Source organism: Photinus pyralis, unplaced genomic scaffold, assembly GCF_008802855.1.
Source record: "Photinus pyralis isolate 1611_PpyrPB1 unplaced genomic scaffold, Ppyr1.3 Ppyr1.4_LG1, whole genome shotgun sequence".
In the NCBI taxonomy this organism is placed as follows: Eukaryota; Metazoa; Arthropoda; class Insecta; order Coleoptera; family Lampyridae; genus Photinus; species Photinus pyralis.
Window position 1 is genome coordinate 52,569,161 of NW_022170249.1, and position 72,089 is coordinate 52,641,249.

The 72,089-nt window shown below is 35.3% G+C and overlaps 3 protein-coding genes and 3 long non-coding RNA genes across 7 annotated transcripts; 2 read left to right on the forward strand and 4 right to left on the reverse strand.

The window, feature by feature from the left end:
• Positions 1–18,161: 18,161 nt before the first annotated feature.
• LOC116165351 lies at positions 18,162–19,906 on the forward strand. The gene is made up of 6 exons (XR_004144134.1): positions 18,162–18,745; positions 18,798–18,884; positions 18,938–19,121; positions 19,175–19,349; positions 19,403–19,586; positions 19,640–19,906. It is a non-coding gene; the product is annotated as an uncharacterized LOC116165351 (long non-coding RNA).
• Positions 19,907–27,833: 7,927 nt separating this feature from the next.
• Positions 27,834–38,416, reverse strand: LOC116165289. Its single transcript, XM_031479626.1, has 3 exons — positions 38,228–38,416; positions 38,096–38,178; positions 27,834–36,631 (listed from the first exon to the last, which is right to left on the reverse strand). The coding sequence occupies exons 1-3, from the start codon at positions 38,283–38,285 to the stop codon at positions 30,029–30,031; spliced, it is 6,744 nt and encodes a 2,247-aa protein (XP_031335486.1). The 5' UTR covers positions 38,286–38,416; the 3' UTR covers positions 27,834–30,028.
• A 434-nt stretch (positions 38,417–38,850) lies between these two features.
• Positions 38,851–39,891, reverse strand: LOC116165432. The gene is made up of 2 exons (XR_004144153.1): positions 39,628–39,891; positions 38,851–39,585 (listed from the first exon to the last, which is right to left on the reverse strand). It is a non-coding gene; the product is annotated as an uncharacterized LOC116165432 (long non-coding RNA).
• Positions 39,892–41,015: 1,124 nt separating this feature from the next.
• LOC116165388 lies at positions 41,016–43,217 on the reverse strand. Its single transcript, XR_004144143.1, has 4 exons — positions 42,827–43,217; positions 42,696–42,776; positions 42,535–42,634; positions 41,016–42,484 (listed from the first exon to the last, which is right to left on the reverse strand). It is a non-coding gene; the product is annotated as an uncharacterized LOC116165388 (long non-coding RNA).
• A 3,614-nt stretch (positions 43,218–46,831) lies between these two features.
• Positions 46,832–48,946, forward strand: LOC116181703 (nucleoside diphosphate kinase 7-like). The gene is made up of 2 exons (XM_031502114.1): positions 46,832–47,162; positions 47,713–48,946. Exon 2 carries the CDS (start codon positions 47,717–47,719, stop codon positions 48,887–48,889), a length of 1,173 nt encoding a protein of 390 aa, XP_031357974.1. The 5' UTR covers positions 46,832–47,162; positions 47,713–47,716; the 3' UTR covers positions 48,890–48,946.
• Positions 48,947–50,060: 1,114 nt separating this feature from the next.
• On the reverse strand, positions 50,061–58,266 carry LOC116182237 (protein EFR3 homolog cmp44E-like). 2 transcript variants are annotated; one of them, XM_031502760.1, is made up of 12 exons: positions 58,008–58,266; positions 57,517–57,721; positions 52,855–53,005; positions 52,559–52,807; positions 52,357–52,508; positions 52,192–52,270; positions 51,749–52,144; positions 51,527–51,699; positions 51,008–51,479; positions 50,757–50,960; positions 50,376–50,534; positions 50,061–50,329 (listed from the first exon to the last, which is right to left on the reverse strand). In XM_031502760.1, exons 1-12 carry the CDS (start codon positions 58,090–58,092, stop codon positions 50,189–50,191), a joined length of 2,466 nt encoding a protein of 821 aa, XP_031358620.1. In that variant the 5' UTR covers positions 58,093–58,266; the 3' UTR covers positions 50,061–50,188. The 2 variants fall into 2 exon arrangements, with proteins under 2 accessions (XP_031358620.1, XP_031358626.1); XM_031502766.1 differs by lacking the exon at positions 58,008–58,266 and adding an exon at positions 57,774–57,865.
• Positions 58,267–72,089: the final 13,823 nt, after the last annotated feature.

A 72,089-nucleotide genomic window follows, 5' to 3' on the forward strand; every position in this document is an offset into this window, starting at 1 on the left:
GGGAGGTGGAAGGTGTCGTAGAATAGCCTCGTCCTTCCTCTTTCGATCGCGCCTTAACCTCTCGAATTACCATCGAATATGACGAAATTACGAATTTTTTGAAAGGGCGCAAAAATTCGAAAAACCAAAAAGCAGCCCTCTAGCGTCGAAACCGTAATCTTTTATTAGATTTTTTCTCGTTTTTTGCAATCTCCGCGTCAAAACGCATAAGATGACGTCGAAAAAACGACGATTTTGACAATTTTTTTTTTTCGATTTTTTCGAAGGAAGGGGATAGTATGGAATTTTTTCGTTTTTATATTTTTGGGATAACTTTCGAAGTAGACTCGTATTTCGACAAAACCTTTTGTAAACGTGTCCTTTGAGGGTTAAAATGCAACGTTCCGATTCTCGTGTCGATTGCTCGATTCGGGGACGCAACGGCGTTTTTGGAATTTTCGAGTTCCCTCGGGAAATTCGATACGCGAAAATTTTGAAAATTTCGATCGAAGTTCGTCTCGTACCGTGGCACTCACGAAACTCGATTATTTTACGTCGGTGGGCACGTCGACGCGTCTGCGAGTTTCGTTTGCACATCGAGACACGAAAAAAAATTCCGGTCTTTCGGTCTCGCGCTGCGCCGCCCGCCTCGCTTTCTTTGGGTCGATCACGGAACGCACACCGATCGATACGGAAAGCGAGAGGACGTTAGAAAACCGCATCGTTCTGGTCCTCGGAGTTTCCGAATAACCCTTAAAATAACGGAAATTTACCAAAGGAGCGGGTGGGCGGGGAGGGTGAGGGGGGAAGGGAGGAACGTAAAGTCGTAGTATACCGATACGGAGATCGACTTAAAAAACAGCATCATTTTAACCCTTCGCGGTTCGAACAGAGTACGTTTAAAGTGTTTGGGGGGGGGGGAGGGATGGGAGGGTTAACGGAGTGGTTGCCGGGGTACGTTAAACGGACTTCGAAAACTACTCCGATCGAAGATTGCCAAAAAACTTTACCGCCTTCCGAACGAAATTGACACTTCGCTCGGCTTCGGCGGCTGCGCCGCCTCGCCTCGCGGCTTTTCGCGATTCGCCGTCGATTCCGAACGCACTGCCGTCGATACGGAGATCGACGTGGACGACCGTCGCGTTTAAGAGTCGGCTCCATAACCTTTTAAATTTTGAATTACGACGATATGGAGGGGGGAGGGGAAATGTCGACCGTAAGTCGGACGAGCCGAACAGAGATCGACTCAACTAACCGCGTCGTTCTAACCCTCGCGGTTCCCAAACAAACGTCGAAAAAGGCGAAGTGACTTTGAAGGTCCGGGGGGGGTCAAGCGGAGCGGTCGGGGTGGCGAAAGGCGCGTCGAAAGAAAAGACTGATCCGACTTTCCCAAATTCGCCCTCTCCTATGCCGCTCGACCGCCGTAATTTATTTTTTATCGACATCATTCCGAATGCACGCGATCGGGTCCGAGTGCGTTCGAAATTCCTTCCTCCCGAACCCACCGGGAGAATTGGTCGTATATGACGCGTCGTTAATCCGTCCGACTTCGTCGCTGAGCGATCGTAAGTGTTGTCTTAGTCGTCTCGTTTCCGCGGGCGAGGGATAAAGCGGAAAGCGGACGATGATAAGGGCCAAACCTTCGCGCCCCCTCCCCCCAAACGGCCCATAGTTTTTTAATGGGACCCCGTACGTCTCACGCGGACGGCGGACTACGATCGATCGCGTTTTCAGAGGGAGGAAGTAGGCTACTTTTCGAGCAATTTCGCTCTCTTTTCGCGCTCCCGTTTCTCGTGCGCCGTTCCTCCCCCGCGGGTTGTTCGCGACTTTCGCGATCGAGTACCTCGAAAGCCTCGACCCTGCCTACCCCCCCTATCCCGCGGAGCTCGATTTCCAGTTCGACGGGCGACCCTCGGCGAATTTTCTTCGGAGGTGCATTTTTTGGGCGTGGACGGGAGGGGTGAAACGAATTTTTCCCGGCATGAGTAGCGGCCCATCGTAAAATCGCGTCTTCGGATTCGAGAGTCGTTGTAAAATTCTTGAAAATCGTCAAGGCCGATTAAAATATTTACGAAAGTCGGAACCACGTGTAAGTATTGATATAATAACCAATTGCCTAGAAACGTACACATACACTCGGGCTCATAATTACATTATACTAATATAAAAAGAATTTTTAGCATCTGAGTACCTACCTTTTGTTGAACCTCGATCTCGCTTAGCTTAGATGGAGATTCTTATTCGCGCAAACCCGTTTATCGTCCACGACGTAAGGGTGAGATTTCGACGACGACGACGCCGCGGGGCGGCGCCGCCGCAGCCGGCGCCCGTCGGGCGCGCGTCGTTCGGTCGGTCGCCAAAATAGAATCTCGGTAACCGAAAAGTGCGTAGGAAGGCGTGCGAGGTTATCGTCGGAAAGGTCTCGCGGCGCGGTTAGGATGGGCCGTGTCAAGTGGGCGCCGACGACGCCGACGCCGGCGTGCGTCGCGGGCGTCGCCGAATGAGAAATCTCGGTACGAAAAGTCGCAGGAAGGCCGTACAGGTATCGTCGGAAAGCTCTCGGACGGCGCGGTTAGGATGGCGCGTTAACTTTCCAACTAAACTGCAATCTAACCTAAAACTGCGCGCGTCGACCTAACCTAACCGAGCATTTCGACCTAACCTAACGTGTCTATCTAACCTAACCTAACTGGCGCGCGTGAACCCTAACCTAACTTAACCGCGATCTAACCTAACTGAGCATTTTCGATCTAACCTAAAACACGTCATCTAACTAACCTAACCGCGCACGTCGACCTAACCTACCTAACCTAACTACACATCGCGACCTTAGCTAACCGCGTCTATCTAACCTAATCCAATTGCAATCTGACCTATATTGTGGAAGGGTGGGGTGGCGGGAGGAGGGAGGGTGATTATTTGCGTAAAACCACTTCGATTCACCGATAAATAAGAAATATACGCGATTTTTACAAATATCGACGTTCGAGTGCCCAAAAAAGTCACTCGGGGACCGCGTATTCTCGCCAAACTTTACCTATACACCTAATCTCGTGTGTAAATCGATTTCGGCAAAAAAAAAGAAAATTTAATTTTCGTCAAAATTTTTTCGAAAAATCGCCGTTTCATATATCGATTACGATTTTTTAACCGCACTCGATCCTATCGTGGGGACTCCGGGGCAAATTTATAGAAGGTCGCATCCAAAGTTGATCGTTTAGTATCGAAAAGTCCCCGGAATTCCACAGGCAAGTTGCCCAGTTTTGCGCCCATTTTTCGTGTACAACATTTTCCACGATCCTCTCCGGAGGACGCCTCCCGTAGGTAAAGGTGTCAGAAATCCTCGTCTCCCCCACCCGCCTTAACCTCATTACCTCGAATAGATTCGTGAAATTACGAATTTTTAAGGTGCGCAGAAATCGTAATAGAAGTCGTAATATTATCTCCCACACTAACCGTAAATCTTTATTAGAATTTTCTCTTGCAATTCCGTCCAAATGACTCTATAAGAATCGTTCTGTATATATACTGACGATACAGATTTTTTCGATTTTTTCGGAAGGTATGGAAGTATGGAATTTTTCGTATTTTTAATTTTGGGATTAAAACTTTCGAAGTAGGACTCGTTATTTCGACCAAAACTTTATGTAACGTGTCCTTTGAGGTAAAATGCAAACGTCCGACGGTGTCGATCGCTCGATTCGGGGACGTTTTTTGAATTTTTCGAGTTGCCCCTGGGAATATCGATTTACGCGATAAATTTTTTGGAAAATTCGATTCGAAAGTCGTCTCCGCTTACGTGGGCACTCCGAAACTCGATATTTTTACGTCGTCTGGGGGCCGTCGACGCGTACTGCAGTTTCGTTGCACATCGAGACACGGAAAAAAATCCGTCTTTCGCGTGCTCGGCGGGCATGCGCCACGCCTCCGCCTCGCTTCTTTTGTTCATTCCGGAACGCCACACCGATCGATACGTGGAAAGAGACGTGACGTTAGAAACCGCATCGTTCTGGTCCTCGGAGTTTCCGAATTAACCCTTAAAATACGAAAATTTACCAAAGAGCAACGGGTGGGGGGGAGGGTGAGGGGGGGGAGTGTCGGACGTAAAGTCGTAGAATTAGAATAACCGATACGAGATCGACTTTAAAAACAGCATTATTTTAACCCACTCGCGGTTTTTCGAACAGATACGTTTAAAAGGTTTGGGTGGGGGCGGGGGGGGAGGGATGGGAGGTTAACGGAGTGGTTGCGGGGTACGTAAACGGACTTTCGAAGAGACTACTCCGATCTAAGACTTGCCAAAAACTTACCTCCGAACGAAATTGACACTTCGCTCGGGCTTTCGGCGCTGCGCCGCCTCGCCTCGCTGGCTTTCGGATTCGCCGTCGATTCCCGAACGCACTCGATCGATACGGGAGATCACGTGGACGACCGTTCTCGTTTTTAAGAAGTCGGCGTTCCCTTAATAACCTTTAAAATTTTGAAATTTACCGGACATATGGAGGGGAGGAGGGGGGAAATGCGGACGTAGGTCGGACGGATGCCGATACGAGATCGACTCAACTAACCGCGTCGTGCTAACCCTCGCGGTTCCCGAACAAACGTCTCGAAAAAAGGCCGAAGTGGTTTACGTTTGAAGGTCCGGGGGGGGTCACGGAGGGGCGGTCGGGGTGCGAAAGGCGCGTCGAAGAAAAGGACTCAGATCGGACTTTCCCAAAATTCGCCCTCTTCCTATGCCGCTCGACCGCCGTAAATATTTTTTATCGACGATCATTCCGAATCACGCTGATCGGGTCCGAGTGTCCGTTCGAAAATTCCCCCTCCGAAACCCACCGGGAGAATGCGTTCGCTATGACGCGTCGAATCCGTCCGACGTTCGCGTCCGCATTTGAGCGATCGTAAGTGTTTCTTAGTCGTCTCGTTTTCCGCGGCGCGAGGATAAAGCGGAGCGACGTCGATAAGGGGCCAAAACTTCGCGCCCCCCTCCCCCCAAACGGCCCATAGTTTTTTAATGGACCCCCGTACGGTATCTCACGCGGGACGCGTCGGGACTATCGATCGATCGCGTTTGAGGGGAGGAGTAGGGCTACTTTTTCGAGCAATTTCGCTCTCTTTTCCGCTCCCGTTTTCTCGTGCCGCGTCCTCCCCCGCGGGGGGTGTTCGCGACTTTCGCGATCGAGTACCTCGAAAGCTCGACCCTCCTACCCCCCTAATCCGCGAGCTCGATAATTTTCCAGTTCGACGGGCGACCCGCGGCGAATTTTCTTCGGAGGTGCCCGATTTTGGGGGGTGGCAGCGGAGGGGTGTGAAGACGAAATTTTCCCGGGTGCTGGCGGGTAGGCGGCCCAATCGTAAAAATCCGCGTCTTCGGAATTTGAGAGTCGTGTAAAATTTTCTTGAAATTCGTCAAGGCCGATTTTAAAATGATTTACGAAAACGTCGGAACACGTTTGTACGTATTGTATAATAACAATGCCTAGAAACGTACACATACACTGGGCTCTATAATTACATATACATATATATAAAAATGAATTTTTAGATTTGAGGTACCTACCATTTTTGTTGAACCTCGATACTCGTTTAGCTTAGATGTAGATTCTTAATTCGCTGCAACCGTTTATCGCCACACGTAAGGGTGAGATATTCGACGACGACGGACGCCGCGGGGCCGGCAGCGCCGCCGCAGGCCGGCGCCGTCGGCGCGCGTCGTCGTCTCGCCAAAATTGAGAATCTTCGTAACGAAAAGTCGTAGGAAGGCGTGCCGAGGTATGTCGGAAAGGTCTCGGGCGGCGCGGTTAGGATGGGCCGTGGTTTAAGTTGGCGCCGGCGCGCCGACGCCGGCGCGCGCGGTCGGGCGTCGCCCGAAATGAGAATTTTCTGGGTAAACGAAAAGTCGCAGAAGGCTTTGCGAGGTATTGTCGGAAAGCTCTCGCGGCGGGGTTAGGATGAGCGCCGCGCTTAACTTTCCAACAACTGCAATCTAACCTAACTTCGCGCGTCGACCTAACCTAACTTAACCGCGATCTTAACCTAACTGAGCATCGATCTAACCTAACACGTCGATCTAAACCTAACCTAACCGCGCACGTCGACCTAACCTTAACCTAACCTAACCTAAACCGCTACCTAACCTAACTACACATCGCGACTATCTAACCTAACCAATTGCATCTGACCTAATTGTGGGAGGGGGGGGGGAGGAGGGGGAGGGGTTGATTATTTGCGTAAAAACCACCTTTCGATTTTCCCGATAAATAAGAAAATATAACGCGATTTTTTACAAATATCGCGTTCGAGTGCCCAAAAAAGTCACTGCGGGGACCGCGATTCTCGCCAAACTTTACCTCTCACCATCTCGTAGTGTAGAGTCGATTTTGGCAAAAACAAAAAAAAAAAAATTGAATTTTTTCGGTCAAAATTTTTTTCGAAAATCGCCGTTTTTCATATCGATTACGATTTAAACGCACTTTGCGATCTTCGTGGGACTCCGGGGCAAATTTATGAAGGGTCGCATCCACAAAGTGATCGTTTAGATCGAAAAGTTCCCCGGAAGTATCCACCGGCAAGTGCCCGTTTTCGCCCATTTTCGTGAGCAATTTCATTTTTTTTTTCCACGACCTCTCCCCCGGAACGGCCTTCCGATTTTTGGGAGGTGAAGGTGTTCGTAAAATAGCCTCATCCTTTCCTCTTTCGATCGCCGTCTTTAACCTCTCGAATACCTCGAATATTGGACGAAATTACGAATTTTTTTGGTAAAGGGGCGCAAAATTCGAAAACCAAAAAGCGCCTCTAGCGTCGAAACCGTAAATCTTTTATTAGATTTTTTCTCGTTTTTTGCAATCTCCGCGTCAAAACGCATAAGCATGACTCGAAAAAGCGACGATTTTTTGACAATTTTTTTTTTCGATTTTTTCGAAGAGGGGATAGTATGGAAATTTTTCGTTTTTTTAATTTTTGGGATTAACTTTCAAGTAGGACTCGTATTTCGACGAAACCTTTGTAACGTGTCCGTTGAAGGTTTAAAATGCAAACGTCCGAACGTTGTCGGATCGATCGATCGAGACGTTTTGATTTTTCGGAGTTTGCCCCCTCGGGAAATATTCGATTACGCGATAAAGTTTTGGAAAATTTCGATTCGAAAGTCGTCTCCGTACGTGGGCATCGGAACTCGATTTTTATTTTTGAAAACGTCGTCGGGGCCGTCGACGCGTCTTCCGAGTTTTCGTTTGGCACATCGAGACACGAAAAAAAAAGTCCGTCTTCGGCTCTCGGCGGGCTGCCCCCTCGGCCTCGCTTCTTTTTTCGATATCGAATCCGGAACGCACACCGATCGATACGGAAGAGACCGACGTAAAAACCGGCATCGTTTTGGTCCTCGGGTTTCCGAATAACCTTTAAAACACGAAATTTACCGAAGAGAAGAGGGTGGGGTGGGGGGGAGGGGGGGAAGTGTCGGACTTAAAGTCGGAGAATACCGATACGAGATCGACTTTAAAAACCGCATCGTTCTACCCTCCCGCGTTTTCGAACAGAGACGGTTTAAAAGGTTTTAGGGGAGGGGGGGATGGGAGGTTAACGGATGGTGCCGGGGTACGTAACGGACTCGAAGAATACTCCGATCGAAGACTTGCCAAAAACTCCTCCTCCCGAACGGAAAATTACACCTTCGCTCGGCTTCGGCGGCTGCGCGCCTCGCCTCGCGGCTTTTCGCGATTCGCCGTCGATTCCCCGAAAGCACTTCCGATCGATATGGGAGATCGACTGGACGGACCGTTCGTTTTAAGAGTCGGCGTCCCTAAGAACCTTAAATTTGAAATTTACCGGACGATATGGGGGGGGGAGGGGGAAAATGTCGCGACGTAAGTTCGGACGATCGATACGAGATCGACGCAACAAAAACCGGCGATTGTTCTTAACCCTCGCGGTTCCCGAACAAACGTCGAAAAGGCGAAGTGGTACGTTTGAGTCCGGGGGGGGTCAACGGAGGGCGGCGGGGTGCGAAGGCGCGTCGAAGAAAAGACTCGATCGACTTTTCCAAAATCGCCCTCTTCCTATGCGCTCGACCGCCCAGTAAATATTTTTTATCGACGATTCATTTCCGAATCACGCGATCGGGTCCGAGTGTCGTCGAAAATTCCTCCCTCCCTAAACCCACCGGTGAGAATTGGTCGTATGACGCGTCGTAAATTCCGTCCGACTTCGGTGTCCGCATTTGAGCGATCGTAAGTTTTCTTAGAGTCGTCTCGTTTCCGCGCGCGAGGATAAAGCGAGCGACGTCGATAAGGGGCAAACTTCTTCGCCCCCCTCCCCCCCAAACGACCCATTAAGGGGTTTTTTTTTTAATGGGACCTCGTACGTCTCACGCGGGACGGTCGGGACTTTATCGAATCGATCGCGTTCGAGGGAGGGAGTAGGGCTACTTTTCGCAGCAATTTCGCTCTCTTTCCGCTCCCGTTTTCTCTGTGCCGTCCTCCCCCGCGGGGGGGTGATCGCGACTTTCGCGAGTCGAGTACCTCGAAAGCCTCGACCCTCCTACCCCCCCTATCCGCGAGCTCGATTTTTCCAGTTGCGGACGGGCGACCCTCGCGAATTTTTCTTCGAGGTTGGCGATTTTTGGAGGTGACAGCCGGGGGGGTGAAGGACGAATTTTCCCGAGTAGCGGCCCATCGTTAAAAATCGCGGTTTCGGAATTCGAGGCTCGTTTGTAAAATTTCGTGAAAAAAGCTTGGGCCAATTTAATTATTTTCGAAAACGTCGGGGAAAACGTGTTATCTTCTTTTTAATTATAACTAGAATCGGATTGGAGCTCGCGTCGCTCGCTCCTACCGATCACGGCGTTTTGTTATCTTATCACACGCCGTTTTTTGTGGTTTTCCGTTTGTAAATTTTTTTTTTAGTTCGACCGTTGTGCGATTTGGAGTTTGGGTTGTTTTTAAGTGAAGTTGGAATTTTATATAATGCGAAAAACAAAAGAATTTTGATTCGGCTCAAAAAAGCACCAATATATCGATGTTTTTTTTAAGTCAAAATCTGCGTACCTATGTGTTTGTAAAAATGCTACGCATTTTAAGACTTCGCTAGAGTGAGTATATTTTGCAGAGATATCGCCAAAAAGGGGGATAAGTTTTTTGGAACATCACCTATACAAAGTAATTTTTTAAAAATTTCGATTCAACTTGTTAAATCCAGATCCGCACATAAGATTCTTTAATTTTGATAACATTTTTTGGTTGTAATGAGACATACGCTCGGCTCCGGCGGTAAAGTCGCCTCGCTTCACTGTGATTTGTATCGGTGCACAGCTCGGCTTCGCCTTGTACTGGTTACTGTTCAACAAAGACAATTTCTCAGTTTCAGTTTTGTTGCGGTAAGAAAATGATATTGAGCAGATTGAATTGACATTTTTTTGTATTTGTGAAGAATTTATTTTTTGGAAACATGCAGTTTTTTGAAAATTTCAATTCAACTTGTTTCCAGTTCCTAACATAATTGCACATAAGATTTTTTAAAATTTTGGTTAACACTTTTTGGTTTTGAGGAAAGGCTTCACTATAATTCGTAACGGTGCATAGCTTGGCTTCGCCTTGCATTGTTCATCAAAGACAATTTCTCAGTTTCAATTTTGGTGCGGTAAAAAAATGCTATTGAGCAGACTGAATAGATATTTTTTTTTAATTTTTGAGGAATATTTTGGTTTATTGAACAATAATTAGCTTCATTTATAATTTTTGTTTGAATTTGTCTTTTAAAAAAGTTAAAAAAAATTGTCTTAAATCTACAAATAACCTAATGTCCCAAGCGAAGGGATGGTCTGTGATGCCGAACTCGTCCTCGGCTCGTTTGGAATTGATGTGAAAAAGTGTAATGTGCGATTGGCCATCGGTAAATGTAGTTTGCCACCCTGGACGTAGAGAGTCTAAGGGAGGGCCATTGGTATGAGACGTGTGTGTTAAGAATCGAAAGTCTTTGATTATGTTACTTGGTTGGGAAAATGGTTATTAAAAATTTTTGTTTGAATTTTTAGTTCAAAGTTAAAAAAAATTTCATAAATCTACAAATAACCTAATGTCCAACGCTGCTTGTTGTCATATTCAATTTAGTTTCATTTTTTGTTTGAATTTGTATTTCAAAAAAGTATATATATAAAAGATTTGCACTGTTCAACAATGATAATTTCTCAGTTTCAGTTTGGTAAGAAAATGCTATTGAGCAGATTGAATTAATATTGAATTTGTGAGAAATATTGTTTATGAAAACATCACTTACACAGTGATTTTTTAATGAAAATTTCTTATTCAAATTGTTGAATCCAGATCTGCACATAAGATTTTAAATATTATTATTGTACTATTGGGTTATCACAATTAGGATTTTTTTTTAAATAACAAACGCATTAGGTAATATTATCTTCCGTAAGATCAATATTGAATTCCATGTGTGAATCGTACTGTAGTCTTCTGTTTGCTGTTCATTATAATTTGTAGTAGCCTCATAGCGTTTTCGACTTACTGCAACTTTTTTACATGTTCGACTATAATAGCTAGCAACGAATGCAATTTTACATCTTAAGTCGAACAGGTATAAGAAAGTTGCACTGTGGTAAGTCGAAAATAATGCAGACGTAGTGCGCACTAATGCAGTAAGTCGAAAACGCCATCAGATGATATTGTATAAATAGTAGGTAAAATAAAAAACAATAAAATAAATATTTCATTATATATTCTATAAATATTAATTCGTCGGTCTATCGCACAAAGGTGTTAAGTGAAAAATAGGTAATCTACTTACAAAAATAAATAAAATTTAACATTTCAACATTTATTATCCCTCTCTTGTTCTGGGCCCTCAACAGGCTTGCACCCAATTACAGAGTGACTCGCATAATGCTTGTTAGAGGTGTATTAATTGCTGTATCATTTAAAATAAGTTTTGTTTTTTAACGAATTATTTTTTTTTAACTACACAACTGTTTGATAATACAATTGAAAAAATTTGAATAAACTGTTTGATAATACAATTGAAAAAATTTGAATAAACTGTTTGATAATGCAATTGAAAAAATTTGAATAAACTGTTTGATAATGCAATTGAAAAAATATTACTTAACACCTGTGTACGATAGACCGACGTATTAAATTTATAGAACTTATAACTTTTATTAGGTAGGTAATTATTATTTACCTAATAAAAGTTATAAGTTCTATTATCATAGTAGTTTGTGTAACCCCGCCCACCTCTAAAATTATTAAATCGTCCTCCTCTTCCTCTTCCTCTTCTTCCATTGAAATTTCCTCTTCTCCCCCTTACTTGCCCCCTGTAATTGTTCCCTCCTCCTCTCTTGCTCACCTCCCAATCTCTTTGCTTTCTTTTCTGTAAAATTTATATGTATAGTAATTTTTAAATTAAAAAAAATATAATTTTTAATATAAGTAATTATTTTTTTTACTTAATTTAATTTTGTTAATAATTAGACTATAATTTATTTATTAAACACATGCAGTCAAGTCCCTATCAATAAATTTTGGTTAATGTAATAAGACATTCGTTTTGCACTCATCAAATTATAGAAATTGGGAAATTTAAAAATTGCATGTCACATTGACACGATTAAGTTATACTTAAGGCTACCTACATGTTTTGAATATTAGCCTTTTAACATATAACAGTAGTTTTGCATTATTTATTCAGGTAGGTACTTATAAAAATCATATGTGAATTTATAATGTACACATGTTATAGTACAGGGTGTTTTTTTAAAAAAGAGCCATACGACAATGTCAAGGCGTAGAGTTATTTAAAATGGGCCATAGGGAAATTTACATTATATCATTATTTACGGTAATCCTTTCTTGTTTCCTCGCAAATTATATGTCACAGTACTGTAGAAATTGTTTCTGAATCAACAAATTTATTCAGATCAGATATAAACGTATAAGATTGCAGTCGGTGTTCGAATTATTTTTCATCGGCAATCAAACAATACCCGATACTCGGCACTGAACAGCTTGCATACCACTCAGCTATTGGGCCCACTTTTGTAGGAATTGTATAACATGAATACTTTTTCGAACAGCAAATACATTTTTCTGCTTTGTTGATGCAGGGTTGAGATAGAGAACTGTTTGTGAAATGACTAAGCGTAAGGTCAAAATTTGAGAACAATTGGCGCAATTTAAATTTCTCTATGGCCCATCTTTAAAAAAACATCGTGTATAAGGTACAAAAGAAATGAAAATTATTACAATGAAGAGATATTGGTCTTAAAAGTTTTCAAATTTGATTCCAAATATTACAATCTACGTTATAGTTACCAACCTTTTGAATAGCGTAAATCCTTCAAAAAAACTATTTTGTTTGTTTTAATAAAATTAATAGGAAATTGAGGTAAGTGAGATAAATACAAAACGCAAGGATAGATTTGATATTATGGATGTTAATTCAGATACAGTAATTATATGAATGCAAATGGTCGTTTGTTATAGGTTTAGAAAATTTGGTCAATAAAAAATGTTCGAATTTTTTGGGAGGAGCTTAACTGCATCTGTAGTGTGATGTGAACAAATAATATATATTAATTACCTGACCCCGCGACTCCACCGCATCGGATTCCGTCTAAAAATAAGATGAAAACGGTATAATTTTATAAATATATAGCTACAGTAGACCTTCGCCAATTCGAACAGGATGAAAGTGTATTATAGGTACGTTATTTTTGTAAGTAAAGAATAATTCGAACAACAGTGTCAGTATTGTACAATTTTTTCATCAAAATGTGATTACATGATGGGCATTTTGATATTGATGATATGCATTGTTTAGATTTAGAACAATTGTTGTGTTTTGTTTATTCTATTTTGTATCATTTGTAATTACAATTATTTATTTCTTAATAAGTAATTCAGAATAAAATTTTATTGTTATTTTTGTTAATTCGAAAAATTCATTCACTCAAATAATCTCAGATCCGGATTAGGTCGGATCGGCAAGTTTCTATTGTAGGTACCTATTGGTGTATGATAAAATGTTTTGCGTGTAAAAATGAAATCATGAAAGATATACTATACAAGTTTTATGTTGAAATTTGATGTCGTATTCTTTATGATTGTCAATAAATATTTATACTTAAGAAATACAATATACAACTTGTTGAAAAGATCAAAATGAAATGAAATTAAAAAAATTGTAGAATTTTAAATTTGTATTGTATTGTAAATTTGTTGAATCTTGTAAATTAAAAAAAGTGTATGTAAAAAGTTTAAAAATATGTCTATTTTTTTAATTTACTTAATTCAATTAATAATGAAATTAGATTTTTTTTATATAGATTTGGCTTCGACTGTTTAGTCTTTTTGCTATTCGTAGGTTCCAGTTAGATATTATTTACTTACTCGTTCGGATTCGTTTGACTTGAGGTTCTATAAAAAATTAAAGTATTAATTTTATTGAATTTTAGAAATGAATCAATTATGCTTACCGTTAACTTGTTCTTCTTCCACCTAAAAATTAAATGGAAATAGTATATTATTATAAATATATAACATTGTGTTTATGTGTAAAATAAAAGTTGCATGACAAAGAATTAAAATTGAAAAAATGAAAGCATCGAAAATTTTTTGTTTCTAATTTCTCATGTTGAGAGTTGAAGTTTTATAAATTAAGTGAAATACTAATACTGGGTATGAAGATCTTAGAATATGTATAACTTTAAATTTGTATTGTTTTATAGAATTAATTGGCAATGTGGCATTTTCTGAATATTGTCACATATTTTATATTTATATAAACAATGTGGTTGAAGTGAAATTGGTATTATTGTTAATTGTGTCATTGCAGTTCAATTAAAAAATATAAAAGTTGTGTATTGCGATATTAAGATATATGATAAAAGTAACTTTTTTATGGAACATCCTGTGTATGCGTATGTATTTTATAAAAAACAAATTAAATAATGGTCAACACTAATTACCAATATTATGAAATTAAGGACATTACAATCAATTAAAGTTTTCTATTTGTATAAAATGGTGACAGTTGATATTTTAATGATAAGAAGAAATATGTTAAAAAGTTTAAAATATTTGACATAAATTACTGTGGTTGTAATGATAAAGGAGTTACAAGTTGTAAAAATTTTTTTTTTAAATTTTATGATTCTCAATTTGTAAAGATTAAGTCTAGTTTTATACTTTTTGGTATATTTGACGTGTTTAAGTATTACCAGTTTGTCTTTGGAATAAATTTAAAATTTTAAATATCATTTATTGGTAGTTAGGTGTTGATTTCACTATATAAATATTTATAATTATTGATGATACGTTACCTCCGTTGGTGGTCCCGTCTCGTTTTCTGTTACAATTACAGATGAGTTTGCTTCGGTTTCTTCAATTTTTAGATTATCATTAATATTTATGTATCATTATTTTATTAATCAATTTCTTACCGTTTGGCATCTAAAATTTAAAATAAATATATCAATAGAATACTTAAACAAAAGATAGATATATGTATGTACCTAAGTAGATTTAATTTAATTTTTTTAATGAAAATAAACACACATTGCCTAAATAATCTTTGATGTACGTATATCAAATGGCATCATTGTGATTTTTGTTTGTTTATATACTTTTTCATGACGCATATTAAGGAAAGCTGCAATTTTTCAAAATAAAGTACTTTCTTTGTGATGGATGATGTTTCTTAAATATTACCTTCATTTAAAATGGAGTAAATTTTACTAACCTATTAGATACCTATTTATAAAGTTTAGTGTTTTTTTTCTATATAACACGAACATCTTTACAAATATTGTATATACATACTTCTATCATTAGCATGTATTATGTTTTATTAACTCTATTTAATATGTCCTACTTTACATTGATTATAACGTTTATTTTTAAATTTTTTTGTTACATCTATTTTGGTTGCAATGTTTAGTGATACCTATTTTTTATAAAGTATAATAATATTATTCTTTTTTTTGTTTGTTAAAATTTTTAATGACAATCTACATTAATATAACAAATTTTCATAATAAAACATTTAACAAAATAGTTTAAATTTATAAATAATTTTGTATGAAACATATGGTTGTATTATACCGATTGAATATTTTAAAACCGAATATAGGTAATTACTATGGAAAAAGGGTTTTTTGGTGATCGTCACTATCCACATTAACTTAGAGGGTTCATAATTAGGAATGGGCGATAACTGTTTTCACCTATCAATAAGTATCGGGTAGTTACCTATTGATATATTTTACTTATCGATATGCCGATAATTATCGAAATATCGATGGTTATCGATATATTGCTACCTATCGATAACTATCGAAATATCGATAGTTATCGATATTTCGACAGTTATCGATATGTTGATAGTTGTCGCTAGAGATGGGCAATAGCTGTTTTCATCTATCGATATAAGTATCGGGTACTTACCTATCCATATATTTTACATGCCGATGATTATGAATAGGTATGGGAATTTTTTTCGATATATCGATAGGTATCGATAGATCGATTTTTTTAGCTCTACCTATTGTTTTTCGATATATCGATATCTATTGATATATCGAAAAAAATTCCCATGCCTATTCATAATGATACGTATCCAAAGATGATTTTTTTCTTATCTAATGATATACAAATTAGTTCATTTTCAGTTGTAGTTATCATTATTTTATTAATAATTCAGCAATTGATCCAATTAATAAAATTATGTTAACCATGGAAATTTTCTAAAGAATTGAAATAGGTTTTGACACAGACGGAATGGGCGTTTATTAAAGTGAACGGAAAACAAATATCGCGTAAATATTTTGAACAGTTGTCATAAACTGATATTGATTTCGACTTGATTAACGTTTGAATCTGATTTTTGTTTTACTAGTCATGGCTATATGATTTTGAAAAACAATTATGAAATTTTGCGAAATATAACCTCACTTTCGACGAAATGAATTGAACTTTTAATTAAGATTGTGGAGGGCCCCTTCCGCAGATTTTTTTATTGAAGACGCTTCGTTAAGTTGCCTTTTATCCATTTCTATCAATTTAATGATCGTACATGGGGGGGCTTATTAGCGTTACGTAATCTTATTTTGTTCGTATAAACGAAATTAATGTACCTACTGTATAGAAAAATTTGCAATTGGGGGGAAAATTTTACTTTAGTGATGAGGTTTGGCCGTTTTTTTCGACTAATTGCATCGTATTAGTGTTGAAAATTTAAGCTTTTTTAGAATAATAGAAATAAATTTTTACCTTGCAGAGCTGATGGACACTTCAACACTCAACAGGGTGTGGCTTCAGGTTCGAAATGAAGTTTGTGCTTTTATAGTTAAAGATGTCAAATGATTGATATTTACCTAACTTTACTCTTTTGAATTTTTTACGAGTAAACCATAGAATAATTCTGCAATAATTAAAATAGTTGTATTTAATAAAATCATAACCTCTTGAGTACGTGATGTTAATAAGTCCCCCAGGTATGATCATCAAATTGATAGAAATAGATAGAGATCACCTTAGTGATACGTTTTCAATTAAAAAATTTGTGGCAGAGGTTTTAAATTTTCCACAATTTTAATTAAAAGTTTAGTTTATTTTCTGGAAATCTGGTATTATTTTATGTCTATTTCGTCATACTTAAGTTGGCGAAATTGAAAAATTTTATGTGACAGTTATTAATTTATAAACAAATGTGAGTTTTATTGGAGGTTATGTTAACTTCTTCGTCTACAAAATTGAAATATCCTGGGTTTAACGTGTATATTAACAGTTTTTAATGTAATGAAAGTAGTATAATAGATATAATATACAATACAATTTAAGGTTTTGTTCGACAAATGAGCGATACTTCCATGTCACTTGTGGATACACTCTAATAACACCACTTTAAGAAGTGTATACAGTTTAATCTCTTGAATGCGTTAGGGAAGAAAAATATCGTAGAAAAGGTTACATATTGCGAGTGATAAAGATCGATTTCTTTGTATCGATCACCGAGGGGGGAAATCCGGACGTATTTTTCATGGATCGCCTGTATAGTGATCACCGATTAATTTGAAACGTTTTTTTTGTATAAATCGCTGCTTAGTATACACAGCCTTATACGGTCGAGAGGGAGAGGAATATCTTTCGCAGTTTCCTTAAAAAAAACGGGTCACCCCTAATCTTACGACTCATTCGGTATATGTGTTTTTATAAATATGCATAAATGTATATAATCTATGGTTTACGATTTTTTGTCTGTCATTTCGATTATTGGTAAACATCATCGAATACAGTAAACGTCAATAACTTTATAAATAGGTAAGTACTATTTATTTATATTTTACATTATGTACACAAAGTAGTTATTTATGGTAAAAAGTGATGATGGCATTGTTTATGTCGAATACAAAACTTTTCGTAGGTATATTATTATAAACTTTTCCTGTATCAGCTTACGATAGCATTGTGGTTGATTCTAACACATTAATTAGGTGAAGTATACTCCAAGGTTGGTTACATACGTGCGGGTTAAATGGATCTATTACTAGGTCGGTGTTGTTTTATAACTTTTCATACACTTTATCGATTTTTTTTTATCTAGTCAAGTGTTGCTATTTGCACATTAATATGATATCGTTTTTGTACCGGTGGCATCGTTGAGTTTAGCAAATAAGGTGAAGGGGATATTTGGAGTAATCTGGTTTAGAACAAACCCCTTTTGAGGACGTTTTACATTTGATTTATTAAAACGTGAGCAACAATTTGTAATACCATTTGATCACAGTATATTGTCGACACGGTATTTGTGTATGTATTAATACAATTCCGTAATGTATTATGTATGGTCGTCTTTGACACCAGATGATCCAGCGTACGTGATTGGAAAATATTTATTTGCTAAGAGTTAATTCTTTGGTGGGCAACTTACCCGAGTTGAAATATATTGTTAAAATAGTTTATTGAAATGTTTAAAGTAGATAAGAGATTTTTGGAACAAAGGGAGAAATCATAAATACTTTTAGATCCACTTTGTTCGAGACTTAATTATTTGAATCTTATGAGAGTGTACGAAACGCAAGTACAGCTTAAAACTGTGGTGCATGATTAGAATACAACTTTGTGTATTTTTAAAATTGGAGTTTCACCTAAATACATTTCATGAAGTTTTGGTCTTGAAATGTGTCACTTGAGTTCAAAGGTTTTTTTTCATAATAAATTTGTTTGTAATAGTTATATATCCAATTTGGTTAATTGTTTGTTTTGTGTTAGATAAAAATGGCTACATTTTTTGGATTGGGAGACAGTGTTTTGAGAAGAGTGCTGGTAGAGGGACAAGGTGTCTCTACTAGTCGAATTTATGGCAAGCTCGTCGTGGACTTGTGCATCGGCGGGCAAACGATTTCGCAATTGAGAAAAAGAGTCGAACGCTCACGAAGTGACGAATCGGAATGGTTTGTGCCTAGAAATACGCCTCTGGTCGTTTTGATAGGAACCAACGATATTTTAAGAAGTGGCAGAGCTTCTGTTGTCTTTAATAATCTTAAACGGTTATTAATTACATTGGAAAAGTGGTCGAGGATAACTCCCATCACCTTGTGTACTCTTCCTCCAATAAAGCATGCAAGTCCCGATGTTCGACATCAGTTGCATAAATACAACACGTCGATTAGAACGTTGTGTTCTAATCGATGTGATGTATTTAGGCTATTGGACTTGTATGCCTTATTGGACGCGGAGAATTATGAGGGCCACTTTTTCGAACGGTAAGTTTCATTATAGTACATATATTGTTATATTTTAATTTGTTATTTTTAGTGACGGTATTCATCCAAATAGAGAGGGGCTTTTGAGAATTTATGATTCCATAAGTTCCCTCTTTAATTAATGGGTCTCGCATGTTCGGTAAGTGAATTACTTTAATTGAAAAAATATAATAATTGTTTTATTAATTGTAGAGTACATGATAATCGTTTAGGATTATTTTTGGCGATGGAAGACTACCCTTTTTGAAAATCGTTTGGTAAACAAAGTAGTTCCGATTCATTTGAATGATCGTTTTATTTTTTTGATTAATTAATTGTTTGAATTGTCATAAATTTGCTTCTCAAAATTCTGAAGATTATTTTTCTCCTATTTAAGGTAAATAGTGAAATTGGTTTGCAATTATAGTTACTAAATAAAAATTTTTTTAGGTTTTCCAATAATGAAGTTTATTATCATGAAGTGGCTTATTAAAGATTATTATTCTCTTGAGTAGTACCTATATGAAGAATGTTTTTTTGTTTTCTTTTATACTTTCATCAATTAAAGGAACACTTTTATTTACGAATACGGTAGCAATACATTTGAATACTTCTTGCACATTCGGTAAGTGAATTACTTTAATTGAAAAAATATAATAATTGTTTTATTAATTGTAGAGTATATGGTAACCATTTAGGATTATTTTTGGCGATGGAAGACTACCTTTTTTGAAAATCGTTTGGTAAACAAAGTAGTTCCGATTCATTTGAATGATCGTTTTATTTTTTTGATTAATTAATCGTTTGAATTGTCATCAATTTACTTCTCAAAATTCTGAAGATTATTTTTCTCCTATTTAAGGTAAATAGTGAAATTGGTTTGCAATTATAGTTACTAAATAAATATTTTTTTAGGTTTTCAAATAATGAAGTTTATTATCATGAGATGGCTTATTAAATTTAATATTTATTTAAACGGTATGTGAAGAATGTTCGTTGGTACTTATTTAAGAAAAAAAGAAAAAAACATCATTGAAGAAAACCGCTACGTTTTTTTTAAAGTCATTTTATTTCGAACAATTGCCAATTATTATAGTGTACTTGTGTAGGAAATTACGTATGTAACAATTATTGGTACATATCTCTCATAATAATCTATTTCTTTACGTTATTTAAGATAAATATTACACTTTAATTTTATCATTGAAATTATTCAATATTTTTTTAGATTTTTAAGTAATTCGTATTCATATTAAATATTGGATGTGTCTTATCAAAAATTTGCATAACATGAATATTAATATTTGGTGAGTGAAACTTGTAGTGTACGTATAATCTAATTGAACTGTAGGTTAGTTATTAATTTATTTTGAAAATAATATGTTTAATTTGTAGTGACTTAATGTTACAAAGTATATTTTTATGATTAATTTCTTTGTTAAGGAAATATTTTTGAAGATCTATGATTCTAAAAGATATCTACATGATTAAGAGATTTTACACGGTGATTTATTTCATTAATTCATTGTATAGTTTATGTAGAATCATGAAGATAATGGGGTCTGTTGAATAACATAAATTATGAAATTATTTGATCATTCTAAATAAGTAATTAATTAACGGCAGTATATTTAAATACAATAAGTATGTCATTTTATTTGTCATTTGATGAACGCTATATTTTATAGTAAATTAATTCTTTAGACTATGAGGATATTATAAGCATTTTATCAGAATGTGTAATAGTTTTCAAGAATATAGGTATATTGCAAAAATTGATAAGTACGTTTTGATTGTTTTATGATACATATTTTTTTGTATAGATTAAATTGTTTAATATACAAGATTATCTAATTCACGAATTGTATATGATAACTGTAAGTTCGGCTGTAACGTTTAAATTATGTGCAAGTAGTTATAAAAATTTTTTTGAAAGATATGTATTTTATGTGTGTCTACTAAAAAGTGTGTTTTCGTTTTGATAATCCAATTTGATTTACGATATTTAAGTATTTTTTTAAAAGAATGTTCAAATTATTTATACATCGTAATCCTTTTGAAATTTTGGATTAAAAGTCGCCTTTTTTGCCTTTGTTTCAAAAGAAATGGGGTGCAGGGTGTTAAGTTGATTTTATTCTTCGTGATATTCTTAATGAAAGGTTTCAATGAAAAGAATTAATTTCTATCAACCGTAGATCGCTTCCTGTATATATTCCCTTATATTTCCATTTATTATTATTATTATTATCTATTAATGAAGTCAAAGCTTTCAGTGCAATTATCAGCAGAATAATGTCTGAGAATTTTGAATGTATGTCAAGCAGGTTTTAAATGTGTATGTGTAAAGAATTCCCTCCCCATTAATCATCTACGACGGAAGTATTTATATTTAAAAAATGTGCTTTTGTCTGCACCAAGGGTTGTGCATAATTCTTGATGATTTTAAGAATTACATTAAATTGAAAACAGTGTAATTGGAGTATCAAACAGTTTTTTTTTTAAATTAATTGTTTTGCGTTCCTCGAACATTCAAAAAGATAGATTATAAGTATTACAATGGCACAAACTTATAGTTTAACTTTTTGGCAACGTTACAAATTTATAGTGTAGATACCTTTTTGAAATCTTTCATGAATGTAAAAAATTAAAGGATTAGAACCATTAACGCCATTAATTGTCTTGTTAAATTAAAGGTATTTTGTTGTGTTAGTCATTGAAATTTAATTATTATTTTACAAGAAATTATAATTTAAGTTTTCACCTTTTCCTTCAAAAAACAAATATAAGATGATGGAAAATAAATTTGTGATAATTTTAGTAAAACGCCTAATCTTACGACTCGCTAGGTATAATGTGTTTTTGTGTATGTAAATGTATATGATCTATGGTTTTTATCGTTTGCAAGACTGGTTATCGTTTGTTTTGGAACATTTTTAAAATTTTCTAATTTTTTATAAGTAAGTAGTATTTTATTTTATACCTATTATGTAAACAAAATAATTGCCCGTGGTAAAAGATAATAAAAGTAATGTTTCCATTATTATAAGATTAATACAAACATTTCAGTGTATGTATTATTCCAAGCTTTGGATGTGAACCAACTGATATTATTGCACAGAACATTGTAAAAACAGTGATGGTTTGTAACAAATGAATTAGGTGAAGCATATTCTAACGATGGTTAGATGTGTATTTGATAAATGTATCTAATGCCCGTTTGCATCGACAAATTTAAGTGGAGCTTAGCTTAAGTGTTGCTTAAAATTCATGTCAACAATTATTGAGACAATGGTTGTCGTGGATTTTAAGCTAAGTTCCGCTTAAATTTGTCAGTGCAAATGGGCATAAGAAGTATTAAATCGCTGATTAACAATTTTTTGTATCTGGTTAGTTTTTTCTTGTTCTCAATATTCTCACTTTTCGTTGTCTAGTAATTTCTATAGCAACACAGAAAATTTATGATTCGCCAGGGAAACTACGTTATTGTGGTATGACGTGTGTTGGTGATGTCCTCAATTTTAGAAACAGTGGGTAAAGGGTAAAGTTGGGTGCAATCTTCTATAGTTTAAACAATGTTTCTTTGTGAGGATATTTTATACTTTGTTTCCAGTTTTTTTGAGGTGAGCAAAATTTTGTAACCGTATAATCACAACTAACGGGTGATCCAAAATGAGTGGTGGTCGAGTCGCCTTTGGAAGTTAAATTTAAGTACGATTACCTATACAAATAAAAATTCCAAAGGTAACTCGACAGCAATTCATTTTTGATGGCATAGTACATGTGCGTATATTATAATATGAATCAACAACCCGCTACATATCATTTACTTACTACCCGACATCCAGTGATCCATTGAATGTGACCTAGTGAATATCCATTTTTTAGTAGTTAATCCGAAGTGGAATAGTTTCAGTAAATAGCATGTTTAAAATGATGGGTACTAGATATTATAACACAATCTCCATTATTTAGTATTGGAAGCATTTATCTAGATCCTGCATTTAAACTAAGAAAAATTCCTTAATAGTTTTGTATTTTAGTTTTAAATATTCTTCTTCTGAAAAAGTTATGATATTTTAAACGTAATATTTTAATGTATAGGGTGGTTCAAATTTATTTCATTGGAATCTTTTTAACTATACAGAATACAGGATAGGTTAAATGGGGACAAAGTTGAATTTTTTCGTAATTAATAAAAACTGTGACTGAAAAATTAAAAATTTTAATTTTGTATTTTTTGGAACTTTTTTCGCAGAATTTTTTATTAAGATTGACACTAATATACTACGAATGGTCCAGTTTCTTTGGTATATCATACATTCTTTGTGTCGTTATTAATTCGTAGTGTTATTACGTTTTTGGAGTTGTGTACTTGTAAAAAGAAATCCAATATATATGATATACTTAATTAAAGGTTTTTTGGTATATGGTCTTCGTTTGGCATACTGAGATTGTAGTATTAACTCAGTAAGTAATGGAACACATATTGAGTGATAGACTTTTTTTTCAATTTTTTTTATACTAAATCAAAATTTAGTTTGTAATATGTACCTATATGCAATGTTTCTAATTTTTTTTTTTATTAGATATGACTACATTTTTTGGTTTGGGTGCGAGTATTTTGAGAAGAGTGTTAGTAGAAGGTCAGGGAGACTCTGCTAACCGAATTCATGGTAAGCTCGTCGTTGACTTGTGCATTGGCGGGCAAACGGTTTCCCAATTAAGAAAAAGAGTCGAACGCTCACGAAGTGATGAATCGGAATGGTTTGTGCCTAGAAATACGCCCCTGGTCGTTTTGATAGGAACCAAAGATATTTTAAGAGGTGGCAGAGCTTCTATTGCCTTTAATAATTTTAAACGGTTATTAAGTACATTGGAAAAGTGGTCGAGGATAACTCCCATCATATTGTGTACTCTTCCTCCAATAAAGCATGCAAGTCCTGATGTTCGACATCAGTTGCATAAATACAACACGTCGATTAGAACATTGTGTTCTAATCGATGTGATGTATTTAGGCTATTGGACGTGTATGCCTTATTGGATGCGGAGGATTACGAGGGCCACTTTTTTGAACGGTAAGTTTCATTATAATATATTGTTATATTTTAATTTGTTATTTTTAGTGACGGTGTTCATCCAAATAGAGAGGGGCTTTTGAGAATTTATGATTCCATAAGTTCCCTCTTTAATTAATCGGTCTTGCATGTTCGGTAAGTGAATTATTTTAATTGAAAAAATATAATAATTGTTTTATTAATTGTAGAGTACATGATAACCGTTTAGGATTATTTTTGGCGATGGAAGACTACCCTTTTTGAAAATCGTTTGGTAAACAAAGCAGCTTTGATTCATTTGAATGATCGTTTTATTTTTTTGATTAATTGATTGTTTGAATTGTCATGAATTTGCTTCTCAAAATTATGAAGATTATTTTTTCCTTATTTAAGGTAAATAGTGCAATTGGTTTGCAATTATAGTTGCTCAATAAATATTTTTTTAGGTTTTCAAATAATGAAATTTATTCTCATGAAGTGGCTTATTATTATTCTTTTAAGTAGTATATGCAGAATGTTCTTTGGTTTACATTTATACTTTCATCAATTAAAGGAACACTTTTACCTAAGAATATGGTAGCAATACATTTAAATGTATCCTTGCACATTCGGTAAGTGAATTACTTTAATTGAAATAATATAATAATTGTGTTATTAATTGTAGAGTACATGGTAACCATTTAGGATTATTTTTGGCGATGGAAGACTACCCTTTTTGAAAATCGTTTGGTAAAAAAAGGAGTTCTAATTCATTTGAATGATCGTTTTATTTTTTTGATTAATTGATTGTTTGAATTGTCATGAATTTGTTTTTCAAAATTATTAAGATTATTTTTTTCTTATTTAAAGTAAATAGTGTAATTGTTGATTTCCTTTTAGTTGTATCACTTTCATCTAAGGTTATAGTAGTAATACATTTGAATACATCGATAATGAAATTGCTATGCATACTTAAAATCATTTTATTATTAGACCAATACTTAACATACCGACATAAAATATAAAGCCATTAACAATTACAGTAACAAAGTATGTTTTAAATGTAAGTAATATAATAATGTTTGTTTGTGATTGATAATTATTCTTGTAAATTTATCATTTTTAAACGATGTTGATTCTTCTTGGTAATTTAATGGTAATTTAATATTGAAAAGTTGGATGTTGATCATATATGATATGATTATCGATGCTATTTGATATTTTGATTATAAATTAGTACTATTGAAGTAACATTTAAACTATTCCTTTTACGTGCTGAAAAGTTATATTTTATAAGATTGATTAAGTAATAAATTGTAATTTAATAGTTATTTTGAATTTGTTTTGTTTGTTAAGTTTATTTGTATAATAGATTTTTGAAAAAAAATTGTCTAACATTTAAATATGAATTTAAAATAAGGTAGAACATAGTATATTATAACAAATTATAATTTGCATTGATTATATTTTGTAGATTTTAAAAATAATTGCAATTGTAGATTTGGAAAAATTTACATTTTTGTGAATCTTTATATTGACAAATATACGATGTTGTTTTCTCCTCAACTATAAATATACATACTAATTTCTGAGAAAGTCTAATTTTTTAGATTTTATCTAGAAAAATACCGATCACCTATGCTACTTTATTTTGGTTAAGAATCTGTATGAATTGGTATATTATTTATGGAATGTCATTAAAATGTAGTTATTTTAGATGAAAAATGTACATTTCCTTTTATAATGAAATATATGCTATGTATGGAAAAATAGATGTAAATGATATTCATCATCTAGAAAATGATTTCTAATGTAAATGTTTTTTAATTGAATAGTATTTTGAAAATTAATTCTTGGATTATAATATTTCACCACTTCTTTGGGAGTGGCTACCAAACGAAATACGTTGGACCCTCGGTTTATTTGCATGCGGTTATGTAACACCATGTATGTGATTTCTGAAAAAAGAAATAGTAGATAGGTATGTAAATTAAAACTTATTCTCTGCAATTTTTTTTTTTTTTTTTTTAATGAGGGGAAAAACCTTCAGGAAGGCCTAGCTCTGAAATGGAATTTGAGCCGTGTGTGGGATTAACATTGTACAAAGTTAGTACTCTGTCGACCGCACTAAAAAACCCCTCGAAAAATAATAATGCCAGTTACGGATTAAAATTGGAAGTTTATACATAGAAACAATTAAGCATTTTTTAATCTTGTGAAAGAATTATTAAGAAAGGGAATATGCCTAGGTAATTTGGCAGTCATGCATGACATTACCATTTATTCTTTAAAATATGAAAATATTATCCTTTTTTGAAGGCTTAAAATAGCGTGTATTTTTTTAATTTGTTAAGATGTTCGCCCTAGTATCATGTCTCAATTTTATAAAAAAACTTAATTGTGGAATTTTTTACTTCAAACACTACTACCCTCTTTCGAAGGCTTAAAATAGCGTGTATATTTTTTATTTGTTGTTAAGATGTTCGCCCTAGTATCATGTCTCAATTTTATAAAAAAACTTAATTGTGGAATTTTCTTCTTCAAACACTATTACCCTCTTTCGAAGGCTTAAAATAGCGTGTATCTTCTTTATTTGTTGTTAATATGTTCGCCCTAGTATCATGTCTCAAATTTATTTAAAAAAACTTAATTGTGGAATTTTCTTCGTCAAACACTATTACCCTCTTTCGAAGGCTTAAAATAGCGTGTATCTTCTTTATTTGTTGTTAAGATGTTCGCCCTAGTATCATCATGTCTCAAATTTATTTAAAAAAACTTAATTGTGGAATTTTCTTCGTCAAACACTATTACCCTCTTTCGAAGGCTTAAAATAGCGTGTATCTTCTTTATTTGTTGTTAATATGTTCGCCCTAGTATCATGTCTCAAATTTATTTAAAAAAACTTAATTGTGGAATTTTCTTCGTCAAACACTATTACCCTCTTTCGAAGGCTTAAAATAGCGTGTATCTTCTTTATTTGTTGTTAATATGTTCGCCCTAGTATTATCATGTCTCAAATTTATTTAAAAAAACTTAATTGTGGAATTTTCTTCGTCAAACACTATTACCCTCTTTCGAAGGCTTAAAATAGCGTGTATTTTCTATATTTGTTGTTAATATGTTCGCCCTAGTATCATGTCTCAAATTTATTTAAAAAAACTTAATTGTGGAATTTTCTTCGTCAAACACTATTACCCTCTTTCGAAGGCTTAAAATAGCGTGTATTTTTTATTTGTTGTTAATATGTTCGCCCTAGTATCATGTCTCAAATTTATTTAAAAAAACTTAATTGTGGAATTTTCTTCGTCAAACACTATTACCCTCTTTCGAAGGCTTAAAATAGCGTGTATCTTCTTTATTTGTTGTTAATATGTTCGCCCTAGTATCATCATGTCTCAAATTTATTTAAAAAAACTTAATTGTGGAATTTTCTTCGTCAAACACTATTACCCTCTTTCGAAGGCTTAAAATAGCGTGTATCTTCTTTATTTGTTGTTAATATGTTCGCCCTAGTATCATGTCTCAAATTTATTTAAAAAAACTTAATTGTGGAATTTTCTTACTTCAAACACTATTACCCTCTTTCGAAGGCTTAAAATAGCGTGTATCTTCTTTATTTGTTGTTAATATGTTCGCCCTAGTATCATGTCTCAAATTTATTTAAAAAAACTTAATTATGGAATTTTCTTCATCAAACACTATTACCCTCTTTCGAAGGCTTAAAATAGTGTGTATCTTCTTTATTTGTTGTTAAGATGTTCGCCCTAGTATCATCATGTCTCAAATTTATTTAAAAAAACTTAATTGTGGAATTTTCTTTCTTCAAACACTATTACCCTCTTTCGAAGGCTTAAAATAGCGTGTATCTTCTTTATTTGTTGTTAAGATGTTCGCCCTAGTATCATGTCTCAAATTTATAAAAAAAACTTAATTGTGGAATTTTCTTCGTCAAACACTATTACCCTCTTTCGAAGGCTTAAAATAGCGTGTATTTTCTATATTTGTTGTTAATATGTTCGCCCTAGTATCATGTCTCAAATTTATTTAAAAAAATTTAATTGTGGAATTTTCTTCGTCAAACACTATTACCCTCTTTCGAAGGCTTAAAATAGCGTGTATCTTCTTTATTTGTTGTTAATATGTTCGCCCTAGTATCATCATGTCTCAAATTTATTTAAAAAAACTTAATTGTGGAATTTTCTTCGTCAAACACTATTACCCTCTTTCGAAGGCTTAAAATAGCGTGTATCTTCTTTATTTGTTGTTAATATGTTCGCCCTAGTATCATGTCTCAAATTTATTTAAAAAAACTTAATTGTGGAATTTTCTTCGTCAAACACTATTACCCTCTTTCGAAGGCTTAAAATAGCGTGTATCTTCTTTATTTGTTGTTAAGATGTTCGCCCTAGTATCATCATGTCTCAAATTTATTTAAAAAAACTTAATTGTGGAATTTTCTTCGTCAAACACTATTACCCTCTTTCGAAGGCTTAAAATAGCGTGTATCTTCTTTATTTGTTGTTAATATGTTCGCCCTAGTATCATGTCTCAAATTTATTTAAAAAAACTTAATTGTGGAATTTTCTTCGTCAAACACTATTACCCTCTTTCGAAGGCTTAAAATAGCGTGTATCTTCTTTATTTGTTGTTAATATGTTCGCCCTAGTATCATGTCTCAAATTTATTTAAAAAAACTTAATTGTGGAATTTTCTTCGTCAAACACTATTACCCTCTTTCGAAGGCTTAAAATAGCGTGTATCTTCTTTATTTGTTGTTAATATGTTCGCCCTAGTATCATGTCTCAAATTTATTTAAAAAAACTTAATTGTGGAATTTTCTTCATCAAACACTATTACCCTCTTTCGAAGGCTTAAAATAGCGTGTATTTTCTTTATTTGTTGTTAATATGTTCGCCCTAGTATCATGTCTCAAATTTATTTAAAAAAACTTAATTGTGGAATTTTCTTCGTCAAACACTATTACCCTCTTTCGAAGGCTTAAAATAGCGTGTATCTTCTTTATTTGTTGTTAATATGTTCGCCCTAGTATCATCATGTCTCAAATTTATTTAAAAAAACTTAATTGTGGAATTTTTTTCTTCAAACACTATTACCCTCTTTCGAAGGCTTAAAATAGCGTGTATTTTCTTTATTTGTTGTTAAGATGTTCGCCCTAGTATCATCATGTCTTAAATTTATTTAAAAAAACTTAATTGTGGAATTTTCTTCGTCAAACACTATTACCCTCTTTCGAAGGCTTAAAATAGCGTGTATCTTCTTTATTTGTTGTTAATATGTTCGCCCTAGTATCATGTCTCAAATTTATTTAAAAAAACTTAATTGTGGAATTTTCTTCGTCAAACACTATTACCCTCTTTCGAAGGCTTAAAATAGCGTGTATTTTCCTTATTTGTTGTTAAGATGGTCGCTCTAGTATCATGCTTCAAATTTAAAAAAAAAACTTAATTGTGAAATTTTCTTCTTCAAACACTATTACCCTCTTTCGAAGGCTTGAAATAGTGTGGATTTTCATTGTTTGTTGTTAAGATGTTCGCTCTAGTATCGTGTCTCTTTTATTTATTAAATTATTTGCTTTCGTGTCGTGTTTAAAATGTTTTTCATTTGAATATATGTAACATTTATTGGCTTGTCTTACTGTACCGCTTTATTAGATAGAAAAACGCTGTGATTTTAACAGATTTTATGTAAGTTAGAAAAACTAATACTACTACTATTAATAATGGATATCAATTAATCAATAAAAGTGTAAAAAAATTAATTACAACTGATTAACAATATATAAATGTTTGTTACAAATAATAAATTTTAATTTATAAATTGTATATCTGTACATTTTAAAACATAAGCGTGCAAAAATAGTTTTTTTTTAAATTGATAATCAGTTTAACCTTTTGGCATTTTAACATATATTACGGCGTATAGCATTTGAATATATTATTAGATACCTTTATTATTTATCGTCGTCTTTTTGGCGATTCGATATGTTTAGGATATCTTTTTTTGTACTCGTGGCTAGCCTGTTAATATGTTCGTTTGCCGGTTAGTTTTTTTAAACAAATGTTTATGCACAACTTATACTATACAATATACAGTATTTTGAAAGATTAAAAAAAAATGTTTTGTTATTTTCTATATGAATGTTATTTGCACAATATGTAAAAATTTTAATTTGATCAAAAAATAACTAAGGAATAGGACTTATTTGAATTCATTTTTGTACAGAAAGAATTGCCAATAGATATCATATTTTTATCTAAATATTTCTTTAGCGACGATGTTTTTAACCTTGTGCGGTTTTTTCTCATTTGGTGGTAAATAAATCTTAATGTCTGATTTTTTTCTGACTCTACTCATGGCTACGTATAATTGACCGTGACTAAATAATGGAGTGTTTAGATATAAACCAACTTTGGCGACTGTTTGTCCTTGTGCTTTGTTTATGGTCATAGCGTAAGCCAATTCTACTGGAAATTGCATTCGTTGAAAATGCAATCCTGTTCCGTCGAGGCGATCATCTTCATATACGAATTTTAATACTGCCAAAACGCAAGTCTTTCCTCGATGCGGTCCTATTGCTATTTTACAATGTAGCAGGTGTTCACCTAAACGTGTTACGATTAAACGTGTACCGTTTGATAATCCTTGTCTTACGTCTATGTTTCTTAATAAAACTACTATCGCATTTTCCTTTAATACTAGTTTATGAGGAGGAAAATTTGTTGGATTTTCTTCGTGTAGCGAAGACACGTCGTTAATGGCCGCATATACGTCCAATGCCGGATTGTCTACGAGCGATTTATCTGCAGATAAATATACTTTTTCTTCTCCGGGAAGCATATTTAAAATTTTTGAATTTAATTTTCTAACGTCTGCGCGTCTGGCACTTAAAAGCAATTTTTCTACGGCGTCGTTTCTAAGCAAGGCTTCGTTGTTTTCGAAAACAAATTTTATAAGTTTGTCTTCACTTTCTATCAACATATCTGCGGGGACTTGGAATTCTCCAGTACCGTCTGTATCTTCGCCTATACGTTCTAATATTTGATTAAATTCTATTTCGTTTTCATTTACTCGCATATTTCTAATTAACGTTATTTTGTGAAATGCGGCGAACAGTTCGGAATTTTTTATGGAACTTTTAATCTGTTCGTTTATATCTGCAAATTGTACTACTGGTAAGAGCTGCCTCCAATCTCCTCCTAATAAAACGATCTTACCACCGAAAAGGAGCTTTGAAAGATTTATATGTGCAGCATGTTTGCACGCCTCGTTTATCATATTAAGATATTTTCGATGTAGCATGCTAATTTCGTCTATGATTATTAACTGCGTTTTTCTTATTCTTTGGGTTATAACGTCATTCCACCGTATGGGTGGTACGTAATCTGTCCCTTTCGAAACGTCAGTGGGCAAATGAAAAGCGTTATGAACGGTCATACCGCGAGGTAAAAGTTGTGCGGCCGCGCCAGTTGACGCTGTAACAATGGCATACTTTTTATACCTAAAGAATATATCTATGATAGTTTTATAGACAAAAGTCTTGCCCGTGCCGCCGGCCCCATTTAGGAAAATCAGCCTAGGCGTGGGATTTAGTTTATCATCTGGCGTAGATTCTACAGCTTTTATTATTAAATCGACAACGATTTTTTGTTCTACGTTTAGTTTTAAGTAAATCGGCAAATTTACGTAATTGCTAATGTTTTCATCTTCAATATATTCATTGGGAGCTTGCGATGGTAATTCGTTTGTATCGTCATCTCGATCGAAGATATCAGTTTCGCCAAAAAAGAATTCTCTTTCATCGTCACAGATTTGTTCGTAATTTTCGGGCATGGGAATATTAAAATCTTTATTCGTTTTCCAATTGTGACTTAAAATACGATTCAAAGAACAAAGGGCAATGTTTATTCTTCTCGATTTTTCTGCATCATCGTTATCGCGCAAATTACGAGTATCGTACATAAATGGGAGGAATTCGTTCCAAAGTGCTAATGGATCGGATACGTGTCCCCATACTAATATTTGTGCGAATAAATTGCGCATCATTTTCGGATAACCAACATTACTAGCTTCAAAAAGTGTTCTGCGCCAAGTCTCTATGTCGTTCAGTAAACCCATTATTTTTGCGCAATCTACGAATGTTTCGCATGGTTCTACGTAATTTGTTGGAGTGCGTAAATTATCCCATCCTGTTGGACCTTTACGACACAGTAAAAGTTGATATATTGCGAATTTTTCTGTTTGATTAGGTGGAACCGGATATAAACGACCTATTACGTTTACCATTCTTTTTCGTTTTGTCCAACGATTCGTTTTTTTGTTAAACCAATAAGTTTCCGGTAATTGAGGAAACGTTAAGTTTCGCATATCGTTTATTTCATGTTGAGATTCTTCTAAACATTGCAAGAAAAACATTTCCAATTGGGACAGTTTGGTATTATTGTCCAAGACTTGTGCGGCAATTATTTCTTCGTTACCACGTCTATAATATAAAGGTCCTTCTCCGGGCATATGAACGTTAAGTCGATATACTGTGTGCGATGATCTAATTATTCGCCACTTGTTTAATCTAGCGTACGCTTCCGGAGCCGAACGATAATAACCTTTCATTAGTCCTACGGATTCGTCGTAGTCGACAATATCACTATTTGTTTGGGCAATTCGAACGTAAGCGTAATTACCCATTTTAAAATTATATTTAATTGCATATTTACAACTTTGAGTTCCGTAACAAAACTCGATGTTATTGTGCGCATGCCATGCCAAAAGATAAGCAGGATTGTAAGGAACAACAGAGGCATTCGTAATTATATTTCCGCCAGGTGTTTTGTAAGTTTCTCCTCCGTTTTCGGGCGATCTTCGCTTGTATATTGCGGGTCTATCTTCGTACGTTATAGTGGAATTTGAAAATTTTTTTGGAAAACCTTTCGAACATTTACCACTATCGTTAAGACAAATAGTATTACAGTTGTGAATTTGAAACTTTATCACTAGCTCTCGTAATTTTCTATTCATTTCTGCTTCGTCACTTTTATCGTTTGCGTCGGGTAATTTAGGTATTTCTGCGGATACGTATTCATCTACGTACTCGGGAGAATTTGGACAATCTAAGCTAATTAAGCGATGAGTGTGGGGTCCGCCTCTCTTTTGAAATTCTAAACTTTCGATAAATGCTTTAACTTTACCAAATATATGACCTTTTTCGATAAGCTTTCGCATTTTTTCAATTTTTACTAGAAAGACTCTACATATAATATCAGGGCGATCTGTAATATATTGATTTTTTAATAAATGTTCTTTTACTTCGTTCCACGAGGGGTTGCACGTGGTGGTAATCATAAAGGTCGGACGACCAATGCGGTTAAACAGAGCCGTGGCATCGTGAAAGTGTTGTTGATACCACGCAGGAGAACCTACCATTCTAGAAGATAATCGTAGGACTTTTCCTAATTTTTTTCCTTCGCATAATTTTTGTAAATCTCTATCCAATGCCATGCGTACTTCGGGAGCAGTGGTACAAAATGTATCGTAATTTTTCTTAATAAATTCGTGCACTTGCTGATCGGCTTTGATGCTCTGATCGATAATATATTCTTGTGTGATACTACCGAAGGGATATAAAAAGTGCGTAGCTCCTTTATTATCACCACGAATTGCTAAGTGAAATCTATAAAAATCTCTTACGGATACGTGGTTTTTGTGCTCGACTTCATCTATTTCTTCGTCGTAAACGGCGTTTGGCGAACAACCGAGATCATTTTGTTCAGCTGAAGTAATTGTACGTTGATTTGGCGTATTCCGTTTTTTAACTTTTTCTATACCTGGATAATATCCAAAATCACCGTTCGCCAAGTTTAAAACGTAATGCAGGCAATCGTTTAGTCGATCATAAAGTGGAAAACATATTACTTGCCCATTTTTCTTTTTTAACCAAGTACCATAGCGATATACCGGTTCGTCGTTTTCGTTACTAACATAAAAAGCGCACAATTCTTTTACTTGTGGTAAATTAACTGCACGTGGATGTAAACCGGGATCAATCATTGCGTTAGGAACTTGTTTCGGATTTACCAAGACTAATGTGACATGTTGTACGTCATCAAACCCTTGTCTTTGCACATCGGCCGATGTTTCCATATAGAGTTGGTGCATTATATTAAACGCTTCGCAAAGCGGATGGTGTTTTTGTAATATAGTGAACAATTTTTGTAATATTTCCCGTTTAATGCCGAATTTTGTAGACAGCGGATTTTGAGCTACCGAATCTTGCATCATCATCGGATCAAGCATGTACAATTGACCGTGTACTGGCGTTTTTCCGTCGGGTGCAAACAGGGGACTTATGTTTCGTTTAATTTCGCCATTAATTAACATAACCGGTGGACCTTGTCCGGGTGCCTTTTTTCGACCCGCTTCTATACTACCAAAACTTAATAGCATGTTATAAATTCGGAAGTACTGTCGAAAATGTTTTCCGTGTACGGGATCGTCCATTAACTTTCGAATATCTTCGGGAACCGGTGAAATTGCAGGTAACATAATAGTACCGTGATTACAACATATAGCGCTAGTTTCATCTTTAAACAAAAGTGCCTTGCAATGTTTACATATTTGGTCACCTATTTTTCCACATTCGAGATAGTCGATTGAATGTTTGGCACTTTTTGCAAAACAACCGTAAATACCGTGAGTTCTTTTACAATATTTCATAGGTTTTAGTTTATTTTTATTTGATTTTCTAGATTCACTGTAGCTAACCGTACTTCTTGTAGATCTAGTTGATCTTCTACTATTGGAAGAAGATGTAGATACAATACTAACGTCGGAATCAGATTCGATAGGTGTGCCTTCGCAAATTTCGACGATTTCGTTATCATTAATTTCAATTTCGTTAAAAAGGCAATCGGATCGGGTTTCGTAGGAAGGTATTTTCTCATTATATAATTCTAGTAACATACCGTTAATTCTTTGGCGTTCTGTCGCGATGTTAAAATCGGACAAAAGCATGCGTTTTTCATTCATCAAATACGTCTCAACATAAATACATACGTAATATCCACAGTTATATGAATCCGTTTGTAAATTGTAAGTTTGTTCATTTGCAACTTCAATGTGTATTTCACTGTTTGTAAGAAATGACGAATCCAATACTTGAATTGCATTTTTTATAGAAATAAAATAATTACTATTGTCCTTTAATCTATTGTCATTAGGAAGGGGATCATAGAATATAGTTTTACTTCCTCGTTCGTGAATAATTAGTGCAAAATGTCCGGGAAAGTAAATCGGAATGAATAATACTTCATAATTATGTGGATTTCCCCAAAGTCCTTCTGTAGGGGAAACGTTTGTTATCTTATTATATATAGATACAGTATAATTAATATTAAGTAAAAGAGATTTTGTTCTATTATAGGCTAGGTATGTAACGTACATTAGGTAACCATGTAAATTGTTGATATTCATTTCGGATTTGGAATTTTGATATGATTCGATAAAATCTAATCGAGACAATGTATAATATTCTTTAGGCAAGGGGTACGTTATGGCGGCTACATTCGTTGGTACATTCAAAGGGCAATCGACGTTTTTAGTTGAAGTAATTTTAAGATTTGCCATTAATTCATCTCCTAAAGCGTCAAAAATTTCAGTTTCAATTTTATTTGCGATTTCAACGTTTGCGGTAACTTTGTGATGACTACTCGGTGGTGGCATCATCGATTGCGAAAGAGTCATAATATTGTCGTTTATTTCCATAGATTCGTTAAGACAAATTTTTTTTTGAGGTGGTACATTTTTTTCTAAGTTGTCTTTTTTTGCATTTTTAAAAATTTCCACGTTACTTTTACTTTTTTTTTTTCTACCAAGTTTCTTTGATTGTGATGATTGGATTTTATGACAACTTGCTATAGCTTCGTATATGGGCACTCTTTCATGACACAATTCCGCTATTATACGATTTATTCTTTGACGTTCGTTTGCAATATTTAAATTGGTTAGTAACATATGTTTGTCATTCATTAGATAAGATTCGACGTATAAAGAAACATAATATCCACAATTGTAATTGTCGTCTTTGTCGACGCTTTGTAAATTATATGTATTCGTATTAGCAATTTCGACATGTATGTCATTATTCGAAATGATAGACGAATCAAATTCTCTAATTGCACTTTTTATACGAGTAAAATAATCAGCGTAGTTTTTATTTAATAATCTGTTACCCTCCGGTAAAGGGTCATAAAAGATAGTTTTACCTCCTTTTTCGTGAATAATTAAGGCAAAATGTCTTGGAAAATAAATAGGAACGAACAACACTTCATAGGTATCAGGATTGCCCCAAGCACCATCTCTTGGTGAAGTAGGGGTTTTATTGAAAATGGCTACTGTATAGTTTATATTAATTAGACATACTTTTCGCTTATTTTGTGTAATATAAGCTATATACATTAAATAACCAAATAAATTATTGACGTTTATTTCCGATCTAGGGTTATTGTAAGCTTCCAAAAAATCAAAACTGGAAAGTAAATAAAATTGTTCGTGTACATAATGAGACGTAATATCATTGATAGTATTCGGAATTTTTAGATTAACGTTTTTTGTCGAGATTTGTAAATTCGGTATCAATATATTACTTAAAATATTAATTTTTTGTTTAGTTGTTCTATCATTTATATTAGAATTTTGGGCATTCCTATTTTCAATACTTACATCACTCTGTGATACATGTACCTTTTTTTGCGGTGGGCTGCTTAACTTACACTCCACATCATCTTTCAGTTTCGAATTTATAGGTCGAATATCATTAGGTATTGTACTATGGGCGGATCTTTTTTGTGTTTTTGTTTGACTCTAAAATAAGTACAAAAATTAGAAAAAAATTAAGAATATTAAACAAACATTAGAGGGTGAATTTTTTTTTTCATTTTCACTATAAGATAAAATAAAAATAAATCAATTCAACTTTCAAATCGTCCCAGTTAAAATTAATGTGTGAGTAGTGAATATTATAGAATACAGCACACTAAATTACTCTATTAGTTTATCACTACATGTTAGTATCCTAATATCTTCGGGGTTTAAGAAACCTACCTGTTAATTTGTTTTATTTTGATGTAGAATATCTAGATTAATGTTATTGATGTGATTATAATTTTTCTTGAAAAATTTGTTTGTATTAGGGTGCTAATACGTTATAACATCGAAAAAAGAAAAAAAATCTCTATCAAATGAGCTTAATGAAATAGTGTACTGTCATTTTGACAAAGTTCAATTGTATTTCGTTACGTATTTGTTTTCTGAAATAAAAACAATTGAATGCTGGCTTATTATGGGAAGTAAAACGTAAAAAAAATAGAAAAATTTTGTATACATTCAATATTTATCGAGATATACACTTACTGTATTCCATACATAATGGGTAACCTGTATGTTAACTGTGCAAAGTTTGAACCAAATCGGTCCCAAGAGTTTAATTATCGTGTTCACAAACGTACATTATTGACTCCAACCCTATAAAGTTTTCAGCACTTTACTCTACCACAAAATCAAATTCAAATTTAAGAGTTTGCAGTTCCGCGTTGCCGAGTGAGTCACGAAACAACAAAAACGAAAGTGTACGTCAAGCTGACACAATTATTAAATATGTCGAGACGTTGATTTGCCTAAACGATGACTTCTGGTGGAAGTTGGTAATAAATGGTACCACAAATTTGGAGTATAATATCACAATCTAACATGTCGTGTTAACAAAACCGTTTACCATGTCAGTTAGCAGTTATATCAGTTGAACAGTGCACAATTTTGCTCTAAGAATTTTTTATGTATCTTTTATGGTAAAGGAGTTATAATCTAAGACATCTTAGATGCTACACCTTGTATAATTAATGATATAATTGTATTACAATAAAGCCTTTGAGAGCACTTCGTTCGTCTCTTACAATTTTTAGCCGCTCTTTGCTTCGGTCACCTGCCTGCATGATTTTCATGCATCACTTTAAGCTTGGTTCACATTATCGAACCGAGTTACAACTCGAACTTTAAATTGAGCCGTAAGCCGAGCATAATCGTAAACATGTACATAATTTTGTATCGAGTTGAATCTCGTGCAATAAAAAAAATCGTCACGATCCACGTATTTGAATAAACGTGGGATTTGGCTGGAGGTTCAGTTCAATAATGTGGACCCCGCTTCATATACAGAAATGGTCCCGGTTACATACAAAATCTTCTATAAATATGGTGAGGATTCGACAGTGTATCGAATCTTATGTCCGTATATGTGAAAATGCTTATTGTTGTAATATTAAAACTTACCAGGCTCTTTGTATCAAGTTGAACACCAGGTAATTGATTTTGATCATTGGGCTTGTATTCTTTGGGCTTGTTCCCTTCTAATTCTAAAACGTAATGTGAAACTTATTTTATTTTGGCGATATTTCGATTTACCTTTCTTTTCCTTATTTTGTCGGACTATTCCCTTAAAAACCTTGCGTTTCGGTGGCATATTACAAAAAAGTGTAATTAATAAGAAATATCTTTATAATTAAACTAAAAATGTTTATAGCGTTTTGGATGGCTATCGTTATAAATACCAAAACACAATGATTGCGTTTCGAGTGTTTCGACTTTCGACGAAACGAAATATGGGTGTGGTCGATATCGACTTTTAGTTCGACCTATCTAAAGGCGCGTTTACATATTTTGGTTTGTTTACACGTTGTGAACTTAAATTGAAAGAAGAGTACGATTATACGAATATTATTCGTATACAATTAGAGCCTACTGTAACTACGAACCGTTGTATGCGATTGAAATCAGTATATTGACATCACGAAAGTAGCCGGTTACTTTCTGTGGTGCTATACAGTGCGAACACTGCTTTACTATGCCGCTTCAATAAATAATGACGTTAGTAATTATTTGCCGCAACAGGCGCGGGGCACCAATACTAATTTATAACCTTAAACTTCAAAACAAATTAAACATTTGACATGTGATTATATTTAATCTAAATAAAGATTTAATCACCTTGTAAGTTTCCAAATGATGTGAAATTATACGAATAGAAAATTGCTACAACAATTGAAACAATTTTATTTCTTTTACAAATCGTTAATATTGAAGTAATTGGATAAATCACATGTTATAAACAACTGTTCGAAGATCTCGTCACCATAATTAAGACAGGGGTCCACTCTTTTCTTTGTTTTCGAAGCCGACATGTAAGTGCCGTTGCATAATGCTTCAAACGGTAGCTTCTATACCTGCTCGTAATTCGGCAATGGTGTGTAAACGGTTTCGAATACGTTGACATCTCGTAAATTTGCATGCAATATTTTAGGACTTTGCAAGTCCGGACGATGAGTTCTTGTAACACGGTTACTTTAAAGGATAGAAGTACAATTTTCTCCAGGCAATAGTGTCACACGTTCCGTATGAGATATCCGTTAGTGGGACAAATTATCGCAGTTGCTTTTTTCGACTTTGTTCAAGACGAGCAAGAATATCTTTTACAAACGCCTTATTAGCAATCACTAAGGGCCAGGTGACTTCCCAGAAGCAAGACTTCCTGTATGTGAAACCGTTCAAGTAAACGACGAGCATTTCGGCGTATATTGTTGTAATCCTCGTCACGGTTGACATCCGTTTATCGAAACTCCTGTATACACAAACGTATCGAGTACTCCCAAACTTCACTTTCATCTTTAGTTCCATTACGGAAACAGAACTGCAAACGCATCTTATTCTCTTCTAAGAAGTAAAAGGCTTGTCGAAGTAAACCTATTGCCTATTACACGCTACAACTAAAAAAACGTTTGTTTGTAATTTACAAGTAATTTACCCACCTTGTAAATATTCGAAAGAAACTGGTAGTCTTGAAAAAAGCCGTGTTGAAAGGAACGATAGAAATAAGAATCACAAATTATAGTTTGTGAAATTATAGGTTATATTTTGTATTGGCTAAATATAGAAAGTACCGCAATCCATTGGGCTCGTGTGTTAAAGAGAGAAAGCATAATTTTTGCCCAAAAAAAATTCTAGTAACTTTAATGTTGGGGATTGTATCACCTGTTTAGAGATGGGATTATATTTATATAAAACATGACAGTACTATGAAGTTATAGGCTATAAAAAAATACTGATATTCAGTTTTTATTTGTAAATTTTTTTATTAGGTTTAGATGAATGACGGGAAAGGTGGGCGCCTGTAGGGCCGTAAGTAAGCGTAGTTTGTCGCCGCGAACGGGGAGAGACGGGTCTACGGGAGAGCCTTCGTTAAGCCCAACTCGCCTTCGGCTCGCTCGACATTGATGAAGGAAAAATGTGAGCCGTTTTCGTCGCGAGAACGGCGAGCTCGAGTTATGCCGAGTCGAGAATTTTTGTTTGAATTTGTATTTCGAAAAAAGTTAAAAAAAAATTCCTAAATCTACAAATAACCTAATGTCCACCGCTGCTTGTGGTCACATTCGATTTAGATTTATTTATAATTTTTGTTTGAATTTGTTTTTCAAAAAAGTTAAAAAAAAAATTTTTTAATTTACAAATAACCTAATGTCCCAAGCTGTTTGGTGCCACACTGTAGCTTCATTTTCAGTTTTTGTTTGAATTTGTATTTTAAAAAAGTTAAAAAAAATTTCTTAAATCTATAAATAACCTAATGCCCCAAGCTAAGGGAGGGCCAAAGTGATGCCGAACTCGCCTTCGGCTCGCTCGGCATTGGTATACGAGGCGCGTGTGTTAAGAATCGAAGTCTTCGGTTATTTTACTTAGTTGGGGAAGGGTTATTAAGAATTTTTATTTCTAATAAAGTTAAAAAAAATATCTTAAACTTACAAATAACCTAATGTGCAAAGCTGCTTGGTGTCACATTTTGTTTAGCTTCATTTATAATTGTTGTTTGAATTTGTATTACGAAAAAAGTTAAAAAAAATTTCTTCAACATACAAATAACCTAATGTCCAACACAGATTGATGTCACATTCGATTTAGCTTCATTTATAATTTTTGTTTGAATTTGTCTTTCAAAAAAGTTAAACAAAATTTTTAAAAATCTACAAATAACCTAACGTCCCAAGCTGTTTGGTGCCACACCCTTCATTTTCAGTTTTTTAAAGAAGTCTATATAAAATATGTAGGTATAAAAAAACCTCGCATTGTTCAGTGTTCAACAACGACAATTTCTCAGTTTCAGTTTTGGCGTGGTAAGAACATGCTACTAAGCAGACTGATTTGATAATTTTTTTGAATGTGTGAGTAATATTTTTGTTTTTTTTTGTGGAAACAACACCTATACAAAGTGATTTTTCTACTCAGCCTGTTTGTACACTCGGGGTTGTTTTAGCCTCCTGTAGAACAGGTTCATCCTCATCGGGAGAATTTTCTTTACGATTTCTCCACGTGCAGAGTCTACATGCTATAATAGAAATCCATGAAAATAATTGGATCATTTTGAGTGGTCGTGAGGAGTTTGTGTAGTATTCCCTATTTTATTTGTTGTTTATGAATGTATTAGGCATGGAAATATGATGATTTTTAAAATTGTTCACGATTTCTAACACAATCCTTATAATATGTACAGGAAAGCATAAAAATTTTAAGACAAAGAAGTTTTTACAATTTTGTTGGAACCTATAGTGTTTCGTAGGTAGTAATTCACGTGCCTTTCCATAGGAGATTCTTTACAAATGGACTTCATCCTCAAGCAAGTATTGGATAACTTAAGGTGCTGTATATTACAGTATCGTGTCCTTCAATGGTAATAAGTATATTTGAAGTACGAGCTTTTATACCTTTTTATAATGATATCGTAGTTCGCTGTTTGGACCAAGTGGTAATAGGTGGTCGCTTTAATACTAGTAGACTATGTGGACATGTAGAAATAAAAGTGGAAGGTAACGAACTAAAACTAATCCTTCGCTACCTTCCTAAGCATGAATATTTCATGTGACGAAATGCTTTCGTTTCCGCTAGAATCTTGGACATACTTTTTGCTCTAACCGGAATATAAACTGATGAATAACCTCCTATAGGACTTCTTCTTGAAGAACACGGATAATTTGTTACATCAATAATAAATTTTCATACCATTTCTATCGTAAATGTCTTTATGCTACGTAGCAACATGCACATCGGCATGAATTTTTGGTCGACATCAAGTCGATTACTCGAAATTGTGCAAATGTAGGTTTGTTTACGATGACATTTTCATAACAACGATAAAACACGTTAAATTTCCTTAAAAATGGTGTTTTTTACATAAAATAGTAATGTCCCAGATTTTTTGACAGTTCCCGTGACAGTTGTATAGATGGCGCCATTTGAAAAAAATACATCTTCTGTATCGGCGCATGCCCAATATAACCGTTCAAATAATACCACATTTCAACCGCGTAGGTTCATTTGAACGTTGCGGCGGTTCCTATTTTCTTAGGAAGTAGTGCTTTTTAGCGCAACTTCCATTGGGGAGTATTCCCTGACGTGTACCACGGCGTACTGCGTTGAGGGGTGTACACGTAGTGTATAATACTTCCCTAACAACAACATAGTTCCCTTTCAGCTCATTTTTCGGATAGGGTGTTTTGTTTAGGTCATTTCCGCTGATAGTTCCGCTTTCTCCGCTCGTTCGAGGAAAGATAGTGTTTGGATGTTAGTTAGTTAGCTTAGGTTAGGGGGCTAATAAACCAATAAACCGAATGCTCCATTCTAAAAAACAGTTTTCATCAATCTGACAATAGAATCACATTTATACATACCTAGTCTAAGAATTTTAGCATTACGGGGGAACTCAGAGCCGCCCCCTTCAACTTCTTCGGTGGCCCCATACCGATGTCGAACTGAAGGTAACCTGAAATCCTATTAACAAAAGATTTTTTAATTTCATTGTAGTACATTTGCTAGGAATTTGTCACTTTACAAGATAAATTAAACGATAAAAGAGGGTAAAATGATCCCACGAAGATCCCAATTCCACGAGGTGGAAGAATGTCTTCGAAATCTAAAAAAATACGTGCGCCATAACTTGATCGTTTACCATAATTCACTTACCAATAAAATAAACAATTAAAAACAATATAAATGGACCGATGAACGTAAATGAAAAATTTACTAAACTTCACCCAAGACGAAACGTGATCGCAATGGAACCTGGAAATAACGTGGCGCCACCGTCGTAGAATGAACTACATTCGCGACGGGGATCTAAATATCGACGTGACTCCCTAATTTTTATTAAATATAACCTCTCGGCACGGGATTAATGCGATTTCGATTTTCTTCGGAGAGGTCAATTTAAATAGAGTACTAATTATGCTAAATTTTTCCCATTGTAAGTATATAACTATGAATTATAGTTTAAAAATTATAAAAGAAAATTGGCACAGACGAACTAACGTATTTTTTACAAAAAAATTTCCAGAACCTTTATTTTTCAATCGATTCGGACGGTGAAAGGTGCATCTGATAGCTAATAATTCGAGCTAAATATTCCCCATTGAACGTACCCGTCTGGCAAGTCTCTTAAAAAAATTATTACAGAGTATATAGTTCAATGATTTATATAAAACATGACAGTACTATGAAGTTAGGTTATAAAAAATTACTGATATTCAGTTTTTATTTGTAAATTTTTTTAAGTTGGAAGCAAATTTGATCAAAATGGCGGATAGCCGGTTACTTTCTGTGGTGCTATACAGTGCGAACAGTGCTTTACTATGCCGCTTCAATAAATAATGACGTTAGTAAATTATTTGCCGCAACAGGCGCGGGGCACCAATACTAATTTATAACCTTAAACTTCAAAACAAATTAAACATTTGACATATGATTATATTTAACCTAAATAAAGATTTAATCACCTTGTAAGTTTCCAAATGATGTGAAATTATACGAATAGGAAAAATTGCTACAACAATTGAAACAATTTTATTTCTTTTACAAATCGTTAATATTGAAGTAATTGGATAAATCACATGTTATAAACAACTGTTCGAAGATCTCGTCACCATAATTAAGACAGGGGTCCACTCTTTTCTTTGTTTTCGAAGCCGGCATGTAAGTGCCGTTGCATAATGCTTCAAACGGTAGCTTCTATATCTGCTCGTAATTCGGCAATGGTGTGTAAACGGTTTCGAATACGTTGACATCTAGTAAATTTGCATGCAATATTTTAGGACTTTGCAAGTCCAGACGATGAGTTCTTGTAACACGGTTACTTTAAAGGATAGAAGTACAATTTTCTCCAGGCAATAGTGTCACACGTTCCGTATGAGATATCCGTTAGTGGGACAAATTATCGCAGTTGCTTTTTTCGACTTTGTTCAAGACGAGCAAGAATATCTTTTACAAACGCCTTATTAGCAATCGCTAAGCGGCCAGGTGACTTCCCAGAAGCAAGACTTCCTGTATGTGAAACCGTTCAAGTAAACGACGAGCATTTCGGCGTATATTGTTGTAATCCTCGTCACGGTTGACATCCGTTTATCGAAACTCCTGTATACACAAACGTATCGAGTACTACTCCCAAACTTCACTTTCATCTTTAGTTCCATTACGGAAACAGAACTGCAAACGCATCTTATTCTCTTCTAAGAAGTAAAAGGCTTGTCGAAGTAAACCTATTGCCTATTACACGCCACAACTAAAAAAACGTTTGTTTGTAATTTACAAGTAATTTACCCACCTTGTAAATATTCGAAAGAAACTGGTAGTCTTGAAAAAAGTCGTGTTGAAAGGAACGATAGTAATAAGAATTAGAAATTATAGTTTGTGAAATTATAGGTTATATTTTGTATTGGATAAATATAGAAAGTACCGCAATCCATTTGGCTCGTGTGTTAAAGAGAGAAAGCATAATTTTTGCCCAAAAAAATTCTAGTAACTTTAATGTTGGGGATTGTATCACCTGTTTAGAGATGGGATTATATTTATATAAAACATGACAGTACTATGAAGTTAGGCTATAAAAAATTACTGATATTCAGTTTTTATTTTTAAATTTTTTTAAGTTGGCAGCAAATTTTCACTAAAATGGCGGATGATTGTGTTACTTTCTATATCTAGTGACTTTAGTATATAGGTGCACATACACGATACCTGGTTGCGGCAAATAATTACTATTGTCATATTTTATAAGAGCGGTGCAGCATATATTGATCTCTCAGTATGCGCACGTGTGTAAATATACGAGATATCGCGTTTTAAGTGTTTTCAATGGTGTCAAATTACATATCGTTATATTTCCTTTATTTATAGTCCGATCTCGATAAATATTCAGTATTCAGAGGTTGGAGAAATTGAGGCACCCGTTTCCATCCTTTCGGCACTTCTATCTCCATTCCGAAATTCTGACCATCCCATCGGTTAGATTACATCGAGAGCTTTCCAAAGATACCTATAAAGACCCGTCTACGACGCACCGTTCTCGAGATATCGCGTTTTAAGTGTTTTCGGTGGTGTCAAATTACAAATTGCTATATCTCCGTTATTTACCGACCGATCTCGCTGAAATTTGGTATCGAGAGGTTTGGGGACCAGGGCCATTCGATTCCGTCATTTCCGAGCTGGTATCTCAGTTTCCAAATTTCGACCCTCCCATCGGTTAGATTAGGTCGAGAACTTTCTAAAGACACCCAGGAACCCCTATCTACGACGTTCCGTTTTCGAGATATCGCGATTTAAGTTTTTAATAAAAAATCCAAAAAACGGTTATTGCGTAGATCGTCTAGAAATGTCGCGAAACGCGTGATTCCGAAGTATCGAGGTCGCAGGTCGAAAGACGACAGAGATGCGTCGATATCTCGAAAAGGGGAGGGGATAGGAAAAAATTGAAAATCCCATTTCGAGCCCCCGGCCGGACGCAGCTACGGTTTAAATTTGGTCCAGATCGGCCGGTAAATAAGGGAGATATTAAGAGATGCGCGGCCCTTTAAAACGCATCCATGCGCGTGGACTTAGAAAAAAAAGGCACACCCCCGCCCCCCGAGCGACACGGGCCCCCCCCTTCGGCCACAGGCTGACGCCCGGCGCCTACTGAAGACGCGGTCGAAATTTTTCCCGGTTTATACGTACAACTTCGGAGATCGATCGCGTACGAGTAGATACGAGATTGTATATATATAAATTGAGTATATATATATACTCGTTTGTGACAAAATTTTTTTTATCGACGTTTCGCGACCCGTTTGTTGTCGATGAGGGAAGGACACAATTTGGACTGTTGGCGACGGCGGCGTCGGGTGACGTCAACAGGCGTCGCCAAAATGCGAATCTCGGTAACGGAAAGTCGTACGAAGGCGTGTTAGGTATCGTTGGAAAGGTCTCGGCGGCGCGATTACGATAGAATAGGTTGAGCGCGTCTTCCCATCATATTTGACTTGGATGGTTCGGCCCATAGTTTTTGAATGGGACCCCGTACGTCTCACGCGGGACGGTCGGGACTATCGATCGATCGCGTTTCGAGGGGGGGAAGTAGGGCTACTTTTCGAGCAATTTCGCTCTCTTTCCGCTCCCGTTTTCTCGTGCGCGTCCTCCCCCGCGGGGGGGTGTCGCGACTTTCGCGATCGAGTACCTCGAAAGCCTCGACCCTCCTACCCCCCCTATCCGCGAGCTCGATTTTTCCAGTTCGACGGGCGACCCTCGGCGAATTTTTCTTCGGAGGTGCGATTTTGGGGGGTGACAGCGGGGGGGTGAAGGGAGATTTTGCGGAGGTAGCGGGGCATCGTAAAAATCGCGCATTCGGAATTCGAGGCTCGTGTAAAAATTTCGCGAAATTCTACTCGGCCGATTTTAAATTATTTTCGAAAACGTCGGGAACACGTTGTTATCTTCTTTTAATTATAATAAAGATCACAACTTATCATTTATTTTCCAGTGCACACGTGCAACTGTACACCAAACTCCCTTACGTCGATTATGATTTAAAACAGCCATTACGTCGATTATGATTTAAAACAGCCTTACCTACTATTTGTGGGGTAAACAGTAATCGCAAAATAAACAATAGATAAGTATTTTTCGAAGTGTCGTGGTTTAATAAATGACGATTTAAATTTTTCTTACTATTTGCGGCATACCTAATCGCACACATTGCACGTAACATCCTTGAATGTGGATATTAATTTTAGCACGTAATTACACTGATAGCACGGCGAGTCGGTCACAGAAAGTTATTCAAAGCGGAGTGTGCCAAATAATAGGGGTTTACAGTATAGTTGTGGGTGCGTGTGACCCAGACTGGCAGGAAAAGTATTTGGAAACCTCGTTCTCCAGGTATCGTGGGAATTGGGTGTGGATTTGTTGCCCTCGCTGTCCCATTGGACATTAAAACCGTTGCTCCCTTGGCTTTCCTCCATTTGAGATGCTGCCTCGTTCGGAACTGCTAAGTGTAAGTGACATTGTCTGAATGTTGCAAGCTCGAACCGCCACTTGATGGTCAGCTTTTTCACCACCATATTTCACTTCACAATAACACTTCTGGTAACGCGGCATCAGTTCGTTTAAAGGCTCGAAGGACCAAATATGTAGCCTTCACTGGGACCGGAACACTTGTGGTAACGCGGCACCCATTCGTTAAAAGGCCGAAGGGACAAATGTAGCCTTCATTTGGACCGGTACACTGATCTGCACCAGTCGTTTATCAGGCTCGAAGAACCAAATGTAGCGTTAAGGTTGTAAATTCGTACACAAGATAACATTCGGTCGGGGAATATCTTATATCTAAAACCCGGTAGCGTTTAGCAGAACGTACACCCCTAAATAGGTAGTCTAAATATTTCTCAATTATTTTTGAGGTGCTGTTCCACTCATGCTAGTTACGTTTTTACGCGTAACTAGTATTCGTGACAGCATAAACTGTTTTGACTGTTGTTAACTCAGCTGTCAGATTTAATTAGACTTCAGGAACACCGCGTAACTGTAATTTTTATTTTTTCCAGAAAAATGGCTTTAAAAGGAGACGATGACTACGACTACAACGAACGCCTCTCATTCTTGGGCGATTATTTCGACTACGAGGCAGCTTTACACAAGAACTTTTTGATAAATTTTTATCCCTGCGACAACACGGTCGAAATCTTCGACAGAGATATGAACAGAATATATCTTCGAAGGGCCGCCTGCGAAGGGGTGCAGCTAAATGACATGTTTGTCGGCAACAAGATACGCATCTACGGCCGGCAAATAGATCTAACGGACTACGCGGACTGCAAAACGCGCAACCGAATCGGGAAAGTAAAGGAACACACGTTTGCCTTAATTAAACCGGGGGTGATTGATAGACTGGGTGAAATTATTACCCAAATAGAAGACAGGCAATTTCAAATTTGCCACATGCTCATGTGTAACTTAACCAGAAAGGACGCGCTTGATTTTTACGAATTCCGGAAAGGGGATACGTTTCTTCCGTTCATGTTGGAGCACATCGTATCTGGACCTGTTGTTGCCTTAGAGCTGGTGGGAATCGACTGCGTGGAGCGTTGGCGTAAAGAAATAGGCCCACGAGATCCCGCAGCAGCCAGAACGAGCGCCCCTGAAAGCCTAAGGGCGTTATACGGCAGTGAACTGGCCTCGAATGGATTTCACGGAGCTGACGATCACGAAAAGGCCGTACGAAGTGCGTGCGTCTTCTTCCCGAAGGGCATCGACGCGAAACCACCAGCAACAACGGCACAAATAACCGACAGTACATTATGCATAATAAAACCGCACGCAATCAAGGAGAAGAAACTCGGCCCGATTCTAACCGCCATCACTAACAACCCCAAATTTCGGATAACCGCCATGCAGATGATCTACATCAGCACACCAAACGCCGACGAATTTTTGGAAGTCTACAAGGGCGTCGTGAGCGACTTTCACGCGTTCATGTTGAGTTACCTGGACGGACCTCTGGTCGCTTTGGAAATTTCGGCAAAGATTGAAGGTATAAACACTCACGAGGAGTTCAGGAAGTTCGCCGGCCCTTCAGACTCCGATATCGCCCGCCAAATTAGACCGAATACTCTACGGGGGATGTTCGGCGTAAGTAAGTATAAAAATGCCGTCCACTGCACTGACCTGCCAGAAGATACCCAATTGGAATTGGAGTACATTTTTAAAATTTTACGCGATTGAACTATTTTTATAACATTTTTTATGTAATGTAGAATTAATATTAAACAATTAATTTTTTGTAGGGGTCTTTCCGTTAAACTCATTACAAGCGCACCAAAAACTGATGTAGTCCAGGGAATGGAGGGTTTTAACTTGCAAAATGAGAAGTAGTTCCAATTTCTTTTGCATGTCATAGACAGTCATCTGGTGGTTAAGAATCTAAGTTTTCGACCTCCCACCCCTTGTGCTTCCCCCGTACCACCCCCAAAACCCCTGAAACTTGGTTAGTTTCTTAGTTTTTCAATCATGTCTTTTTAATGGTTCACTTTAGAAAAAAATATTGTTATCAGAAATTGTAGACCATAAAATTCTACAGAAGTTTGATATACACTACTTTTTTGTGAAATCTTTATTAAAAAAGATATAGAGCTTGAGAGTTGGTTATATTTTGAAGAATTCTGAAATTTCTATGTAGACGTTTTAACCAAATTTCATACCTTATCTCTATAATTAAGAGTTCAACTTATCGTGGTATAAACCCCCCTACCCTGCACCCTTACCAAAGGGGATGCATAATAATTCAACTTTCAACCCTTGCTGGTGGGGATGTTTGAATCACTGTGAGATTGTAGCGCTTTCTAATATACTTTTGAAATTAAAAAATTGTTTCACTTCAGTTCAGTTTCACCCCCCCCCCACCCGCGCGCGGTAGAAATAGATATTTAAACGCTCTTGTGAAGTTAGTCAGAGAATACAATTATGCTTATTACATATGTGTTCTATTCCTCTTTAAATATCTATTCCTACCGCGGATGGGGGGGCGGGGGAGGGGGGATGAAGGATTTTAAGAATGAAGCTGAACTGAAGTGAGATAATTTTTTTTTTTCAAGCGTATATTAGAAAGCCCTACAATCTCACAGTGATTCAAATATCCCCATTAGCAAGGGTTGAAAGTTGAATTATTATGCATCCCCTTTGGTAAGGGTGCAGCGTAGGGGATTTATACCACGATAAGTTCAAGATATTTTCTCATAAAACTCTTAATTATAGAGATAAAGTATAAAATTTGGTTAAAACATCTACATAGAAATTTCAGAATTCTTAAAAATATAAGCAACTCTGAAGCTCTATACCGTTTTTTAATAAACATTTCACAAAAAAGTAGTGTACATCAAAAGGTTAAATAAAAAAATCCAAATTGAATTTTATATTTCAGAAGGTAACATCAAATATATTATTATTTGAATAGAATTAATAACAAAATAAGATAAACGTAACACCGTAAACCTGTGTACACATTGTTGTCATTTAATAAAACAATTAGTATAGAAACAGCTCCGGAAAATTTTGTTCATATACTGGAACCGAATGCTTTTTATCCAGCTGCAATGGACTCTGGTGCACTTCGGATGTTGACAACGATTTAAATATTTCGTTAAGTTTATTTTGGAGCAAATCATGCTGAAACACAGGAATAATAACGGTTCAGTAATCAGTATATTATTACCTTCGGTTGTGTTCGACACTTTAACTCCTCAAATGTAGCTGTGTGGAATATGTGACTGAGTTGCTCTCTTTTTTCGGCCTCTGCTTCCTTACGTATCTCTGGTGGTTCGGTTAGCACCCTCTTCATGCTTTCGAACGTTAACTCTTCCTCGGGCAATTTCTGTTGCAAAGATATTACTATTAAAACAAAGACGCGATAAATGATTACGCTTCTTGGGTGGTAGTGAGACAAAATTGAAGTTTGGGAGTCGGGAAATTTAAATAAGTTATCCCAGCTTGGGTGGCGGTTTATTTCCAAGTGCCAGTCACTGCGGCGACGTGATAGGGAATCATTCTATTGCAAAGGAAGTTTGGGATTTGGGCAGGTTTGGAACTAACTCACCTTTTGAACGCCAGGAGAGCTGGAGGCACTGTCGACTTCTTGTGTGGCGGGTATTTCGATAATACTGCCCCGGGCACCCGTCTCCACCCAACTGTGCCTGTGAGTACCTGACGTCACGCCTAGCCTTCCGGCACCGTAGGGCGACGTTTGCATCAGACGCGTGGAGTCGAAACCTGACGACTTTAAGTACTCACAGACCGCCATCTGGAATTCAACATGGTAACTAGCAACTAATGCAACTTGTAGCTTACCTGGTCGATTACTAGATGCGGTAGTTTATTTGCTAGTTCGGCCTTCGGCGGATATATAGATAACAAGTCCGGAAGTAAGTGAGGCGCCTCTTTTTTTCGTGCTTTGACTATTTTACTAGCATACTCGGATAGAGGTGTAATATTTGCAATTGTCGAAATTAAGACGAACAAGCTGGCGACAATGGCGTGTAAATTGAATTTCTGCGGGGTTGGAAGGTCGGCGCTTGTTAAAGCTAAATTTTGTATTCCCAATACTAGTTGTAAAAGATCAATTATGGTCTCCGCACTAGCTAATTCGACACAAAGCAGTGCTAGAGTAGTGTAAATCGCTTCAATATTTTCAATAGTGTTTGTATTCATTTGCAAACTTGTGTAGAGAGCGTCGTATATCATGGCACCGTGTTTATTAATGAATATTAAATCGGGACGGGATGACGTTTCAAGAGTGAGAGCTAATGCGGCAGAATTGACTCTGCAATTGAATAATGTTACTGTAAGACAGTGGAGAGAAGTTCTTACGTTGGCTTTATGAGTTGCTCCAAGTTACTGTGCCGATCTATAAGAGTATGCAAGATCTTCTGTACCAATAACCTCATATCCGGATCTGGAGCCAAGGACATGCGGAGTAAAGGCTCCAAGAATGATACTGGGAAGGTACTGTTTAAGTGTATTGTCTGATACTTAGTGCCTACCTGCAAACCAAACAAGTTAATGTATACCACGGATCAACGAGCGACTTACTTTGAGTAAACTCTTCAACAAAATACTTTGTAATAAATTATCAGCGGGAGTATTATTGTCAACAAGCGGGAAGGGAATTTTGCTCATTATGAACATCATTATCTCTATCTTTTGATAATCGGGAAGATGATTGGCAAACTCGCCCAGAGCATTAATTAACGCTTCCTGATACTGCTTTTCATCTTTCTGATTTATGCCGTGCCTCACCGAGTCACGCAGATGACTCAGTAACGAATTGATAATTTCCAATACTGAAGGGCCAACACTTTCACCTGCAGCTATTGCGATAATTTTCGATAACACGTCCGCGATACTTGTACGAATCGTCGGACTCGATTTGGAATTCTCGTCTAAATGTGCCATCAGCGTTTCGACCACTGTGTAAGAATACTGAGCCTGCAAGATGCAAATGTCGGAGGTGCGTATGCGTTTGTAACACTTACTTGAATAGATAACATTATAACACGGAATATGTGTATCGCGAATTGGTTAGGAACCCATAGTTTGTGTAGATCAAAGTGTCTGAAAAGAATAGTTTGCGATTATTTCCTCCAGTGGATACGTACTCACTTTATATAACAAAAGAATTACCTACTAAAAAGCGTTACCTTAATACTGGTTTCAGAACAGCACGGATGTGGCCAAAAGAAGCGCGTCCAACCAACTCTCTCATACACGTTTCGGCTAATAAAGGAGAGTCAATCTGATCTTCAGGTGCAATATCCGTATTGTACGATTCCTTTAAGTAAAACGCGGAGTCCTATACAGAAATGTTAAAGCAAATAAATGCAATCATCTTCCGAATTCTACCTGCATATTGTAAAGTAAACTTGGCACAATTTTATCCATATGAACCGGCTCCCAGATATTTTCGACCAAATCGTCCGAAACAGTTTTGCGAACCACAGCTTGCAAACCTCTAATCCCCGCCAGACGAATCTTATCACGTGCCTCTCCATATTCATTGCTGTGACACATCGCCGAAAACTTACTCACGAAGAAATCATACCGCCGGTGATACGAGGGAGTATCCTCCTCAATGTTGGCAAAGCGAACAAACTGCAAAAGAAACGCGTAAAAATACGCGCGCGACTTTTCGCACTTACGGATTGCGTGGCGAGTATCTGCAGTTGCGGTTCGGTCGACTCCAACAATTTCTGCACCATCTTCAGAAAGCTCTCGACGAATAAGTTTAGCGTTTGTGCGTGGCAAGCGACCAAAAGCTGGTCCATCGCCTCCATCGCTATTATCACAAATCTGTAAAGGCGAGATCGTGTGATATGACCATATCATGCAGGCGTACTTTCGCTACAGGCAATAAATTGGAAGTGCACGGCTCAGTTGGGGGCGTACGATTAAATTATTAATTCTATGTACGTGCCATTGTACCTAAACTTTGTTCAAAAGGGATCAATATAGTTACCGAAAAGTTCAAGTACCTATTGATTTGACACAAATAGGAAATGCTCGCGATAGAGCTTAGTGTTATAATTTGATCATAAATGATTGACAAAAGGCTCATTGTCTTCTTAATGGCTTGCTTTGGCCGCATAATAGTCGGCTAGGTTGCATTTACTGCAAATAAATAAATAATGATTTGTGTGACACAAATTATATCAAATATAAAGGAACCGATTAAAAAAATCCAAAAGGATCATATGGGAGAGGTTGGGGCGCAAGTAATTAGAGAGAGGAAGGAACCGCTACGTAATGTTCTTCTGTTCCTCACTATCTTCATTTCATCCAACTACTAAAAACTTCACAATTGCCTCCATTGATTCGTTTGAAATTAATCACCAGAGATTCTTTGTATGACGCTCTAAAGTTAGACGTATGGCGGACACTTTTAATCATCAGCATCAGAGCTGGGCAGAATACTTTAAAAAAAGTATTTGAATACTAAATAGTATATACTTTACACAAATCAAAGGTATTTGAATACTAAATACTTTTACATGCAGCACAAGCGAATACTAGATACAGATACATTGAAAAGTATTCAAATACTTAAAAAAATAAGTATTCAAATACTTTAGAATGTATTCGAATACTTTCAAAAGTATTCTAATACTATCAAAGGTATTCGAATACTATAAAAAGTATTCCAATACTTTGAAAAGTATTACTTTGTATGGGGTTAGCTTTTTTTATATTTCTATTGTTATATACAAATTTAAGGGGAGTAAAAGCGTATTATTATTATTATATTATTATATAGGAGGTACCTACCAGGACCTCTCTTATACCAGTTATATCCTTAAGACGTGTACCAGTTTTCAAAGCGATCGTACGTTGTGCACATGATACGTACGCCTTTCCGAAATTAATCCTAGCGATTTTGGAACAAATCCATTTTTGACCATCCGTTTGTCCGTGTGCATGATAACTTGTTTAGAAACGTGCGATCGCTTTGAAAATTGGTACAAATGGTTTTAAGGATAAAAGAAAGGTCCCTATTGTTTTTAAGTTACGTAGACTATCGAGTTCGGTATTCAGATGTATCGGATTTTTATATTTGATTTTGTGACAATGGAAACTTTCCCTAAACATTTCTAAATTGTTCTCAAATATTTGAATAACTTAAAAGTACTGCCTTTTTTTGAGGCCGGAAAAAAAATTGTCTGAGATCGAGATCGATCGAGAGTCCATAATTTCAAACTGTTTGAAGATTGGGCTACTAGTTCAAAAGTTACAGCCCTTTGAATTTTCTTTCGAAATTGGTTTCTAGTCTATAACTTTTGATTGAGAAGTCTGATCGAAAAAGTAGGAATTGTTTTGGATTCTACGCACCAAAATTAATAAGAAAAAGTGTTTTCCCGAGAAATTTTGGTGCAGTCGATTTTTGGTAAAAAAGGAAGGTTAAACACTGCCTTTTTTTGAACCCCGAAATAAAAATTGTTTCAGATCGGCCCGGAAAAAAATTTTCTTATAGAATGTGGCCTGTAGAATCCATAATTTCAAACAGTTCCAAGATTGGGTTACTATTTCAAAAGTTACAGCCCTTTGAATTTTTTTTCGGAATTGGTTTCTAGTCTATAACTTTTGATTGAGAAGTCTAATCGAAAAAGTACGAATTGTTTTGGATTCTACGCACCAAAATTAATAAGAAAAAGTGTTTTCCCGAGAAATGTTGGTGTAGTCGATTTTTGGTAAAAAAGGAAGGTTAATAAGTATTCAAATACTATGCGAAGTATTCGAATACTTCTCAAAGTATTCAAATACCTTGCGAAGTATTTGAGTTACAGTTTGAGTTACTGCTTCCATAAAAGTATTTAATTGCAAAGTATTTGAATACTTTAAAGCAGCAGTTCTCAAACTATGGTACGCGTGCCACTGGTGGTACGTGATGCTTCTCAGGGTGGTACACAAGCAGCCATGGCCATAGATAGGGCTTGCGATGAGGGTTTGAAAATTTACTAAACTACAGCTAAACATAGGCCCAAATTTGCGTTTAAAATTAACTACAACTCAACCGAACATTTCCGCACTTGTTTTGAGCATGCAGCACAATTGGTCGCATTAACTAACAACTTACCTACTAATAAACAATATTTTTATAAGCAATTCGAATTTTTTATTACTTTACCTGATAAAATTAAGCATTTTTAAAAATGTAGTACAAATTCAGTGGTACGCGAGGGATCTACAATATCATGAGTGGTACGCGAAAAAAAAACTTAGAGAACCGCTGCTTTAAAGGATTTGAATACTAAAAAGTATTTACAAAATCGAATACTGCCCAGCTCTGATCAGCATTTAAAAGATTTTCCAATATCCTTTGCCCTTGGAACATTTTCTGGTATACCTAAGTAGCAGGTTTTCCGTAAACTGGGGCCTGTCTACATACTTTGTGCTCACATACTAGTGTTTGTTATTTCTACTAGTGATACAAAAGAGAAAATATTTTTTGCAGAAGCGGAAATGTAAATAATATAAATTTGACAAAACCAAAATAATTAGTCATAAAAATTTAGTTTATACCAAGGGATAAAACACACGAATTGTTGCGACAAATGAAAGAAAACACAGATAAACAAGTCGCGACACCCTGACGGTCGGTTTGACTGACAAACCCCCATCGCGACTCACGACAAATAACTTTACTTGGCAATGCTATAGAGTGGCCAAGAAATATTCGAGAGGCTGATCACTTCGCGCAATCGTGTTAAGTTTATTTGCAATAATGTTCCCCCTGGAATCCAAGAAATACTTTCACAATTCCTAGACATTTAGGATCAAAAGGTGGTGCTAAACTACACGCGATCACGTTACCATTCTGGGATCTAGGACCTCCTTAAACGAGTTCTCATACTTTAGCACTGTGAATTTTGAATTTTCTTGGAAACCCTTTCTTAGAAGCACGCTACTTTGGTGGGAGGGGGGGAACTTTTTTGAGAAAAAATTTTCTTTAGAGACGGAACGAGTTTTATCATGGACATATACCTTGTTAAGACAATAACTCTTGCAAACGAATTTTCCAGTGTGCCATTTTTCTGGTTACGAACAATTTAAGGTCGAATTTTCCTTGGGGGAATTTTCTCAAGGTACGAATTGACTTGGAGCAAGTGTTCGCATGAGCCTATCCTTTTTGGAGGAGCTGGTGTAAGCGAATTTTCCTCGATAGAATCTTCTCAAGGTATGACTTACCTTTTTATGACTTGAGAGTTTTGAGTAAATCAACTTTCTTTGAAATTACAAAATCGGCGATACCAAATTAAGAATAGAAAAATTCTTCACAACTTTTTCCCGGCTTTGTCTCTCTTACGGAGATCCCTATAGTGGAAGTGAAAACAAACTCACACTGTATGTGTATGTACTAAAAAGGTTTAAAAAACAGAGAATTTTATACCAGAAAATTTGTACTTATAATATATAATATAAAAATAAATATATAATTTTGTGACAGACATGAGAAGTGAAAATCTCTTGTTTTTGTTTAAATTTCCACAGTTACTGCGATTGGTTTTAAAAACATTACTGTAGCTTTAATTTCTAAGGTAATTGTTAATACTTATTTGATAACAAAAGAACTTCAAGCTCTAAGAATATTACAGAAAAACTGTGCTATATTTAAAGGAATTAAGTAATTTGTTTTCTATTCTCTTTTGTTTTTATATCACTTGTTTTTTTTGAATATGCAACTTCATCAAAAATTAAAAGGAGAGTATTTTTACATCTTAAACTTTTTTCAATTTCCAATAATAAAAGAAATATGTATATGCTTGGACATCCAAAATCAATCACACTGTGTATGCTTATCTAGAAAGTGTAGTATAATTAAAAATGTTTTTATTTTACCCTTAAACTGGATGTGCCCTTTGGTGAGTTGACCAAAATTTACTCGCATACCATGATTGAATGCGTAGTACAAACACTCAAGGATGTAGGCGTTCGCAATAGTTAATACTAGGATTGCATAAGTAACAGCAGCATGAATTAGGGCATAATATGCATTAAATTAGGCACATATTGATTAGATAGACAGGGTGATGGTTCGACTTGGCAGGGTGGGCCACGAATTATTTTACATTCTACTAATTACAATAACCATAGGTATAAAATACCAAGACTTTTATTGTGTCTGATTTAATCAAAGCACAGTCAGCCCTGTCAAAAATCAGGGTAGTACTTAGGTATCTAGTTTAATACAGCAAAATAAATAAATAGCATAATAATGTTTTACATCCGCACATTGTACCCAATTTACGTATTCGCCGGTTAAAGTACAATGTCACACCTTTATATCCCTCAACTGCAACTATAATTACCCGTATCGCCTCCTATAAATGTCACGTGCAGCTTTTTGAAAAAGATATTCTCCGATCCGATCCAATTTCTCCGGAGAACTAAGTGAGTAAAACGTGAGTTTTTCCATGTTTAATTTAACTAGCCCATCCTGAGGGTTTATTGGAAATATATTGTCAACGAAGCGCTTGTAGCGCGGACGTAGCGCGCTGCAACACCCACAACAACCTGTAATTCAGAAAAAAGTGTACCCAATACATTTGCAATTAAAAGCGTTTACCAAACATTTTTACACAAAAAACTAAACTTATATACAACCAGTACACAAACTTGACAGTACTTTGACAGCGAACAGCTGGTATCGATTTCAGATGTTATTGTAAGCTGCTGACATCTACAATGCAGTTAACTGTGCAAGGTACTGCCTTTCACCGTCAGATGCCGGTAACAACAAAATCAATTTCTTGAGCGCCAAAATCAAAATAAATAATACATTCTAACACGATTTACTCACATCCAGGATCTGTACATTTCTGCACCATTGACTCGAATATATCCGAAACTTCGGGAGTGTCGAAGCAACACTTCATTAAAGACATCTTCGTTTAAATTAATCAAAACCCTAATTATCTTATAATAATGGAGGAACAATGGTGTTAACTAGCGCAATAAGTGCATTTCGGTTCAGGTACGTTTTTAATATTGCGGACTAATTATTACAACAAAAAAAAGAGACGGTGGCGGCAAGGCACAGTACGCGTACGCAGCGTCTTGCCGCCTCGCGAACTGACGTTTTACTAGTTCTACTAACCCAGTTTTGAGATACCTACAACCCTCTGTGTACCACCCTTTTAATAACACACATGCGTGCTTCTTCGGCGCTAACTAAATAATTAATTACTTGCCTTTTTTTGAAAAAAATTTCACTGCGTTTTTGGACCAGTTCGATTTTTTTTTGTATGCAAAGGTCATAAGTAGAATTGCAAATTCAGATTTTCTTTAAATAACTTCTGTCGTGACTGAATGTAATAAATGTTTTCTACCATCGTACAGAAATAGAAAGTATCTAAAAAACATGTTACACTTTGATTACGTGCAGATAATAATAAAAGGTACATACCAGAAAAGGCATTTTTTACTTTTCACGTTCGTCTAAGTCGAATTTTTTATTAATCTCTTAACATATATGTAAGTATACGATGTAAATTACGTGAGCGACATTAGGGATGGATTTATACACCCTTAAAATAAACGATTAACACTCTTTCTTACAGAGTTACCTACACTTATCTGAAATGTTTCAAAAAATTGGACCGATGTTTTTCAAATAAACCTAGGCTCGCAAAAGTCCCAAAAATTGCATTTCTTCCTCGAAAATCAAGGATGGCCACGCCTTTGGATAAAATATTGGGTAAGTTTCGATTTTTTTTCAAAATTCCTACCCCAAAATGGCTCACTCCCAAACGGGGATGAGAAAAATTCTGATTTCGACAAAATTTGGTATTTGTGGAGGACTTGAGAAGAATTGTAGGATGGGTTTCCGGAAAGCTAAGATGAATTTTAGAGATAATTATACGAAAATTCTGATAAAGAGATTTGATATTTTTTTGTCATTAAATTGGAGTTGAAGTGGCATTCTTTTAGATGGTTGTAAAGTGTCGATTGGAGCGTTTTAGGCCAGGTTTTAGGTGAAATTTTTCACAAAAAATATACTTTGGATTTAATTTAATCTTTGACATTATATTCAAAACGTTAACAAAATTGGCCGTATAAAAGACTATAGTTTTGCAGAATACATCTACGGGTATTGCAGGCATCAGAAGCATTTGCTTTATACATCAAATTCTCCCTGGAAAATGGCATTTGAACTGTTAAAATCGTAATAAGTACATTTTCAAAAAACATTTTAAATGTTACGGTGTGTCAAAAACAGTTTTGCCCAATGAGGCAGATTATTTAATGAATTAAAACATTTGTGATTCGTCTTTATCTCTGCCGTAAACGTGTGCGACTTTTAATATTTAGATAATATTAGAATTTGCATTAGAAACAACTGGTTTTAAGGCAGTGCGTCGCGCTGCTTAGCGATAAGGATGACGCGCTCCAATTTAAATCACCTGTTTTTAGTTTAATTTCGGGTTCGTTTAGATTAACATGTTAACATTTTCCAGATCAATTTCGCGTTCGTTTTCGGGAATAATTGTGTTTCTGAGTGACCAAAATTTGCCAAAAAGGACCATTCATCTCAAAAAGGTATGTAGTCTCCAAAGTTTAATGGTATTTTTACAAATAATTGGCCAGTACGTGTAATTCAATAAGCCAATAAGTAAAGATGGAAATGCAAATTGTCTTTTATGATTCCATTATTAGTACGTTGATATTTGGATGACCAAAATACGCCTAAATCGACCTAGGTTATTTGTTCGGGGGTCAGATTCTTGATTTTAAAGTATCCTAAAATCGCATTTGCAAGTGCAAAATTTGCCATTGGAATTATTGAATAAATCAAATTTGTCATGAAAGAGGAAGGGTCAAATTGTACCCAATTTCGGATCAAAATTTAAAAAAAAATTATAAAAAGGACCACTTGATGTTAAGTTTGGGTCCTTTCGATACAAATTTGACGTATACGAGAATTTTTTTCTTAATTTTCGGGAAACATATGACTAATTAGGTGATGCAAGTTTTAACTGGGGTGCTTTATACACATACGTAAAATATTCATAGGTATATATGATGTACCACGAAAAATCGCTACCAAACAGAACCCTTCGCTTCAAGACCGCTAATAAGAGTTCTTTTGAATCAACGTTAAAATGGCAATATTTTTTGGAAAATACTTCTATTCTAATTGAAACTAAAAACACTAAGCTAATAAGGAAACACATTATCTGCTAAATTCTCGCTTGATGTTTTTTACTATTTCTTTTTAGTACATTTCCACAAAAATAAAAAATGCGCTATTGTGGCAACTTTGTCCGCCCGTCTGTCCGTCCGTCCGGCCATCCGTCCAACCCTACGCTGTGTCGCTACTAGATCTTTATCTTAAGAGCTATTGTTGTATTTTTTTCGCTATTTAGAAGGATTTTTTCTGCTTTATTACTAAAAATGTATAGTAACAAACCAATGTTTTCAATGTACTATAATTTTACACTCTTGTCGTTTATTAGAAATTCTATACGCTAAGATGGATCTTATAAAATCAAGATTTGTCAAAGAGAATAGGTTGTGCATGCATAGTGCTAACTTTCTTACAAGTGTACCTATTTTTCTGAAATTTTAAAAGGAGGATGCATTCATTGCACATCAAAAAATAAATTGCACATACGCAGACTAAAAAACACGTGAAACAATTGTTGCGTATGCCCAGACCCACACGTTCGTTATTTGTGAACCAATTCTTCTGAAATTGTCGGCAAGGATTCTTCGTATAAAATGAAATCAACCTGGTGGACGAATTTTTCTGAAATAGCGCTTACTGTTCTCGTCCGTAGGTCCTTCCTTCTCTTTCTCTGTTCCTATGGCTGTGTCGCTTTCAGATCTTTATCTCAACATAAAAAAGCTATAAAAACTACTTTTTTTTTGCTATTTGGTTCTTTATGGTGTCGAGGCTTGCACCCTCGCTTCCACCAATAAGGAACGAATTTTTCAGCATCTATTACAAAGACAGTTATAGCAAAAAATCTCTTTTTCACTTCTCATAATTATACACTTTTACCGTTTATTAAGCTTATAAAGTCCATTACTCTACTTTATCGTAGATTTTTTGGGGTCAAAGAAACCCAAAATTTGATTGAGGAAACGGTTAAATGCATTGATAAAGAAAATTATGTTGGCCCTGTTAGAATTCACGGTTAACCCTTTGAGCCATTATTAATTATGTGCAATAAATTACTTATTTATTAATATATTTTGTTGAAATTGTAACCACAGCTACTTCTAGTAAAGGCAAACATATCGCATATAGTAAAAATCAGATGTGTACATGCGCAGACTGCGCAATGGCAACTTTCTTGTTTATGGAGGTATTTCTTTGAAGTTTAACCCAAAGATGCTTTTAGTAAAAGCAAGCGTATCGCATATTGTAAATATTTATCGAAATATTTTTCTGAAATTTTAATCACAGATGCTTCTGTTAAAGGCAAACATATCTGATATTCCAAACATTTATTATTTTCCGATGTAGAATAAGAATATTCAAGAAAAAGTATAGGTTTCTGTTTGCAAAAATTAAGTAGCTCTTGACAGAAACGTGCATAGCATCATTAAATGGACCCTCCATGCGGAGGATATTTTATATAAATCATTTTTTGATGTCCCCCCCAATAATCGACCGTCTCTAGAGAAATGGAACACCCTGTATCTAAATTAATTAAGTGACATTCAAGTATAAGATTACGAAACTTTTACCGCAACTCAAAAAAAAGACACGACCGCTTAGTCTCGCCTATGCAGGTGCAGTTAAACCACAATAAATCATGCCCTGAAACTGATATCTTTTCTAAGCAAAAATGCTTGCTTGAAAAGTTATATAACTCGCTGTTTATTATCGTTCTGTTCCGAACTCCATGTCTTTGTTATACTCGGACAAAAATGCAATTTACCCTTTGATAAATTAATAATTCTAACTCGAATTCTAATTAGTTTGCGATAGTCGATAATTTTTTTATGATACGTTCTCTCGTAAATAACTCGGGTCGGGCCCCTACATTGTTGCGACTTCACTTGCTTTTTTGACTTGTTTGTGTTTATTACTGATAATAGTAGTAGTATACTCATATTTTACTCAAAAACTTCGTTCGTTAATCAAAAATGGGTGTTATTATCTGAAAAAAAAAACAGTTGTATGACGTCACGGTGCTAAAACCTCATATGTTAAAAAAACCGTTTTTTACAGTTTTACATCTTTTATTCCTAATGTACACTGCCAAAATTTTACCGAAATCAAAATTTGTTTGTTTTGATGAAAGAAATTTTCAATTTTTTTTTAAATTTTAATTTTAATTCTTTGTTTAAAAAAATTGGGCACCCCAAATATTTTTTCTAAAATCCGGCCTGTTATTTTTCGATTCCGTAAGCGTAGTTTGTCCGGAAAATCCAGAAAATAGCAGGTGAGCAATACCTATTCTTCTAATTTTTTTGTTTTTTTTTTAAATTAATTGTCAAATATATTAGTTTCTTTCTGGATTTTTTAAAAATTATAACTACCCTTGCCAGATTGGCTTTAAAAAAAAATTTGACGAGAACTTGAGAAGAATCGGATAAACTTGAAGAGAGTTTGAGGGAAAGCTGTTGGGAAATTGAAGGAAATACCTAAAGAATGATTTGAGTTGAATTTGAGCAGAATTTGAATGGAAAAGTTGATGAACTTGAGAAGAAACCTTCAGACGAATGTCATGGGAGTTTCAAAAACGTTTAAAAGGAAGATTTGAGAGAACTTTAAAGGCGTTCAAGAGGAATTTAGTAAAGTTTGAGAATTGCTTCAGAACACAAGGAAATAGAAATAAAAATAGACCAGTGAATCCGGCTCAAATAAAACACTGCATTGCCATAATACTATCCATTTGTGAATGATTCAATTACAGTAAGTATTAATAAACATCTATACGTGCGAGACACTTAAATTTCCTTCGATTAATCACATTAAAAACCTTGAAGTGCAAGATTTATAATGTATTCTGTGAATGCAACTTACTTAGTCCACTTTGCCATAAACACAAAATCGCATTTAAGATGTAACAATAAAAGAACAAAATTGGCTCTTATAGACGACCTCAACATCCATCCCAATAAGGAGAAGTCAGTTATGATTCACACACGTTTAATGAAATCTTTGACTTTGTTATAAAAACGAAAGAAGTCCTCCAACGTCGATGATTGCCATTCTTTTAGTGTCTACACTTGTTAAATAAGGCCAAACATTTTGCCATCCCTACGACACCAGTGGTAGAACTAGAATGCGCATAGGTAATTGCCATGACACAGAAATAAATGTGACACATAATAATTTACATTGAAAGGTCAAGAGAAGTACCCACTGGTTAATCAAAACACCGTTAAGCTCTTGAGGAAAATAAAAAGTGGCTCCTTTACCCATAGCAAATTGCATTAGGTCCATTGTACTTCATTTACACTTAAAATTCATACAGTGAGATAATACTCATTGCGCGCATATTAATAAGTGCGTTTTTACAAACATGCCTCACACCTTCAAATACCAAATGACGATTGACCTTTAACTTTATTGCTTATTGGGGATGATTTGTGCGGTATTTTGAGCGTTATCTATCTACTTGTATAAGGTTTGTTTTGCTTTTTGGATTGTTGGTTGCTATAGTAATCCAATTAGTGGGGGAGCTTTGTTCGCAAAGGTCGAGGAGTAATGATTATTATTCACGTTGTTTTCGACTTTGGTGGTGTAATTTCGCGCTGCTCTTATATTAAGGCCTGAAAAGCATTTTTTTCGCAAACATTCGCCAAGGCTTAATTCTGAAGAAAAATGCGCTAATAAAAAATAATTTTCACCCTAACTTTTATTTCCTGTTATCGTAGCATACGATACAAGTACGAGTATACTCCTTATTGACGCTGTACCTGTTCATATACATTTCTACCCTTTCCATATTGTTTTCTTTTTACAGTAAATTTAATATCATAGATATGTGGAGGCGTACTTCGATTGACATAGTAAATATTTGATCTTGGAACATGCAACGGATTTGCATATTAAGGGGGCTGAGCCTCTTGAGTTAGCGATTGGGAAAAAAAATCGATTAATCGATTATAATCAAACGATAATCGATAATCGGGTTTGATTATTCTATTAAATTAATCGATTAATCGATTATTTGATTAATAGGCTATTTGATTAATCGATTGTTTGATTAATCGATTATTTGATTAATCGGTTATTTGATTAATCGATTGTTTGATTAATCAATTAAGTAAATTTTAATTGATTATTATTAGCTGGATCATCAGTTTACGCAAAAAGGAGCACTCACAGCTCACAAGTATTATTTTATTTTATAGCGGATGTTAAAACGTCACTTTAAGCAGCTAAAATGAATTAAGATTGTATCATCAAAACTAAAGCACACCTCATCGGAGAGTAAGCTGCCTAATCATTTATTTTTATTTATTTATTTTTATTTTTGACCTTCATTTTCAAATCGGCAGGGTTTCAGCCAAGGCTGTTCTACCAACCAACCCACTATGCATTTGCAAATATCCATACCCGAACCCGGATTCGAACCAGGGACACTTTGTTGATTATAGATTAATCGATCTGCCTAGTAATGGACGATTTGATGAAAAGAGTAATGGAATTATTTTTTATTTTTATTATTAAATAATTAACGTATTAATGCATACAAACTGATATTTATCACTCCTTGTATGTGACAATCGACTTTTGATTAAACGATTAGGTGATTAATCGATGATTTGATTAATCGATTATTTGATTAATCGATTATTTGATTAAACGATTATTTGATTAAACGATTATTTGATTAATCGATTATTTGATTAATCGATTAATCAGTGTAATCGATTATTTTTCATAATCGATTATCGATTATTCAAACCCGTAATCGCCCAGCCCTACTCTTGAGTCGTTGAAATACAATCTTGACCTTTCAAAAATTAATTGGGAAGTTTTTAAAACATTTTTAACGTACTCTAAATTGAAATGGCACTTTCCTTATGAATTAGAAGTAATTTATTAAAGTTTTTAATTTGACAAATAGTCAATAACAAACAACAGCAACAAATAAGTAGATAGACACCTAACATTTCTTTTCACACATTTTATGAGATAAAGTTGGTATTTAATAGATCCATAATTTGGCAGATTTATTGAAACTGTGCTCTATGGCTCAAAATATCTCAGTTTTGCATCTTGTACAAATTCAATAGGTTGGTAAATATACATGTTAATTAATTTTTTAAATCGGACCAACCATCTCTTCATTTCTTAATAATTTGTAGCACCCACAATGGCGGATTGTTCTTAAAACGGGCGATGTCTAAATTTTCTATTGGTCAGTGCCTTTTTCTCTACCAATCCCGAACACATGCTAATTATCTCCATAACAAGGCGATCAGCATTCTTCATGATAGCTTATCATTATGATCACTAAGAATTGTAATACTGTATCCCTCTTGAAACGGATCTAATCCTATCCCTAGGTCGCTATCTAAACGCCAAAACCAATTAAAGAACAAAAAGCACCCCAGCGTTCCAATTATCTAGATAAATTCTTTACATCATCACGACCAAAATTGGTTTGAGAAAACACTTGAGAACCTTGACAATAAATCTGTCATCTAAAACCATTGTTCTCAATGGGTTTTTGATTATTTCTCATAGTTGCCGGAAAATTTTTTGTTGTTGGACATCAGCACACAAAAAAACATGCAATTCTTATTCTTATTTTCTTATTTATTTATGTTCATGTTAGGGTGCAAAGCACTTACCTACAATTGTCAAAAAAAGTTTACATGTAAAAGTGTATATAACAACAAGTCAAAAATAGAACAAACAAACAATAATACATTAACACTAAATCACACTACTAAAACACACTACACTAAAACTAAAAACACACAAACTACTAAAAACAATTACACCAGAACTTTCCACTTCAAGAACTATTCGTGCACCATTTGAGGCTAAACTAGTGCTATTGTGAGAGCAAGCTGTATGTGTCTTAGAAGAAATCGCAAAAAATGGCGTTCTCTTTTAGAAGTCGCTGATGGGGCTGGCATACCTATTTTTTCGTTCTGAATTCATTTATAATTCATTCTCTTTCTAATTTTGATTATTGTATGTTCTATTATTTATACAAATCTATGGGGTGTTTCAATAAATTTTTTTCTGTCTGTACGTACGTGAGTACATACGTTAGTAATTTTCCGAGATAACGGCACGACGATTTTATTCAAATTTTGGGTATGTATACATATTAGGTCGGATTTATGAAAATAAACGTCGGAGCGCCGCAACGGCATCAAACTTTTTTTTCAAATAGCAACCTAAAATTCGAAAGACCTCATTCTTCTGTATAAAGCCTACAAAAATTGTGTCAGGTTTTATTACAAAAAAATGTTAAAAAGTTAAAAACGAAAATATTTTTTTCGGAAAAACGTATATTTTGATTTTTTAATGTACGAGCTTGTAGCGTCGTGACATACAACTGTGTTTTTTTCAAATAGTAAGTAGCGAAGTTTTTGAGTGGTTACCCATTCAATATAAGTACTACCGAGAGCAACGTTGCTTGACTGTAGACAATAAATGCATTATTAGTAATAATCACATTAAAAACATGCTCGAACCCGGTCCGAGGTATTTACGGCGAAACGTATCATAAAAAAATTATCGGCTATCGCGAACTAATTAGAATGATTAATTTAATTTTTAAGTTTTGTATAAAAAAGATATTAGTTTTAGGGGATGATTTATTGGGGTAATCTTATATTTGAATGCCAATTAATTTATATAAAAGGTGTACCGATTTAATGGTTTTCTCTTAAGGATCTATTTCCAATAGAAACCTATACTTTTTATTCTACATCGGAAAATAATAATCTCTCATGGGAAACGTTTTTTCCCTACTCTTATTATCTTTTGAAGACATTCCTTTAAAGGCGCGATTTTTGGTTTGTGCTATATGGAAGTTGTTCTGTTGGGCACATTTTTCTATACCAATTAAAATGTGTGGAAATAATTAATAAATCATGTACTATGCGAGCTACACAAATGCCTTATTATATGAAAAGAAGCAGAACTTTAATTCCTCGTTTAAGGCCGTAATACCGTAATAAAAAATTAAACTAAATTAAAAAAATTAAGTTTTCTTGGGTTTTGTAATTGGACGAACGCTGCTCCAATCCAACAGTTTGAGCTTTTAAGTTCAAGCATTATTCCAGTAAAAAAACCGAAATGTCTATTTCTCTCGAAAATTACTAATTTTAGGAATCTAATGTGTTATATTAAATTTTTTAGAATAAGATACCTACCGAAAACGGAAAGTGAATCAAAAAGGTTAGATAATTAAAACAACAAAGTTAAAAAACGTCTGATACTAGTCGTGAAAGGGGCTGTATATTAAATCCGTAACTGTGACATGAGCCATTTACATCTGAGTCCATTTGGAAAAATTACTGAGGTTTTTTCTGAATTTCTCTGTGGTTTTCGGCCACGATTATTAAGGAAACGGTTTGTTTTTTCCAATCTGATTTCAGTATATCAGTACTGCTGTCGACCTACATGGAAAATAAGAGATTCATCCCAATTCTTTCTATTCTCAATTCAACTATTATTTACCATTGGCCTATAATGTAGTTATTTTTCAAATGGCTTGCATGTTTATTACGTTATATCGTAAAATGTGAATGAATTTACGTTCTTGTTTATAATGAAGTAGGTACATGATATATTGTACTATAATGAATAAATGCGACTAATTAAAACGACCGGTAAGACCATCCGAGGGACATTTCGCAATAATAAATATGCAAAGTTTATCAAATCATTAATATAATTATGCAAAACACACGCTAAATCGATGCTTAACATTTAAACGTTGAAGCTCGGTTTGTGTCTCTTATAAATGCGCAACTTTTGTACAAGCAATAATGAACACCCAGAAATTAATTATATCTTCCTTTTGTCGTAAAAACTACCATCATGAATTACGTATAAAATTCTCACGTGCCTCCCGAGAATAAATCAAACAATTTTTCAATTACCTGCAAAATGTAGTAATTTATAACGGCGTAATTCAGCATTCCAGGGGTAGTGGATGATTTTAAATTAAACGCTCTTCTTACGGCGTTCTCTTTTTCAAAGTAGGTATGTTTTACAAACGCTCTGTGCCTCATCTGAATAGCGCGAGTAAATTGAAAACTCGTCGTATTATTGCATAGAAAAGTAGCCGTTTTGAACCTGTTCCAGCATTATTCATTATAATAAATCGTCTTACACACAAATTCTACGTTTCTGCGTTGCGTTAGTTAACTTCCTTCGCATTTTTTCGCCGAGGAGGTGATTGTGATCTGATTTATTTTGCATAAAGCGTTCTTTATTGTTAAACATTAATTAATAATCAACAGTTTCTCGGTTGCGTAGCTAATAGGCATCTCCGACGTTTAAAAAGTTCGTTAGGAAGGCTCAACTCACCTTGTAATTATCAAACCTTTGCTTTGGATTTAAGTTTCTGCAAATAGGCTACTTTATATTCGCCCTTGTAGACTCCCCAATTTCCAAGTCATAAATTAAACATTTTGCTTCAAACTTCGGACGTGGAAATTCAAGCATCAAAGATTGAGACTTCAGCTTTAAGTTTTATGTGTCCAAATATCAATGAAGTGGGCCGTCTTCAAAACGGGCGGGAAATGCGTCGCATTCAAAGTAGAAATTAATTATATATGCGACTGGACCGTACAAATAAAGCGGCTTCGATATTTGGACTGTATATGAAACGTAATTGCTTACTATGCCTTTAAAAGAATATCGACACGAATGATTTAACGTGTTTATTATTAAAAACATATAAATATTAATAGATTCTAAATGTGGTTGATGATTGATACGGCGATACTACAAATTACTAAATGAATATGATCTAAAAACTTACTTGTTGTTGCTTTTGGTGGTAGCGACAGTTTTTTTTTTTTTTAATTTGTAGTGGGGAAATGCACCTTATGCACACTCCATAATGAGGAAGATCGGAGTAGTGTGGGGCTCTCCCGTTACTCAGGCATACCCACTAAAACCCCACCTAAGGCTTCGGCTTCAAAGGCCATTTGCCTGTTTTCTGACTAAGGGTTTTTATATCACAGTTTATAAATATCACATGCACAATACAGTAACTTATACATAGGACATATCACAGACATTTTACACTCAAACATTCTTTACAATATATCACAGTCTATGTATCACATTGATAGTATGCATGAATCGCAGTACATTAAAACACTTGCCTATGTTGTTGAAATTTTCTTGCCAGATAGCACTGATTTGGTGGAGGTTGCGCGCATTTCGGTGCTCCGGACAATCACAGAGCATATGATCCAGTGTTAGGTCTACTCCACAATATAAGCACTGAGGTCGACCTTCACCGGTCAATAGGTAGCTATGTGTTAAGGCAGTATGTCCAATCCGAATCCTATATGATTTTGTCGAGGCAAAGCGACTTGCACCTACAAGAAAGAGTGATCCCAAATTGGGTTTGACTCTCTTTAAGAATACATTCGACGCCGACCACTGTTCATTCCAACGCTCATATATTTGAGCTTTTACAAGTGCACTTCTCGCTTTAACGGACATATTTTCAAAATTAGTGTCTTCTAGATGTAAATGTCTAAATTCCTCTCTAGCTCTTATGCCCATTGCTCTACATCTATTCAAACGCGTACTTGTAGTGTTTTCTGTAATTACAGAAAACACTACAAGTACAGTAGATGGTTATTCGGGTGATTGTCATTTAGCAATACCTTTAGATAGTAGTTGACTAATATCTGTTTTTGGCGAAGAGCTAGAGGAAGGATATTTGCTTCTACATGAAGTGAGGCGATTGGACTTGTAGTGTACGCCCCAAGGGAGTACCTACCTTATAGCAAGATTCTGAATTTTTTCAAGTTTCCCAATTAAAGATTTATTGTTACATGTCAAATAGACAGAACACCCATAATCAAGTTTAGATAGGATCAGTGTCTTGTAGATGTCAAGTAGTGTTTTGGCGTGTGCTCCCCATTTTTGATGGGCTAAAACTCTGATTACATTCAGGGATTTTCGGTAGCGACAGTTTCGACGAAGGCGATTATAACGACGAATTGCATGGTGTTGTACAAATTGCTCGATTAAAATGATGTGTTGCCTTTTAACAAGCACGTTCATTATTATTGATGGTTTGATGGTAAAATCAAAGAAGTGTTAAATTCGCGTGGTGAGAAATACATGCTTCCTGCCAAAGGGGTTAGTATTCGTGGGCGGAATTGAATTGACTTAAAACTAAAGTAACGAAGGGGGATGCTGGTGTTTGAAGTCAAGTCTGAGGCCTTTATTGCAAAAAACGAAGGATTTTCAAATTGTTTTAATATCCTTAAAATACTTCGACTCCTTCCATCTCCTAACGCATAAGTTATCCTTCTTCAGATTTTTTCCACTGACTTGCAAATTCCACTACGTCAGAACCAATTACTCGATTTGTAACTTGATAACCAACCTTTACCAAAAAATGTGTCCAAACCGCACGAAGGTTCCCAACCTTAGATAACCACGATTTCCAATTTCCTCCCTGGCAAAGCGTAAGGCCCCGCTAAATGATCTGGTTTACCTATTGATTTTTTCGTTCTTTAAGTATCAAATTTTAGGGTAATAAAAAATTCGAAATTCCTCAAGAACATGTTTTGAAAAAATGTAAAATTTAAAAATATACGGGTTGATTTAGCTCCGCTATTCCTCAGCCAGGGGGTTTGGTATTATTCGAGACGTATTGGACATGCTTTCAGCGTGCCTCAAATACCTACCAAAAAATGTCTACCAGCTCTCCTACTATTTTATGTATGAAAAATCAGGATAGTTGATCGAAAAGAACAAATGAACTTATTTTTATGCTGTTTACAAAAAACGGCTGTGACTCATACACAGGAACATTTTAAAATTTCGCTGATGAGTACTAACTATAACTAATTTTTTCCTTATCATTTTCTGGGAGGCTGGGGATGTTATGGTTTCATTCCCTATATAACAAGTCAATGGGTAAAGCAAAAAACTTTTAATGTACCTTTATACAGGGTGGCCATTTGAAAACGAAACAGAGCCTATTTTGGGGACCTCAAAACATTTACGAAAAAATCCTCGGACCCGTCAATTTTTGATTTAGGGGGAACCATTTTTTTGCTAGCTTCGCCCCCCTGATGCCAAAGCCATAGCGGGGGTGGCAAGCGCCCCCAAAATTTTGGGGGGTCGAGTGATACCTTATGTGGAAGGTATTTTTATGTGGATTATAACCCTTAAGTTTTAAATCAAGTAAATGTTGAAAATGTTGGCCTTCGACTTCCATAGAATAATACAGGTTTTGTTCAAACATTTTCCGTACATTTTGAAAAACTTATGGGGTGATTTGACGACATTCGTCAATTATTTTTTGTCGCAAGTTGTCTAACGATGTAGGCTGACTAGCATAAATTTTAGTTTTTAAATGGCCCCATAAGAAAAATCTAACGCACTTAAGTCCGGGGAACCAGGATGCCATGCAATAGCACCTTTTCTTCCAATCCATTGTCCTGGAAACGTTTGGTCCAAATATTGACGAACCCTTGCAGCATAGTGGGGTGGCACACCATCTTGCTGAAATACTAGACTATTTCCAAGTAGTCGTTGTTATTTTCTAGTATCTCCACTAATGCTGGACGAATCGTCTTTTCTAATAACTCCAGGCACATCTCTCCTGTTAAAGTTCCAGGTAAAAAGAAGGGGCCTACGATACGGTTACCAAAAATGGCAGCCCAAACATACGATGGACCTGTCGATTCTGGTGTTGTCGATTAAAGAGCTGGGCAGTTCTATTAGCATTTTCATTGT

Bases quoted from the DNA above. Each gene is read 5' to 3' on its own strand.
- LOC116181703 (XM_031502114.1), top strand. From the start codon at position 47,717: ATGGCTTTAAAAGGAGACGATGACTACGACTACAACGAACGCCTCTCA.
- LOC116182237 (XM_031502760.1), bottom strand. From the start codon at position 58,092: ATGTCTTTAATGAAGTGTTGCTTCGACACTCCCGAAGTTTCGGATATA. The intron at 52,271-52,356 runs GTAACGCTTTTT...TATTCTTTTCAG, and splicing joins GTTCTGAAACCAGTATTAAG to ACACTTTGATCTACACAAAC. The intron at 51,700-51,748 runs GTAAGTCGCTCG...TTTGGTTTGCAG, and splicing joins TGTTGAAGAGTTTACTCAAA to GTAGGCACTAAGTATCAGAC.
- LOC116165289 (XM_031479626.1), bottom strand. From the start codon at position 38,285: ATGCCACCGAAACGCAAGGTTTTTAAGGGAATAGTCCGACAAAATAAG. The intron at 38,179-38,227 runs GTAAATCGAAAT...ATTACGTTTTAG, and splicing joins ACAAAATAAGGAAAAGAAAG to AATTAGAAGGGAACAAGCCC. The intron at 36,632-38,095 runs GTAAGTTTTAAT...TACTTATTTTAG, and splicing joins AACTTGATACAAAGAGCCTG to AGTCAAACAAAAACACAAAA.